Raw genomic sequence first — 63,673 nt, 5'->3', positions numbered from 1 at the left:
CTGGAGGCAAAGTCCCGCCTACAAGGTAGTTGATGGACAGCAACAGGAAGCTGGATGGGGAGGGGCTTAGCTGAGGACTGGTTTTGTATTGGTCGTGGTTGACCTTCCACCCACCTCTAACCCAGAAGATGAGTGATAGATCTGCCCTAAAGCCAATCAGAAGTCATCAGGGTGAGGCCGAAAAATGCCCCATAAATAGCATCTACTTTGCGCCTCAATCCAGTGTCGTCCTGGTGTGGCAGCGGCCTTTTGGTCTTCGGCCACTGAACCCTGTACCTGTTGAGTGGAAAACCACCAGTCTTTAATTTAGTCTCTCGCCCTTCATCGCTTCTGGAGAGGGAGGTGAACCTCCGGGCGACTTTGTACAGCGAGGCATTGGAGTCAGACACAATAGCGGGAGTTGGGGCTAAGTGACACCTCTCAGAGGGGAGTATTTTCACCGTCTCAGTTCAAACCCCTCTTAATCCTCAACTGGTTATTGCATCGACCCGCTAACGTGGGCATCAAAATCACCTGAAGCTCTCTAAAAGTAGATTCCCGGGGCTGCCTCCCGTGTGTGGGGCACTCCTGGAATATGCATTCTAACCAGCGCCTCGGGTGGACAGAATTGGCTTCTGTCCCACTTACCTCCTTGAACGAGGTGCTGTGAGTTCAGCACTTGGCCAAGGCGCTCCCCGGGTAGGTTTATCTTCCCAATGGCTGTGTAACTTTGGAAGGCGTTAGTGAGAAGGAATCCATTCTGGTTTCAGACCAGCCTGGGCTCGAAACTCGCACAGCCTACTTACAGAGAGGCAGGGTACCGAAACTCCGTGCGCCTTATGTCCTCATCTGTAAAATGAGGCTAATCACACCTACATCTTAGAGCAGTGGCTTTCCTTTTTTAAAAAAAATCATAACCCGGGCTTCCCTGGTGGCCCAGTGGTTGAGGGTCCGCCCGCCGATGCAGGGGACATGGGTTCGTGCCCCGGTCCGGGAGGATCCCACATGCCGCGGAGCAACTGGACCCGTGAGCCATGGCCCCTGAGCCTGCGCGTCCGGAGCCTGTGCTCCGCAACGGGAGAGGCCACAACAGTGAGAGGCCCGCGTACCGCAAAAAAAAAAAAAAAAAAAAAAAAAAAAAAAAAAATCATAACCCCACAGTGAGAAATATATTTGCATCCTGACTCAGTACACTTATACTCCTGTGAGTGTGTGATAAAACTTTCCAAAAACAATACTTACCCTTCCTCCCCGTGATGGATGGATGTTTTCTATCCTGTCCTATCTTATTCTTTCTTCCCTCCCGCCCTCTTTCCTCCTTTCCTTCCTTCCTTCCTTTTTTTTCAATTGAAGTCTAGCTGATTTAGAATATCAAGTTAGTTTCAGGTGTACATCAGTGTCCAGATAGATAGATAGATAGATATGTAGATATTCCTTTTCAGATTTTTTTCCCTTATAGGTTATTACAAAATATTGAGTATAGTTCCCCATGCTATACAGTAGGTCCTTGTTGGTTATCTATTTTATATATAGTAGCGTGTATATGTTAATCCCAACCTCCTAATTTATCCCTCCCACCACTTCCTTTTCTTGATCATGACTGGCAGTTTGAAGAACACTATCATAAAGGGTTGGTGTGATAAAATACAGAGCAGAATGCCCAGTATATTGTAATTGTTGAATAAATGTTACTAGTCTCTTCCAGTCTACCCCTCTCAGATTTAGCCTTTGAAAAAACAAGACTTCAAAAGATATCACTCCTCTAGTTAAATCCTTCATTGGCTCCCTGCACCCTTCTGGATAAAAAGTCCATACTCCTTTCTAGGCAAACAATGTCCTTCACACTCTTTGTGTACCTTTCATGCTTTATCTCCCTCTGCCACCCTATTCTCCTTCCACAAATCCTACCTTTTTGCCTCAAGAAAAGATTCCACAGTTCCTGAACACTTACGCAGCATCTCTCTATTTCCCTTCCTACATTTTCCCTTCCTTTTTCCTGGTAAACTCCTATGCATCCTTCACGAACCTGCTCAAAGTCTGAACTCCTGCTGAGCCAGAGCTTTTTACTTCTCTGGGCTGCTCTTGGCACATGCAAAGGGCTTCACTCACTCACACTGCATTGCACACTTTTATTCTTACTTCTTACTTCCCTACTAGACTGTGAGCTGCAGTGGAAGGTTTGAGGCCCATACTAGAGGACCAGCAGGAAATGTATGCCGAGTTAAAGAATGAATATTTGCATACAATTACATCTACATAGGACTTGTTTATATAGACCGTGCATTCTGTTCCCAGGCCATTTTTCAAGTTAAGATTGCTTCACTGTCAAGCCAAGGACTACATCCGGGTTCAGGGACTCAGCTATTTTAGGGTGCAGGGATTTGGGGGCTGGGAGGTGGGGTTGAATATCCTGCCAGGCGGCTGCCAAACCTCTTATGGGATGAAAGCTGGGGCAGCTGTGCTTCTCCTACCCCAGAGGCCCCATCAGGAAGACAGCAGAAGTGGGGGGGGGGAGTTTGCATGTGTGTGGGTGGAGACGCAGGGTGCAAAAACGTAGAAGAATTTGCCAGCAGTTCTTAGTGATTTAAATTGCTCTTCCCTGCCATCTTTCTTGTTCTTACCAGAGGCACAGCCGAGGAAGGGAGCACCTTCTAAGGAGAGGACCCCATTATACTTTTGTCAGGACCTTTGGTGTCTTTGAGCCTCAGTTACAACACCCTAAAACCACCACACAGTTTTGCTTCCCACAGATGCCCCCATACTACACAGAGAGAAAAGAGGCCAGGCAGCCATCCCCTAATACCTGCTTTGTCCTGGTTGCGCTTTAGACTCACTCGAGAGCGTTTAATAAATTTTAAAGCCTGGGTCCCATCCCAGGCCAAGGAAATCAGAATCTCTGGGGGTGCAACCCTGGTGACGGTATTAAGAAGTTCCTCAGGTGATTCCAACAGGCAGCCAAATTAGAGAACCACTCGTCATCCCAAAGATATCTTCCGACGGCGGTGCTCAAGTAAACCACTGTGAACAGACTGTACCCTCCACCTCTACCCACTCCTGTCCCTCCCCGTCCTGAATTTCTCCCCTGCCCATCCTACCTGCTTTGATCTCCGTGGCCCCAGGGCCAACAGGCGGTTCCAGCTGTGGGTCTCAGCACCAACCAGGAGAAACATCTCTTTCCTGGGTGCATCTGGAGACAGTTTCTCCCTCGGTGATATTTCCCTTGTTTCCAGTGCTTTCAGCCTCTTCCTGTTCTAAGTTGTCACTTTCTCCCCATTTCTAATTTATAAAGCTACCCATTCTCCACCCCTAAAATCCCCGTATTTGTCTTGTCCACCATAGCACCTTCCACTCCCAGCACATTGCTTGATATATAGTAGGTGCACAGTAAATGTTTGTTGACTGACTGAATGACTGCATCTTTTTAACCTTTTTCCTGTACTTATTCCCTTCTCTTCCAAGCCCAGCTTCCTCCACCTCCACTTCACTTCTCCTTCCCTGTCTGCCTCTTAACCCCCTTCCCTCTTCATTTTCCCATGCTTTTCCTGCTTCCTGACATTTTCCTTGTCCTTCTTTTCTGCATGTGGCTGCCCCCATCTGATTCATCAGTACCAGAGAGTGAGCATCTATCCCTGAGGATGCCGAGGGCACCACAAGGAGGGAGGGATGGCTGTAGAACCACAGTCTGCCCTTAAGAGGCTCCACATTCCTTCTGGGGCCTCCTATGAAAGGAACCACATGGTGCAGCTGGTGTTGGATGTCCAGAAACTAGAACAATATCAATGTCCCAGCCCTTGACTATCTGTTAATCCCCACTCATCCCTACAACCCATCCCTACAACCCAAGCTTTACTGTTACTTTTGAAGAAGACAACTCAGTCTTCTAAAGGCTGCACGTTCTGCCTTAAGGATTTTCCCAGTAGCCTCTGCTTCTCCCCTTTTCTTCCTTTGGTTTTCTACATTCTCATCTCTCCTCTTTCCACCTGCAGAAAAATCAAAGTTACAGACTTTTCAAACCATCCCTGACACACTTACATGCCCAGAGAAAGATTTGATGGGACATACACCTAGTTTAAATGAACCATTTTTTTTTCTCTCCCAGGTCCATCTTTGATTTCAATTATCCAGGTTTCCTTACTCTTTTTCTGAGCATGAAAAATTAACAGAGGCTGTGAAATGTATCTCCCTATTATACTTTGGCAGCAACCCCACTCCACACCGCAGGTGCACACACACAGCCACCCCTCCTTCTCCACTGCTCAGGGATGCCAGTCCTACACTGATTCATCAGCTCCCTCTGCACCCTGGTTCCCCTGCCCAGACAGATGGCTGTCCCCTCCCAACTGCCATGGAATCTTCCAGCAAGGACATTCCACTCATCCTTCCCCCACAGGGTTGTTCCTTTTTCCCTGGTTCTTCCTACTCCCAGTCCCCTTGGGATGAGGTCTGTGGGGACTCAGGAGGAAAGGGCAGCCCCCCCGCCAGGAACCTATTAGGATGGAAGGCACTGGTGCCCCCTCAGCCTTTGTGTGTCGCCACCAGGGGGCGCCCAAGGCATTTCCAAAAGCGAATGCGGGGTTTTTAATCTTACTGGAGTAGAAAGGCAAGCACGGAAATTCAGTTTAACAAGAATTCATGGAGTGCCCACTGCCTGCCAGGCTTGTGCCCTGATTCACCTGAAAACAGAGTATGTTCTATCCTCTACAAAGACTCCTTGAAAAGAACCATTTGCCTCTCCAAGGAATCATTTCCTACCAACCAGCTCCTCTTACTGCCTGGGTAACAGCATCCTCTCTCCACCTTGGCCTCTCCCCTGCACTCAGCCCCTCTCCACCCTTCCTGACCTCGGGACCACAGCTCCATGTCTGTTTCTCTGAGCCCAGGCTTCCCACAGCAGACTGGAAACATCCCTAGGGACACAGAGGGGTTGTGAATTTCCCTGGGCGGGCACTTTCTCTTCTGGGTCCCCGACCCCCTTCTGTCAAGGCCTCATCTCAGTCACCATCACTAGCTTCCTGAGAGTCCCCCAGGCACCCTGAGTGTGGAGGGTGGGAATTCAGTGAGGTCATTATCTGGGATGCTGGGCTCAGGAGCATGACCTTCACCTGGAAGGTCCAACCCAGCTAGCAGAGACTCGGGAAGTGGTGACGATAACAATAACAATAATAATATTAATAAAACGTGGGGGCCCACAAAAATGGCTGTGAAATACTCTCTAATGATCGCTTATATTTATAGCTCTCCTTCTCCTCCTAGACACTTCAGAGCCATTGCCCAGTGAATCCTCCTAGCTTCCCTAGGAGGGACAGTTAACCCCATATTTTATGGCCAGGGAAACCGAAGCCCTGAAAAGGTGCGGCAGTTGGCTACAGTTAGACAGTGCATTGATGGTGGCAGAATTTGTAAAGTAGCACTCTCTTCTTCCTTTCCTCTATATCCAGACCCACCTAAGTGTGTGTGCCCAGGTACACACACACACACACACACGCACATTCTCACTGTCCATCCCAATCAGCCTTGCCAGGGACCTCCACATCTGGGAGAAGCTGGACCCGGGGCAACAAGAAGTGCCATCCCAGTCATGATTGAGGAGGGCTTCTCAGGGCCAGCCAGAGCTCTGGGGAAATCTTTCACTGTTCTGTTGGACGAGCCTCGTGTCTGGCAGCGTGCCAGTCAGGACCAAGCCTCTCCAGGCTTCAGGACTCCTGAGGAAAGAAGTGTGGGATGTCTGGGGCCCCCACACAACATGTCCCCTGCTGATAGTGCCAGAGACGTGTTCACCCTGAAAACCAGTATGGATGAAGAATCCCATTGACCCCGTCCAGCCACAATATTAGGGATGGCCATGTGATTCCAGGAAGGAGAAGACATGTGGTAGCCCTAGGGAGGAAGGAGAAGGTCTCCCAAACAAGAATGGCAACTATTTGGCCTACACAGGAAGACAGTGTGGACAGGAGCAAGGGGAGGGGGTGGAAAGATGCTGCTGGCACACGTGACGGAATCTCAGCTTCACCAGGAAACTATAAAGAAAGAGGAGACGCTTTTTTCTAGTCTGAACTCGGAATGGAAAGGGGGCATGTGCTTTTTTTTTTGCAGGAGGGAGTAAGTTTATCTAATCTAAGAGCTTCCTGGTTTACAAAGTAATGCCCTGGAGCAGGTGACGAGGATGAGGGCAGTGAGGTCAAAGTGGGATGACCTGTGGCCAATGTGAACACAGGTTCCAATTGGCTTGGATGCTGGGACTGGAAGAGTTATACGTGGGTGGGTCCCTACTTGGAGAGAAGAGCAGTGGAAACCAAGGTGACCACAGCCTGGCCCGGATCCTTCAGGTCACAGACCCTTCTTGACGGGTCCCCACCCACCAGCTCCACTCCGGACTCTTGTCTCACCCCTGAGCCCGCAGGCAGGGCCTGGGACAGTGCCCCTCCCCCCAGCTCCTGGTTTCCCCGACTGAAACTGCAAGGCTCCACATTGCTGAGATTTTACTAGAGCTCCCAGCTGGCTCCCACCTTTGATCTGGCTTCAAAAAATAAAGAGCAGTACCAGGAGAGTAATTTTGCCGACCTCCTGGGAAGGAAGGCAGGCTGGAGGCAGGTCCTGACCAGCCCGGTCCCACTCCTTCTTTTTTTTTTTGCGGTACCCGGGCCTCTCACTGTTGTGGCCTCTCCCGCCGCGGAGCACAGGCTCCGGACGCGCAGGCTCAGCAGCCACGGCTCACGGGCCCAGCCGCTCCGCGGCATGTGGGACCTTCCCTTTCCCAGACCGGGGTGCGAACCCGTGTCCCCTATATCGGCAGGCAGACTCTCAACCACTGCGCCACCAGGGAAGCCCCACACTCCTCCTTGAGCCTGCAGTCTGAAGGGGGTTGGGGGCCAAGGGGGCACAGCCATCTTTCCTCTTTGACTCCCCCTCTCCCTGCTGGAGCGCTGACCCAGAGTTAGTCTTCCTTCCCTGCCGTGCTGCCAGGCAGCAAGAGAAAGGACAAGACGGCAGTACAGCTGCATCCCCACCTTTCTGCCCAGTACAGGGGCTCCCCACTCCAACCTCTTGCCTGTCGGGCTGGGCTCAAGCAGTGCCCTGTGTGGACGGGCAGTGCCTCTGTCTCCTCCCCACCATGCCCCTGGCCTGGGGAGTGCTGACCGACCACTCAGGGTGGGGCCTGGCAGTGGGCGAGTCTCTGTCCACCTGGCGGGGCACCCGAGACATTACTCAGTTGGCTGTCTCCGTGCCATCTCTGGTCTTGGGAGGCTGGACTAAGGGGTGGGGAGCGGAAGCCTAGGCTGTACAGAGGGTGGGGTCGGCCTTTTATGGCGCTTCCTCCCCGTTCTTCTCCCTCTGGCGCTGCAAGCCTGGCCCAGGATTTCCGTCTTCTGGCAGCAGCCCCGCCCCCTCCCAGTTCAAAGGCTCTGGCTCCTCACCTGTCCCGGGATGCCTACCTGGCCCTTTCAAGTGGTTAGCCGTGTACCCCTCCCCCACCCAGCTGAGGTTTAGGGCTTCTCCGTGCAGGTGAAGGGGACGTGGGGGACCAGGGTGGTGGGGTGCAGAGTCCAGAGTCAGGGAGGAGGCAGAAACGCACCCTCGAACCAACTGAGCTGTCCCCAGTGGGGTAGAGCCTAGATACACGTAATCCTTCCACGGGTGAGGGAGAAGCCAGAGGTCTGGCCCAAGGGACAACTGGCAGCTGAGTTTGGTGGCAAGAGCTGAGGGTGTAGGGCTGGGGTCAGGCACCTTCCGCTCCTGAGTCCCAGCTCAGCCTTTGGGCTCATCGGCTGAAATGAGAGACGGCCCCTGAGCACAGGGGCTTTCTGTGTTTGTGTCCTTATTGGGCCAACCTTGTCTCCCTTCAGATAAGACTCCTACCCCATATCCACTCTCTGAAAGTACTCCCGAAATGTTGAGACTCTTCCAGAGCTGGCCAGAATCCACCCACACTCCTGCTCCCACTTCCAGGCCACTGTTGCCCTTTCCTCGTCTGGGAAAAGGGACCTAGGAGCACGAGCCCCCCTGTCCCCAGAGGGAGGCCCTCCTGGACGTTGTCCCCCTGCCCTCCCCCACATGGCTCCAGGCATCTCTCCCCGACCTGGGGGCAGAGAAGAGCTCAGCGTGGGGGAGGAAGTTGGGAGCCACCTGGACTCAGGTGGGGCGGTTCCCGCAGTGCTCACCATGTTTCTGGCAGCTCCAACCTGTTCTCTCGGTGAGTAATTTTTTTTCCTAGAGGAGAAAGGTGAAGGCCTTGGTGGGGAGTTATTCTGGCTCTGAGGTGTCCTTGCAACTTCCCCAGGCTCCCTCCAGGCCTTGTGCAAGAGCTGTAAATCTCTCACCACCCACAGGCCTGGGGGGGGGACCTGCTGCTGAGACTTTCATGTTGGGAAGTTTTATGCATGTGCTTCTCCATCGGGCTCCACAGCTCCCACCTGGGGCCTCTCCCCAGCCTGTAAAAATCCAGTCCCATAAATCTCAGCTGCCCCTCTAGGGGCCGAGCACCGTTCCTCCCACTCCACCCCCTACCCATAAGCATCGCCCCAGCCAAGAGACAGCAGACACAGAGCAGTGGCAGGGAAAGGGTGGGGGGTTTTCTGGGGCCTCCCTCTCCCTTGCTGCTCTGGTATCAGCAGCTGCCTAGCTGGGTTCTGACCCTGTCACCGGATGATCTCTTGTGGCAGCTTCCAGCACTGGAGGGGCTTCTGGGGGCGGGGGTCCTTGGTGGGGAGGTTCTTGGCCTCCACTGCCTGCCAGCATCCACCTGAGCCTCCTGAGACAGGTGGCTGTGTGTCTGCCAAGCCCCCAGGGGCAGTCAGAGGTGGCAGGCAGCCCAGTGACTATGCCACTCTCCTGGATCAAAAATGGGGAGCCTGGGACTTCCCTGGTGGCGCAGTGGTTAAGAATCCGCCTGCCAATGCAGGGGACATGGGTTCAAGTCCTGGTCTGGGAAGATCCCACAGGCCATGAAGCAACTAAGCCCGTGCGCCACAACTACTGAGCCTGCGCTCTAGAGCCCATGAGCCACAACTACCAAAGCCCGCACGCCTAGAGCCCGTGCTCCACAACAAGAGAAGCCACTGTAATGAGTAGCCCCCGCTCTCTGCAACTAGAGAAAGCCCCGCGCAGCAACGAAGACCCAATGCAGACAAAAATAAATAAATAAATTTATTTATTAAAAAAAAAATTGGGAAGCCTGAAGAATGGGAAAAGGGGTAATCCTGGCTGAGACCTGGAGGGGTCATGGGTGACCTGCATGGTCCAGTGGGTTCAGTAGTAAAACACAATTCGCATCTTCCCAGTCTGATGGGGGAGGCTGGACACTCATCCAGGACTGAGGCAGAGAGGAGGAGGGTCACGTTGCCGGCCTTGGGGTGAGTCTCAGGGCAGGGGCAGGCAGGGAAGGGAAGGGCACAGGAGGGGCTCAGGAAGGACAAGGTGAGAGCGGCAGAGGGAGCAGGGTGTTTCCCAGCGGAGGAAACAGCCTGTTCGAAGACTCGCAGGGGGAGAGGATGCAGCCTGGGCGGGGGACTTGAGCAGGTTTGCCAGAAATGTAAGGAGCCTGTGCTTGGCTCTGGGCTTTCTGGAATCAGGGGCAGGAAGAGAAGAGCAGCCTTCCTGCTGGAGGTCGGGAGAGGCAAGGTGGGTGGTGGGAGAGAGGGCACCGGGAGAGTCGGACGCAGCCTCTAGGGCAGAGAATTTCCCACTCTGGGGTCTCACTCACCCTCCTGGCTTTCAGGGCTCTCCAGCAGCCCAGGCTTAGAAGGGTTGCCCCCAAAATGGGAGGGGAAGAAGCCTGCTGGCCCGGTGGCTCTGTGCCATCTCTGGCTGAGACCCAAGTAGACAGGTCTAGTCCATTATCTCCAGGAGGAAACAAGGAGAGCTGTGTTCAGCATGGCAACCTCAGAGAAGACCTTGGGAAGCCCAGGTTCTCTGCCCCAGAGGGCATCTCACCCACCCCTCCCCCATCCCACCGTGTCCAAATTCAGCCTGACTTACATCCCATCTCCTCACTCCCACTGCCAAGCTATGACTAATGGCTACAATTATTCAACACTTACTACAGGCCAGGCACTGCTCCAAGCACTTTACATACACTTAGCCCCACTTTACAGATGAGAAAGATGAGGCATGGTGAGCTTAAATAATCACCCAGCTGGATAATGGCACAGTCAGGCTCAGCCTGGTTCCGGAGCCCGTGTTCTCCTCCTCTGCTGTCTACCGCAGAAGTAAGGGGTGCTATCACCGAGGCCAAAGCAGAGGGTATCCCCTGCCTTCCTCCTGACTCCCACAGAGGCCAGCAGGGGTGGTGTCCTCTTTCCTCAGATTAGGAACAGAATGGCCTAATGTTCTGGTCCTCTCTGGGGGCCCTCTGCCTCCCAGGGGATGCCCATCTCAGAAGCAGCATCAGGCACCAGCTGCTGACTCCCACTGGGTGCCCTGCTTCCGCTAGGGCCCAGCAACCATGGGAAAGCTATAATAACAAAAGTGAAACTGACTCAGCCGGTTTCCTACCCCCACGAGGGAAACAGGGAGCAGCCTTGGCTGGACAACAACCAATTAGGCACTTTTTATTGCCCACACTGAGGACTGTCATAATCCTCAGAGTTTGGCCAGGACGAAGAAGAAGAAATGGGATTGGATGGAAGTCCCAGATGCCCTCAGCGTTCATTCCAGCCACCCCACTGCTTCCGGGTGGGAGAAGTTTCCTTCAAGGGAGGCCTGCCCCATGGAAGTCAGAAGGTCTTTGTGTCTCACAAGAGTCCTTCAGCATCAGAAAGGGATTTTCACTTGTCCTCAGGGAAGAGGAATCCCAGGTCTGTTTATTCCTAGGACAAGGTCGGCAGGGAGCCAGGTTCATACCTGGGACCCAGACACAGTCGTGGAAGCCTCTGACTGGTGCCACCTTGGATGTTGGCATCAAGGGTCAGGAAATCACTGGTTTTTCAAGCACAGTCTGCCTCCTCTCTCAGACCATCCATCCCCTCCACTAGACTGAGCACTGCCCAAGAAGGTGTCCTCCCAAGAGAGGGCCAGGCCTCCTTTGTTCTGTGCCCCTTCCCTCAAGTGGGCCTCCGCTGCTGTCCATCAAACAATGCTTCAGTCTTTGGCCCAAAGCGGGGAGCTGCATGCTGGCTAGGAAGGGCAACCATAACCTGTCAGAGCCTTCACTTCCTCATCTGTAAAATGGGGTAATAGTAAGACTCACCTCAGGGGCTGTTGTGAAGAGTCAACAGGAAACTCTGTGTGATTGGCCCACGATAAAGGCTCAGTAAATGCAAGCTCTTATTAGCTCTTCGGGCAGCTGGCAAAAGGGAAGAGACTCCTTCCTGGGCAGCAGCAGAAACCAGATGAGAGGGACTTCTTTGGTGGTCCAGTAGTTAAGAATCTGCCTTCCAGTGCAGGGGATGTGGATTCCATAAGGGGAACTAAGATCCCGCTTGCTGCAGGGGAACTAAGCCCATGCGCTGCAAGGAAGATCCCTCATGCCTCAACTAAGATCTGACACAGCCATAAATAAATAAATAAATAAATAAATAAATGTTTTAAAAACATATAGAAACCAGATGGGACCCCAGCCTCCTAGGTTTAGAGGGGTAGCCCTCAAAATGGGAATGGCTCTGTGTGGGTCTCTGCATTTCATTGCTTCAGAAGACTGGGGAGGGGTATGGTGGTTTCTTTCTTTTTACATTATTATTATTAGTATTTTTTGGCCAAGCCATGTAGCTTGCAGGGTCTTAGTTCCCCGACCAGGGATTGAACCCGGGCCACGGCAGTGAAAACATCAAGTCCTAACCACTGGACTGCCGGGGAATTCCCAGGGGTATGGTGGTTTCTTTGCTAGGGTGGTCGTAGTCTCAAACCCAACAGAGATGCTCATCCAGCATGGTAGAGGGTTGGGCGTGGGCAGGGGAATGGACACAATGACCTCTCCCAGACCATGGATTCTAAGCTCACCTGAAGGAGGTGGAAATGCACCCAAGCTGAGCACACACACATCCACCTGCTCTGTCATGGACAGAGAACTGTCCCAGAGTTCAGAGCAGTCCACACGCTGCTTCACACATTGATTCTGCCTCTCATCACGCGGAAGGGGGCCTTCGTGTTGACAGATGTTGGGAGGAAAAGGAGGCACTGCCTCCGCAGCTGGTTCTGCCCTGAATAAGGGCCCTGGGTGAGCCTGAGCAGGTTGACACTTGGCTTGGAGCCAGGGCCCTCAGGCGGGCGGGGCAGGCCAGTGGGAGGAGGAGGGAGCACCATGACATTACAGAAGAGATGGGACAGACCCTCTGCCCTCTGTCTTGGGCTTCCAAGGAAGGAGCAAGTGGGAAGAGGAAGGCAGGGTGGGAGGAGGTGCTCTGAAGCTCTTGGGGGAAAATGCCCTCTCTTCTTTCTTCTTTTTAGTTTCAAATTAAAAGTCACCCCCACTGGGAAAGAAGCCTTTCTTGTAAGTTCCCATTGCTCCCTGGGCTTACCTTTGGGGTGATCTGTTTACAGGAGTAGAGAAATGAATGTGCCTGTCTTCCTCCACCCTCCTCCATCCCCAGGGCTGTTGGCTACGCCTGCCAGTGGGCAGGGTTCTGTGCTCCGTGCTGGGAGTAGGTCCAGAAGGAGATCATTTCAGGGAGCTCTTGGTTAGACAGGGGAGACATGGCTCTAGACTACAAAGATTTCCCAGTCTGAGGGGAAAGACAGAACACGTCCCTGATTCATCATCAGAGTCCAGAAACAAGGGCAGACAGCAAATGAATGGAATTCTTGAGGTGGTGCTGGGAGAATAGGAAGAAAATCTAGGGAGGGGGCTTCCTGGAGGAGAATGTGAAGTAGATTTAGGGGGAGAGGCCAGTGAATGCCATTTATCCTTAAGCTAGGCCCATTTATCCGAAGAAGAAACTGCCTGAGACTTCATGGTAAATCTAGGCTAGGACTCCAAATCGCCCCTTTTTCCCGGGCTAGGGGGAGGGAACAAAGATAGGTGTGGAGGAAGGGAAGAGGCAGGCGGGCAGGGCAGGGCAGGGCACTCCCAGGGAGGGGGACGGGGAGGATGTCATTTGGTGAAGTTCCTCCCTGGCTCACTGGATGAGCCAAAGTCACTGAAATGAAAGAGAGGGACTTCCCTGGTGGCGCAGTGGTTAAGAATCTGCCTGCCAACGCAGGGGACACGGGTTCAAGCCCTGGTCCGGGAAGATCCCACATGCTGTGTAGCGACTGAGCCTGTGTGCCACAACTACTGAGCCTGCGCTCTAGAGCCCACGAGCCACAACTACTGAGCCCGTGTGCCACAACTACTGAAGCCTGAGCGCCTAGAGCCCGTGCTCTGCAACAAGAGACGCCACCGCAATGAGAAGCCCACAAACCGCAATGAAGAGTAGCCCCCGCTCGCTGCAACTAGAGAGAAAGCCCGCACGCAGCAACGAAGACCCAACACAGCCAAAAATAAATTACGTTAAAAAAAAAAAGAGAGAGAGAGCGCGAGAGAGGCAAGTTGAACAGGTACCCGTCTGGTGAGTCAGGGAGCCGGCTGGCCATCTGATCCTCTGAGCCAAATCCCCGAACTTCTGGAGCTTTAAAGGCTCCCTGTGTCCAGCTCTGACCACCAGGTAGGGATCTGCCCCTCCCTGACCTCCTCCTCTTCCTGCCCTTTTGCTGCACTCTGACCTCCAGAATGGGCCTAAGGGACCCATTCTGGAAGGATGAGTTACTCCTCCCCCTACCCAGATTTGGGGTAGACCTGGATAAAAATGGCAGGATGAAGAGGCTGTGCAGATGGGCACAGGGCAGGGGTGCCAGAGAAATCCATGTTGTTCAGTCTGGCCACTGCTGGATCCCACTGCAGTACCGCAGTAGAATTTAACCCTATGTAAGAGGGTGCCAGGAGCAGGAATATGTTGTGTGGGAGAGAAGGAAGAATTCACATGGGTCCCCAGACCCCCTTTATGTGGGTGCTAACTGCCATTAGAGGGAGTTTGTTAGAAGGAAACACTGCAGGGAATCCCCTGGTGGTCCAGTGGTGGTTAGGACTCCACGCTTCCACTGCAGGGGACCTGGGTTCGATCTCTGGTTGGGAAACTAAGATCTGGCAAGCTGCACGGTGTGGCACACACACACACACACACACACACACACACACAAAGAAGGAAACTCTGCAGGGAACTGGATCCTGTGGCTCTGGGTCTGACCCTTTAGGGACATCAGAGAATCCCTTATCAGCCCCTGCTTTAGGGAGGCCCAAGCAGGGCCAGCCCAGGGGGTCTCCTGAGACACTTCCTAATCAAGACACTTGAACTGTATGCCCTCTCAGGGGGAAGGACCCCCTGAGGTGGCACCTGGGTCATCCCCCTGTCCCCAGGCACATTCACAGGAGTGGGTCTCCTTGGCAGAGCCAAAGGCTCTCTATGTCCCACTCACAACAGGGTGGGACATGGGGGAGAGGGGCAAGAAGTGGGATGTGTGCTCCCCACTTCGTTGGAGGAGAGGAAGGGAGAGGGTATCCCCTGAGCCCCTGGACCCTCTCCCCCAGCCCACAGGAGCTAGCGCCACAGGCCTGCGCCTGACTGGTGGTGGGGGGCAGGTTCGGAGCCTGGCTGAGCCCCAGTCTTAGGAGGGAGGGAAGACGGTGCGAGGGGGTGGGATGTCTCTTCCGCCTGGTAGATTAGTGACTCTGAGACAGGAGAGGGCCTGTCACCGGGCCCATAAATAAAGCAGCTGAGTCTCTCCCTCCATCTGTGTTTATCTGTCTGGCCTCGGAGTTTCCGGGAGAGGAGATGTCTCAGCACCCCCAGCATCAAACGCCAGGCGCGGAGGGGAGGGGGCAGCCTCTGGCCTCTGCTCTCTACCTCGGTTTCTGCTTCCTCAATCCCTTCCTCCCAGCCCCTCTCTCTTTAGCCTGGTCACTGACTCTAGGAGGCCCTCTGAGACTGGGGGAAGGAACAGATAGGGTGGGGACAATGGTCTGGGTCTCTGCCAGACAGCTCTGCCATCCATCCCCACTGGTGCTGACCCTTCATGGACTCCAGAGACGGTGCCCTGAGGCCCTGAGGGAGGTGAAGGGCAAGACTCAACAGGCTGCTGAGAGACCTGAATGTGCAAGGCCCTCCCCAGGAGAGGGAGGCAGCCCAGCTCCTTAGGATGGCGAGGGACCAGGAGGGGACCAGCAAGCAGAGAGCGGCCCTGAGGAGAAGACCCTGCATCTCCCCTCCAGCTCCAGCTGACTCTTCCTCCCAACATCCTCCTCCCCTCTTTCTGCCTCCCTGGGGCCTCGAAACTCCAGGCTGTTCATAGAATCCAAAACATACCACCAGGGCTTTTTAAATTGTAGTCCCCAGACCACTAGCATGAACATCACTGGGAAAGGGAAGGAGAGATGGTTGTCTAAACGCACAGTCCTGGGACCTCATAGACTTACTAAATCCAGAGGGGCGTGGGACCTTTTGTTTTAATGAGCACCCCAGGAGATGCTGGTGTAATTCAAGCTTGAGAACACCCGCCTGTGCTATATGAGGGCAGGTTCTCTTCTCCACCACACCCTCAGGGCCCAGCTCAGTGCCTGGGACATAGTAAGTGTTCAATAAACACCCGTTGAGTGAATGCATCTCTAGACAGTGACTACTCTTTCTTTCACTCCAGTTTTCTTCCCTGGCCTCTCCAACAATCCCAAATCCACAGGGAGGGAGAGTTCCAAGTTCCTGCTTTCTGCTGAGGTGGGAACACATCAGCCAGACCCTCCCCCCACCCCACCCCAGTGTCACAGGTCTTTAAATAGAATATGTCTGTGTTCACCACTGGCATCCACAGAAACACTCTAATGGCAGGGATTTTAGGCTCATGGGCAGGTTGGTGGGGAGCACCCACTGGGGCAGGTGAGGCCCCTCAGAGTCAACATGGGGAACCACCTCTGTCACCCAACGACAGGGAGTGATGGTGGGGTTTGGGGCTCCTGTGCCGACGGCAAGGAGTGGCAGGAGGCAGAGAAGGGGAAACTCACAGAGATGGAAAAGTATAGAAACTGTGTGAAAGAAGAGCCACAGCCGGATGAGGTCTAAGGCAGAGGAGAGCACACCTGTTGCACAACTCAGGTCAGTGGCCCCTGGAATTTTCCAAAGGCCCAGGCATCCCAGCCAGGAACACATGAGTAAGTCACTTCTCTCTAAGGCTCAGTTTCTCTGAATTCCAAATTACCATCTCTGGACAGAAAGGAGAGGCTCTTTCACACGTGGAGTCCTCTCCTTGGCCATCCAGTGTTGCCGCCTCTTTGTATTTGTTTGCATTGTGTTTGCATTTTGTTTGCATTAATTTCATTGGGCTGGACCAATACATGCAGTATACAAATGAATATCAAGTGGCGGGGTTCCAAGGTAAGGAGTCTCTCTGAGGTGAAGACAGAGAAGATGTGGATGAGAGACACTCAGGAAGATCCCCACAGCTCCAGTGGCACCCCCAGGCTTACTCTGACAGCCTTTCCAGCTCTGGAGTAGAGAAAGCAGTCTAGGACTTTAGGAGCCTTGGCACTGCAGGCCCCAGGAAGCCTAGGAGGGGAGTGAACAAGGGATCCAAACATTCTGGGGGTGGGGAGGGCAGCTCTGATGAGCAGGGTTCTCAGGCCCCCCAGGGCAGCAGAGAGCCTGGGAGCCAGCCCTAGGAATGTACTAACATGGCAGATGGCAAATACTTGCCCTGAGGCCCTAGAGAGGGATGAGGGAGACAGGAGGCTGGAAGAGGGGGAGGGAGGCGGGTGCCAGGCCAGAGTTTCTTGAGGAAGGAAGAAGCAGAATGACTCCCCGGCGGGAGAGGCAGATGGCAAATGAGCCACCCTGGCCATGGCAGAGGGTTGAAGGAGAAGCTGAGAAATCAGCCAGTGAAGACCTGGGAGAGGCAGGCTGTCGGGGTCCCTCCTCCCCTGAGAACGGCTCCTCCGGAAACAGGCTTGGGGCAAGTCGGGGAGGCGGAGTCCTCAACCCCAGGGGAAAGTCCTAATCTGATGGTAGAGACACAGTTCCACCCTGAGGGGGGCCTGTGTCCCCAGGACACCGCCCAGGTCCTTGGGAAGGCCCTAGTCCAGTGGAAGAGACACAGTCCTTGCCTGCAGCCTGCGGTGGAGGGTGGAGGCACAAGGGGATATTACACACATCCTCAAAATTACTTAAGAGTTCTTTCAGCAACAATAACAACAAAGCCAAACTTAGGGGACAAGCAGAGCCTTTCACAGATGGTGGGAACCCCAACATAAGGGAGCAATCGGCTCAGCAGGGTTAATCAGAGCAGGCTCCCTGAAGTGGATTTTAAGTGAGATTTTGACGACAGAGAAAGACAGGGGTTAGGGGTTCACTCTCCGTTGACCTGGAGCAGGGAAGGGTGAGATCTGGTGGGGATGAAGAGGGGGACAGTGGTCTCAAAGGCCCCTGAGCAGCAGCACTGGATGGCCCTGGTACAAGAAGAGGACTCCACATCTGGAAGAGCATTTTGCCAGAGCTGGTTATTTGACATTCATGGGAACCGAGCCTTAAGGAGGAGAAGTGACTTGAACAAGGTGACCCAGCAAGATAGGGGCAGAGCTGAGACCAAGACCAGATCTTAGGGCTCCTCGTCCGCACTCTTTCCCCTCCCCCAGTAAGCACGCTGATAACCTAGGGCTATTGTCAGAAGGTTCCAGGAGGCCTGCCATCCTCCAGGGGGGCTCTTAGTACAGGGGAGAGGACCCAAATCTCTTACGGCCTCTTTTTCCCCATCTGTACTTTGGGCCTTTCATCTGGAGAGGGGAAAGTCCTTTGCAGGAAGGCCCTAAATGAATCCAAGGTAGTAACAGGATTTCTAACAGTTTTCCTGTAGCTAACATGGGTGGATGGAAAGAGAGAGGGAGGCCAGCAGACAACGGGGCGCCTCTCCCACCCCCCAACCCCCAACCCCCGGCCCGCTGATCAGGCATACTGCACTTCTTCCAAAAGGGCCTGATCCGAAGATTTTTGAGGGGAAAAAGAAGACAAATTTGCATTGGATTTGCATATCGATTGTGTGAATTCCAGGCCTGGCCACGTGCTCTGCAGTCTCCCTGGCTCCAGCTCCCTCCTCTGTGGTTTCCCCACCTGCCTGAGAGCCTCCCGGTTGCCAGTTGTGTGGCCACAACTGGAGAACAGGGGTGGAGGGTGGGGTTCAGGTGGTGGCCACTGGCTTCCTCAGGACCGACAAAGAACCTCTCGTGCCCCAGCCCTGCCCCGGGTCCTCCTGCCTCGCTCCCTGGGTGCCCAGGAGGCCTCCTGGAGGCCTTGTGGGAGGCTCCGGGCTGATGGATGGCTATAATCATGCTGAGGGCCTCCTACAGCTCTGCCTTGCCGAACGGGGACCCCCACTGAGGGTAACCCAGCGGGAGTCCCTCGGGTCCCCCTGCCCGCGGGGGCCGGTGAGAGCAGAGTCTGCACCCTTAGCCTCCGCGCCCTCGGCGAGGCCCGGTGCTCAGCAGCAGTGGGCCGGAGAAGGGCTGTCCCCTCCCACTGGAGCCAAATAATTGCCTCCTGCTTTGTTGTGTGGTGTCTGGGGCCCGGGGCCTCTCATTTGTGGGGACGTGCTGTGGCGAGAGCCTCCCAGCGTAATTACCCTCCTCCCCATCGTCGCCGCCGCCACTGAGCCTCCTGCGTCCGCTGGGCCTTACTCACCCCCGCTGGCCTGCAGCTCCCCCCGCGGCCCAGACGCAGGGAACTCCCCTCGCCGGTCCCCAGCTGTCCTTTCCCGGCAAACAACCTCTCGGCCTCCCCCCTTCCTCACCCCCGGCCGCCCCCAAGCCGGGTGGGGAGGAGAAGTCCCAGCCGGCCGGGGTCTGTCTCCAGGACAGGGACCTGAGAGGATATTTCTGGTCTGAACAAATCCTCCACCACTGTCCCTGCCCGGGAAACTGACCCAGACCCGGGGCCCTGGGCACGCGCCTCCCCTTGCGCAACATCTGGACAGGAGTTGCACCTGTCCGGACTCGCTCCCAGGTAGGGTTGGAGCTACCTGCGACCCTGATACCTGGGAGAAAACACTCCACTCTAGCTTCTTCTTTCCCCCACCCCACCCTTTTTCCATTTCTCAACCACCTGTTTACCTACTTGCTGTAAGGAAAAGGAAGAAAACAGAGAGAGAGATGGAGGGAGAGAGGGCCTGAGACACACCCACAGACAAAGAAAGAAACAGATTCCAGCAAAGAAACAGAGACACAGAGGGGCCACAGAGAAGGATACACAGAGAGCCAGAGGCCCACAGACAGAAGGATGGAGAAATGGAGAGGCCTTCACTTAAATGGTGACAAAAGAAGAAACAGGAAGAACAAGTATAATTAGAAAAAGCAAGCCTCTTGTTTCTAACATCTTTATTGGAGTATAATTGCTTTACAATGGCGTGTTAGTTTCTGCTTTATAACAAAATGAATCAGTTATACGTATACATATGTTCCCATATCTCTTCCCTCTTGCGTCTCCCTCCCTCCCACCCTCCATTGTATTTTATTAAATCTTGGGTAACTCTTGGAGAATAGACCATTGAAGTTGAATGAAGGCTGGACGTGGAGGATGGAGGGAGGCAGTGAGACGCACTGGGATGAGCCAAGACTCCTTTTTTTTTTTTAATTGAAGTATTTTGACTTACAACATCATATTAGTTTCAGGTGTACAACATAGCAACTCAACATTTTTATAGACTATACTCCAGTTAAAGTCACCAGAAAATAATGTCTATACTTCCCCATGCTGTACAAAGACTCTTAATTATGAAGAGACAGTCGGATATCACAAAGGTTTGCACACAGGAGGTGTGCCGTCAATCAAAACTGATGGCAGGTGACCCCTCTCTTCTGAGACCCAGACAACTGAAAATTTAAATGGCAGCAAGAGGGACATAGGATGGACTTCTGGAGGAGGGACTTTCCAAGCATAAGAACCATTCGTCATCCAACAAATATTTATAGAGCCCCTACTATGTGCCAGCCACTGTTCTGGGTGTTTCTGATACAATTAGTGAATAAAATGCAGATCCTTGGGAAGACTTGAGAAGGTCATGGACTCAGCCTGCTGGAAGGAAGTTCAGAAAGTACAAATCCCTCTTCTCAGTGTGTTTTAGGGGAGCTACTTAGAGAGGATGAGTTCAGGGAGTGCTGGGATTTGCCAGAAAACTAGGGAAGGTGAGCTTGAGGCTCCAGGTTATGGAGACCATCGAACCAGTGTAGACCAGGTCTCCCCACTGAGTTTGGAGCAGGAAAGAGTGGGTCCCTCCTGAGGTCACTCAGCGCAGGCAGAGTTTCAGTATCTGGTATGGCTGTGGGTTCTGGGGTACCAGCTGAGAAACCAAAAACATTTATTCCAACCAGATAGGCAGTATCAGGAGGAAGAATGTCCTTGTGTTCACGCATTTCCCTCCCTGTCCCTCCAAGCACTTCTTACCACCTCAGTTTTCAGGAAGTTGTCTGGAAGGTCCAACTCAAAACCCTCTCCCTCAGTGGCAGTGGAAGAAAGCAATGCCTCCTACCCTTTTCCAGGGGGCAGGAAGGACAAAGAAGCAAGGATGTCATTTGATGAGGTAAAGACCAAAGGCTCCTTCACAAACACCCCTCCACCTCTCCCCAGCTGCCTCTTTTAGGCCCTGAAGCTGACTTGGGGTGGTAGGCAGAAGGTGGGAGCTGACTGGGCATGGATTTCAGGAGCAGATAGAGGGGGTGGGGCAGAGGAGAGTAGAGATTCTGGCGATCTCATTGGTTCCTTGGGCATCAAAGCACCCATTGGCTTCCAGCAAAGTAGAACTGGTTAGTGTGTTAGTGTGAGTTATTGGCGGTGGCGGTGGCAGGAAAGGGGTGCAGGATCCTCCACCGACGTGCTCAGTCTGTAGAGCTTCATATCCATCCCCCTGCTTATCCACACACACAAATACAGTCAAGAAATTCTCCAGGAATCTGGCCCCACTAGGTCTTCATTCTGGAGTGACCCCTGTGATCTTCCAGCTGAGGAAAGAGACAGATATGAGAGTCCCTTCAAGGAATCATAAAGCAAAGGTTTGGCTTGACATGTAAAAATATTTTAATGTAAACATTTATTGAACTATGAGATGCATATAGAAAGGTGCCGTAAGTATATGACATAAGTAAATCACAAGTTAAAAAATGAAGTGAGAGCTTCCCTGGGGGCGCAGTGGTTGAGAGTCCGCCTGCCGATGCAGGGGACACGGGTTCGTGCCCGGGTCCGGGGAGATCCCACATGCCGCGGAGCGGCTGGGCCCGTGAGCCATGGCCGCTGAGCCTGTGCGTCCGGAGCCTGTCCTCCGCAACGGGAGAGGCCACGGCGGTGAGAGGCCCGCGTACCGCAAAAAAAAAAAAAAAAAATGCAGTGAAAGTTCACAAAGCGAACACACTTGGGTAACCAGCACGCAGCTCAAGGAACAGAACATGACCACCACCCCAAAGCCCTCGCTGTGTCCCCTCCAGTTACTACCCCACCCAAGAGTAACAGAATATTCTGACCTCAAAGAGCATACACTGGTTTTTTTTTGTCGATTTTCCACCTTCATATAAATGCAGTTGTGTACTGTGTACTCTTTTGTATCTGGCCTGTTTCACCCCACATGTTTGTGAGATTCATCCTTTGCTTGAGTGTGAACCTGTCTGTGAGGGGTGGGATGGGATGTATCAGAGATTATCCCCTTTAGGTCTCAAACTCAGGTTCCCCTGAGATCCCTTTCAGCTCCTCCAGGTCCCAAACAGGATGAACACTCTGGGAGACCTCGGGGCTTCTATCCAGGATGGGATCTGGGAACTGCTGGTCCCCCACCACTCCCCTCCAAAGGGACTCAGAGGAAGTCCCTGACCTGGGTGGGGTTAATTAGGCAGCGCTTTGAGATCTCAGGATGGAAGGACTGCCTAGAGCCATTGTCCTTGGCCTGCTGTCCAGCGTGGTGGGGGAGGGGAAGAAGTACTCCATCCCCTCAGGCCCCAGGGAAGGGGCATCAGCCTATTGGGATTGGCATCGCCAGGTTCTGGAGGATACTTGGTTCTGAGAAGCTCCTGCCCAAAGAGGCAGGGAGCCCAGGGCCGAGAGACTGGGGAGTGGGGAGTCAAGGGCCCACGCCCCTGGGGTCTGCCTCCCTGCCTCCTGGGTAGCGCCCAGACAGCCCGACTCTGGTGCCGTGTGTGGTTTCAGGATAAGCTGCCGATGCCACCCAGAGCGCCCTGCTGACAGACAAGGATCTCGCCCGCTTTCAAAGACGCCCTTTCATCTGCCAGGGCTAATTACACCTGCAGAGCGGAGAGGGCAGTGGAGCCAGCCCCCTCCCTCCTCCCCTGTGCCAGCGCCCAAGCCCCCTGCCTCAGGAGCCCTTCTCCTCCCTCCCTTCTGCCTGCTCTAAAGCTCCAGCAGCAGCCTCAGCACCTGCCTATTATGGCTCCTCTAGTGACAAGTGGCCCTGTCTCCTGGGAGGGAAGACCCGTGAGAGCAGCCGGCTGGAGGGTGGGCCTGTGTGTGTACACCAAGGTTGGGGCTTGAGGGGTCTGGGTGGCATTAGGAGGGTTGCTGAATGGCTCTAGAGAGTAGGTGAGGGCCTGAGAGCATGAAAGTTCAAGTTCCCAATGGAGGCAGTTTAATGGTGACCATGAGCACCTAGGCTCTGATTCAGGCAGCTCTGGGTTAGAGTCTGTGTTCCATTACTTTACCAGCTGCATGACTGTGCTCTGACTTATTTGAACCTCAGTTTTCTCTCCTGTGAAATGGGGATATTAATACCTACCTCATGATGGTTGTGAAGCCCTAAGCCTTTAGCAGGGGTGCATCTGAGCATGGGGAAGATGTCACTTTATGTGGGAAGGCTCTTTGGACTCCCCAGACTGGGTAAAAGTCCCCATAGTACTTGGCGCTTACTCCCCTGCCGCTCTTAACACACTGCTTTGCAACAGTCTGTTTATGGGTCCGAGTCTCCTATTGCCTTGTGAACAAATTCCTCGGGGCGCCGTATTGGATGTGCCTCCAGCCCAGTGCCCAGAACAGAGCAGGTGCTCATTATTGGATCTGCCAGTGTGGGACGGAGGCACATGAGCGCAGGGCTCCTCTGGAGCGAGGATCGCTGGGTCAGCAAGAGAGTGTGTGTCTGACTGCTGCAGGTAACAGCCACATAGTGAGGGGGATCCGTGTGTGGGCTCGTGCACGAGCGGTCGCTGTGGGCAGACAGGGAGTGGAGTGACCCCACAGCTTCTTTCTGCGTTTGGGTCTGAATGAGCCTCTCAGAGGTGATGACCTATGAGGGTGCGTGGATGAGTGAAGGGGTGTGTGCATGTGTGTGTCATGGCAGAGGATCTATGTGATTGCATGTGAAAGTGTGCAAGAGGAGATGTGTCCATCTATGTCTGGGCGCGTGGGGATGGCAGGGGTCACGTGCAAGTCTGGCTGCACCTGAGGGTCTGTGAGGGCTTCCAGTGGTGGGGAGGTCTTTAGAGAAGCAGATAAGTCCCCAACTAGGGGGGCTGCTGGGTAAGAGCCCACTCCTTCCCCAGAGTGGGGTAAATGGGAGGCTGCCACTACCCTAACACCACAGTCCTCCCCGTCCTGGGCCATGGGAACTGGTGAGGTGCTAGAGGTGGGTTTCCTTGGGAGGCCCAGGGAGCTAAGGTAGGTCCAGGGGAGCTGGGGGCAGGAGGGTCAGAGTCCCCTCCTGACTGGCTGTGGAGCCAAGCAGCAATCTGCCCTTGCACAGGAGACCTGATTCCACACTTTCAATATTGGCTGTGGGGTTCTACATTCAGACCCTTAATGGTCCTACCAACCAAAAGCAAGGAAGTTTTTGGTGTCTAACCCAAATCTCCTGTATCCCAGGCCAACCTGGGCCCTGCCCTGTCCTTGTCAGAGTGCTTACGTAGACATGAATAATTGATCGTGCGTACGCGGGATCCTCAATCAGAGGGCGCCGATATCACAGTTTCCCCACTTTCCTTCTAAGCCTCATCATTTCTCTTCACCTTCCCACATCCCCTCCTCTGATCCTATCCATCTCTGGAAAGTCAATTCCCCAAGCTCATCCTGATAGCAGGTCCTTCCAGGAGTCAAACTGAGTTCATGCTCTCAGGCCCTGTTTGGGGGCTGGGTGCAGGGGGACCCCACTGGAGCAGCGTGATGAGACGGGGTCTGACGGCCGGCTGAGGTCACCGGCCGCTGAAGCGCGTCAGCAGAGGGTGTGTGCGTCCCCGCCGGCCACACAGCCTCCCTTTCATCCTTTGTTCTGCCTGCCCAGCCCGTTCCCACCGTGGATTCTCGGATCCCCAGCGTGGCATGTCCGATGAGCCAGAGTCTTTGCCCAGACACGATCCTTTCCCAGCCCTGGCCTCTGCTCACCTCCTCCTCCCTGTCTCCCTCGCAGCCACGGGGGAGCCACTTTTGGGGGTGTGGGAGTGTAGGGGGTGGGGTGAGCTGGGGGCAGCGGCTTGCCGTCTCCCTCCTGCCCCTCTCCTGGCCGAGCCCCCACTGGCCGCCAGGGGAAGTGCGGTCGGACCCAAGGAAGAAGTTTTAGGGGTATCTTCGAGTGGGGGACTCGGGCAGGTGGCAGGCCCCACGTCTCCTGGGAGCAGGGGAGTGCCGGCCAGGAGCATGTGCCTGGGCAGAGAGTGGACAGGGGGACTTCTCCTGTCTCCCTTCTGTCCTTAATGCTGTCCCCAACCCTTTGTTCTCCACCGATGTCTGGCTGCTCCGGTCTGGCAGCCAATCCCCAGATTTCTCCATTCACCCTGGCGTAAAACTGGGTTTCCAGCCTGGAAATGGCTGCTCATATTGGACCCTCCCAGCTGCCTGGTGACCCCGTGTCCTGCCTCCTAGCCCCTTCCCAGGCATCATGATACCTCCCCAACCTGGGCCCAGCTTCCTCCTCGTCTCCAAGAATTCTGTGGCTTGGATTTTCTACTCCAGACATCTCCTCACATACTCCTTCCCCTTGGTCTTCACCTGGCCACGCGTCCTCCTTTCTGCCTTGCCCCGTCTCCCTAGTCCTGGGGTCCCCTGTTTTTTCAGCCAGAGTCTGCCAGCGTCTCTCCTGGTGTGTGCGTTGGGTCTTACATAAGTAAGCCAGGAGTTCCCTGAGGACGGGGCCTGGATCTCCTCCCACCCCTATTAGAAACACCCCAGAGGTAGGAACCTTGATGTTTTCCCAATGCCCAGAAAAGTCCATGAGAGCAGGGCTGGAAGATGTGAGGGAGGGCAATTATCAGGGAGGTGATGGGAAAAAACTGGCAGGAGCTAAAGCATAGATAAGGATCGTGTGTCCCTGAGCTCTGGCCCAGGGAGCAGGGCAGAGAAGAGGAAGGAAGAGTCATGAAAGTTTAGTGGGGAGCGGCGGGGCGGAAAGAATGTCTTGATGGCTTCTCTGGTGAGTCTGACAGGAGGTTCCCTGGAAGAGTTTATCAAAGCAAAGGCTGAGAGAGGTGAGGTTTCCTCCCTACCCAGGCATGGGGGAGGCCAGCTTTGGGGGTCAGTTGTTGAGATGGAGGGAATCTGCTCCACTGGTCCCTCTTTCTTGAGCCCTACTTGCCTGGCAGTAGTATTGGGGTGCCATGGGCTCACTGGAGCCATTCCAAGTCATAAAGTGCTAACAAAAGTCCCCAGGCATCCTCCAATCTTGGCCTGAAAGAGAACCCACTGGGTTCTAATCCTGGATCTGCCATTAATTAATTTGCTGAGTGATCTCTGGCAAGTTCCTCAACTTCTCTGGGCCTCCCTTTCCTGTCCCCACCCCTCCACCCCATGAACAGGTGCCTGAGGGAGGAAGTGGAACTTCTCCAGCCTGGCTCTGAGGCAGGAGGATGTGTGAGATGACCTCCCCAGAGTCCCTTTTGATGCCGGTGGTCAGAGCCTTGCCGTGGTCGGCGGACGAGGTTGACAAGGAGGACATAGTGCTGTCTCAGTCCTGATGGGGACATCAGTGTCGCCACATGTCCTTCCCTGGCCCTCCTCAGGTGCCTCCTGTTCCCTGGGCCCCCTCCCCTGACACTCCCATCTTCCTGCTCACCTGGGGCCCTGCACGGGAGCAGGAGAAAACCCTCCGGAGGGAGAGAGACTAGCCCAGCACTTCTGATGAGCAATAATTTGTTTTATGACAGAAAAGGAAATTGTCTTCAGTTTCACAAGAGCGAAACGAATCCGTTTGAAGTAGTTTGCCCCGCGGCGGGCAGGAGAAGCTTTCTCCTGAGCTTCCCTCTGCGCTCCTTCTCTCCCCCTCTCTCCCTCTTCCCATCTAATTACTGCAGCTTCCAAGCCGTTGGCATGAGTCAGTGCCAGGCTGTCAGATGCGAACTGCCCCAGGATCTCACCTCTTGGGTGTGGATGGGGGATGGAGCCACGGGAACAAGTTGGGGTGGCTCTCAGTTCAGCTTCTGCCATGCCCCAAGCCTTACCTGGTACCACCATGGAGGGAGAGGGGAGTCGGGGCAGAGGGCGGCTCGCCAGGGCCCTGGAGGGCCAACAGCTCCGGGCTTAGGAGACCACTAGCAACTTGGTGCCCAGGGAGGGGACTGTTGTGGCCTGGTGGGCTTTACCCCATGGACCACCCATGTTTCCTGATCAGCCCTCCTTCCTCATCCTCTCTGATTGCAACCTAGAAGGTGAACTCCCAGGTGGCATCTGGGCAAGAGAATGGACGATGGCCACCTACTGGCGTCAAGACTCAAAGATTCATTTGGGGACTTCCCTGGTGGCGCAGTGGTTGAGTGTCCGCCTGCTGATTCAGGGGACGCGGGTTCGTGCTCCGGTCCGGGAAGATCCCACATGCCTCGGAGCGGCTGGGCCCCCGTGAGCCATGGCTGCTGAGCCTGCGCGTCCGGAGCCTGTGCTCCGCAATGGGAGAGGCCACAACAGTGAGAGGCCTGTGTACCGAGAAAAAAAAAAAAAAAAAAAAGATTCATCTGGGGCAGCCAGGATGGGGAGGAGAACACCTGTGGATCACCGGTGCTCCCACTAAGCAGTCCAGGAGACTGAAAAATCACGGACCCTCCTAGACTCATTCTAAGGGCCCCTCCTTCCTTCCTTCCACCTATCCATCCTTCCGTTAGTCCATTCAGCAAACTCATAAAGCCTCCATAGAGTGCCAGGCACCTACCTTTCCAAGCACTGGGAGTGTGGAGCGATGAAGAAACCCCCCTGCCTCCAGCAAGGAGTATGTTAGCTACAAGGGGAAGGGGCTGTGCTCAGCACGTTCCTAGGACAAAGCAGGCACTTCCAAACGTCTGCCGAATGAGTGACTAGATGTCCAATATGAATCAGAGGTAACACTGCAAAAAGTCAGCTGGTGAAGGAAAAAAGAATCCCTTGTTTAACCCCTTCCCTGCCATGCCCCATCTCCCCACTCCCTTCCTCGCCAGGGAGTCCTCCTGCCGAGGTCCTGAGCGAGGGTGGGAAGGGGCAGCTGCTGCCTGGAGAGCAGGCAGACGCCAGGGTCCCAGCTGCCAACCTGGCACCGCTGCTTGGCGCTGGGCGCCCTCTAAAACAACAAACTTCATGTCTCTAATTCAGCACTTCCTGTTTGTCTTGATATTATCTCCTGTCCTTGAACCCACAGGCCCAGTCAGGGATGGGGCAAAGGGCTGGAGCTTTGGGGGACTCAGAGAGAGGGAGAGGCCAGGGTGCCCTCCCCTGTAGGTTTCTAGGCTGTGTTCAGGGACACTGGGCAGAGGGCAGAGGTGTCATATTCTGGGGTGCTCAGTGAGGAGCCTGAGCCCCCTGTGCCCACACTATAGAGAGTTTCTAGATTCTGGGTTCTGGTCGTCACAGGTTCTCGGATCAATGATATTCCTTCCCCTCTGTGACTCTTGGTTTTCTGAATGCTGCAGAACAGGGGGAATTCAGGGTGGGAATCACCAAGCTTCACTGCCCTCTGTTTCTCATTCTCAATATGGCTGGGAAGTTCTTTTTTTTTTTTTTTTTTTTTGCAGTACGTGGGCCTCTCACTCTTGTGGCCTCTCCCGTTGCGGAGCACAAGCTCCGGACGCGCAGGCTCAGCGTCCATGGCTCACGGGCCCAGCCGCTCCGCGGCACGTGGGATCTTCCCGGACCGGGGTGCGAACCCGTGTCCCCTGCATTGGCAGGCAGACTCTCAACCACTGCGCCACCAGGGGAGCCCAGAAGTTCTTCTTGATGTCTAACTTCAGTACCCTTCACTAGCCTTTGGGGAATAACTCCGACTTTGGGTGCTTTAGCACCCACGTCTTATGTGTCTCAGGTTCCCCGAATCAATATTGTAGGGACTTTACAGATGAAGCTTATTCTAGACTTTAAAGTCCCCATGGGACCAGCTGTCCCCCATGAAAGCAGCCCATCCCCCTGCCGTGCAAGCATGTCCACTATGATAGGCGTCAAGAGGGCTGCCCTGTGGGTGGTAGGATCAGGGCAAATTCCAGACAGGCCCCCACCCTGGCCAGAGGGGCAGCCCTCTGCCACCCCCAGAGCTCCAGGTAATAACCTAGGGGCCACGCCAGGCTCGCCAGCACCTGAGCCACCGGCAGCAGATAATGACTGGGGAGCTGGGCAGGCAGAGCCAACCCTCAATCAGGAAGCAAATTAAAAAGGGGAGGAATCTCTCAGTCAGACCACAACAATGAGACTGGCCCCCTTTCCAGGGCACTGCCTGCCTTCCCCCTTCCCTGTCAGATTTCGCCTGCCAGCTCCTGAATCCCAGCCCTCCCCTCTAATTCCCCTGGATCGTGGGATCCAGCTGGAGGTTGTCTGGGTGACCCTGGCTGCAGGTTGGTGGCAGTGCCCGGCTGGTCATGACACAGGATGCTGGGCCTCTCAGTGAGCCTCGTCCACCAGCCTGATCTTGGATTCCTGACAGGGCCCTGGGCACAGTGAGGGGTGAAAGACAAAGGGTCAAGGCATGCCTTTGTGCTTTTGGTGCCACATCTTGATGCCCATGAGGCAAACTCTGGATGGCTGCGACAATGGGATTTATGGAGAACCCAGCAACCCCCAGCCTGGCAGCCCATTCTCTGCAAAGGGTGCAATTCAATTCAGCAACACATATTTATTGCACACTCAGCACTAGTCATTGTGCGAGATGTTGGGGGAATACAAAGATGAACAGAGAAAACTCCAGTCTCTCAGGGGGCTCATGAGCTGACACACACACACAACTAATCGTATCACCCATCAGGCAGTGTTAAGGCCTCTATATTTTAGAACTCTAAGAACACAGAAAAGGGTAACTTGGAGAACTGGGAAGTCTTCATAGATGAGGGGGACATATGAGTTGGGCTTCGAAGGATCAATAGGAAGGAGCTCACAGGCAGAGAAATGGGGAAGAACATTTCAGACAAAGAAGACTATAGGGTGGGCTTCCCTGGTGGCGCAGTGGTTGAGAGTCCGCCTGCCCATGCAGGGGACGCGGGTTCGTGCCCCGGTCCGGGAAGATCCTACATGCCGCTGAGCGGCTGGGCCCGTGAGCCATGGCCGCTGAGCCTGCACGTCCAGAGCCTGTGCTCCGCAACGGGAGAGGCTACAACAGTGAGAGGCCCGCGTACAGAAAAAAAAAAAAAAGAACAAGAAGACTATAGGGTGTAAAAATGTATGAACAATGGAATGGAGTAGAAGCCCCCTGTGGCTGGAGCCTGGGGAGTGAGAGGGTTGAGGTTGGAAAGGTAGCTGAGACCAGATGGGGAAACGGGGCTTAACTTCCAGGCCAAAAGGTATAGACCTTCTCTTGAGTGGGGAGCTATTGAATGATTTTGAGCTGAGGCATGACATGATCAGGATCCTGCCACCCTGGTGAGAAGAATTTCAACTGCCCACAGAGGGACAAAGAGGATTCTGCTTTTTCTGCCTCTTCTTTTCCCCAGGGCTGCTGTCCAGCCCGCCCTTTCTCCCAGCTCCCACTCATTATCCTTGCTGCTTTTGTCCCAAACCTCCAACTCTTTGTTCCAAGCAGGCTGACAGGGCAGAGCGCTTCACTCTCTCCCAGCTCTCACCCCAACCCTTCATGTCTCAGACATCTTGCTGGGTCCTTCAACCTCCATCACACAAGTGAGGGAGGAGGGGCTGAGTGACGGGACAGCTGGTGGGGAAGCTGGGCTCACTTCCTTCATGGGTCTTTGGGTGTCAAGGCTTCTGTTGTGTCTTCCCTCCCTACCCAGGTTTCTGCCTTCACCATCACCCTCCCGGACTGAGGAGCTTCTGGAAGCTTTGATTCCAGGGAAGCACTTTTCCAATTCACTCATCTGTGGCCTATCTGCTCCCTCTCAAAGAAAGGACTGTGTGGCATGAAAAGGACATGGTTCCTGCCCTTCAGGAGCCTACCGAGCAGTAGGGAAGATAAGACAACTCCGTGGAAACAGGGCACATGGCAATCAGTGCTATAGGGAAGTTCACAGGAGCAAGCCGGTGACGTGTGCTAGTAAGAGCAGACTTCACAGAGAAGGCGTGAGGCTGGAGCTTGGAGGGTGAGAGGCTTCCTTGAGCGCAGGTGGGGTGACAGGGGTGGAAAGAGTTGGAGCAAACTAGGAAGGCTAGACATGTTTAGTGAAGATTAAGTCCAGTGGGCTGGGCTGGAGGGTCTGTACGAAGGCCATTGCAAGTGAAGACTGGGAAGGTGATGGAGGCCCAGTAGGAGGGTCTTAAATGTCATGGCTAGCACTGGGGAGCCATTGGACGTGTTTGAGATGAAGTGTGCCAAGGTGGAGGGACGTTTCAAGATGATTAATGTGGTATTGGTCTGCGGGACACCTTGGGCAGGTGGGCAGAGAAGTGGGAGAAAACCCATAGGAGACCTAAAAAATAATCCAAATGAGAAGCAATTCCTGGCAGCCACTCACCCAGGTGGGCCCGCTGTCCCCCTCAGAGCGTAGCACCTACCACTTAATAAATCCTCGCTGTGCTCTGTCAGAAAAAAAAAAAAAGTAATTCCTGTCACCAAGTTGGCACCTCTCTAGAACTTTCACAGATCAGTGCCCATTTCCAACTCATCCATTTGCTCATTCATTCAATAAATATTTAAGCCACACTTACCAAGTACCAAAAACCATTTTAGGCTATTTCGTCATTCCTTTCTCTCTCTCTCTCTCTCTCTCTCTCTCACTTTCGGATTGGAAGACTAAGGTAAACTCTCACCTGCGCACATCTGGGGGCCTTAGCCCAGCCTCCTCCTCCCCCCCCAAGCTAATCCAGTAACTTCTGCCTTTGGAGCAGGTGTATGGAAAAAATTAGAGAACTACATACAGTTAGGATTTGGGGGATGGCACGAGGTAGGAAAATCTCAGGCAGCAGAAAGCTCTTGATGGGAGGGAAAAAGCAAAGTTGACAGCTGAGTGTAGGGGGGGACCCGGGATCTCTGGGGGAGGGAGGCTGGGGGAGGAGGAGAGAGGTGGAGAGAAGAGTGGGGGACAGGCCTCTGGGTGAGAACGGGGGCCAGGAAGGAGGGAGGGACAAATTAGAGAGCTGGAGAAGGAAGTAGAGTCTTAGCAGCTAGAGGTGGGTGAGGGAGGAGGTGGGCCTGGGAGGCGAGGGCAGAGGAAATGGGCCCAGGCACTGGAGACAAAAGTCTGGGCGTCTGAGCCTCTGAGGAGCCGCCTGGAAGGTGCAGGCAGCGGCAACATCAAACCTGGGATTGGAGGGTTGGCTCTGGGAGTGAGCTGGAGCTGGGTGGGGGTGGCTGCAGGGGGAGCTGAGAGCAAGAGAGAGGGGCTTGCATCCACCCCAAACCCTGCTGGCTCTTCAGCTTCATGCAACACCCCCTCTTTCCTCTGAACGCCTGGGCTCCAGAGTCCCACCCCTGTCATGTAGGTTGAGGCCCCATTGGGCACACCCCCCACCACTTGCCTACCTCATGACTGGTGGTGGGAAATCACTTTGTTCCAAGGTGCGAATAGAGAGGAGGTAAGGGGGTCTCCTGCCAGACAGGGTCCAGGTGAACCAGGGTCCGGGTAAAGCCCCTCCCCGCAAACCAGGCAGGGTCTCCACGCACTCTTTACTGATCAGAGAGCTGGGGAGGGGTGTGGGCCAGCAGGTCCAGGCCAAGGACTTCATCCTTTTCCTCTGCCCAACCCCCCACCCCACAACCTTCTCCCATTTTGGACTGGACCTGCTACCTAAGCATATGGAACCGATTGAAAGAATTTGTATGCTCACCTTATAATTTATGCAAATCAACTCTGTAATTAACTATAATTTGGAGGCATCCTTTGGTATTTGAGACATTTATCCATGAGGAAATGCCCTAGTGATAATGCTCCCGTATTAACATTATTTACTCCACCTGTGTGGTCTCCTCTCCTTGTTTCCCCCCTCACTCTGATTTTCTGGGCTGGAAGGTGGGGAGGGCCAGGGAAGCCCCTCCCTGGAGCCTGCCTCGGTCCTGACGCCTGGGCTCCCCCAGGGAGTTGTACTCGCGCCCTGTCCTCTTACTTTTCCCTGGGATTAAAGGAAAGGGTGCAGTTCTGCCTCCTAAGCCCCCGACCACTCTACTTTCTCCTGCCTGATGAGTCGCTTTCTGCTGAGCTTTTTTGCGCTCTTAAGGGCCTCAATGTTCTCACCTCTGAAATGGGTAGAGGAAGGACCTGTTGGGGCCTTTACAGGATAATTACTGAAAAGCTAATGAGAGGACTGGGAATCTTCAGTCTAGAGATTTCTAGGGGTGTCGGGGGAGGAGCAGGACAAGAGTTCAGGGCGAAGATGCCGTGACTGAATGGGATGTGGTCACGAGAAAAGTCTCCAGGCCACTCTCCTATGTGGGTCATAATTCCTAGTTGCAGAGTGCTTTGGGAAACCAGTCTTATCCTGTTTCATCTGCTTTCCCCTTCCTGGTCTTCTGTCCTTCCCTGCTCCAGGACATGCTCCTATTAGCCAGCATGCCTAAACTCACAACCACCCTAAAATTCAGTTCATGTAACTAGTTGGGGACGATGGGGGTCCACCTAAATTCACCTCCAGGCCCCTTCTCCCTTTCCAGGCCATGTTCCCAGCCTCTTCACTCTCTTGGAGTTCTGGGATTCCTGAATTATCCGTGAAAGTTCTTGGCTGGGCTCTGCCTCTGGTTCTAGGTGAATTCTTGTCCCTTCCAAGCTGCCCCATGCTATCCTAAGTCAGGGCGAGGGTCTTCCCTCCCTATTGGACAATGAGAGATCCCAGATCCAAAATGTGAATTATATTGGACCCTCCTGGTGGTTCCAAGTTGAGAAGTAACTGAAAGGGAGACAAAGGAAAGGGAGGAGGAACAAGACTCCAGCAGAGAAGGAGAGACCCCTGCTTCCGCTGCCAGAGTAGCCAGGAACACTGCTGGGGAGCTCTGCGGGGAGGGACCATGTGAAGGGGAGTGTGTGTGTGTGTGTGTGTGTGTGTGTGTGTGTTTGTGTGTGTGTGTGTGTGAGGTCTTAAAAGTGGTACTTCTTTCTCTCCCACCATGTCCATGCAGGAAACAAAAGGAGGGGGTTGGAATTTGGAGAGTTCCAGCCATCCCAGCTCTCTCCCCTGGCGATGCTCTCATTTCCTCCATCCTGAAAGAACCACTTTTGTCCCTCTCCCACCACCTGCCCAACCTCTGGGGAGGGAAGGATGTCCTGCTCCCCCCCACCCCGATCCCCACCCCCACCCTCAGCTGCCTCTTCCAGCTGAAATCCTCCTTTCCTGGCAGACCTCAGAGACTCAGATCTCAGCCCCACCGCTCCCCCAGGAGAGCCGGGGGCCACCGTTTCCTGGATTATCCTAAAAGCTTCCGAGGCCGTGAGGACTTGGCAGCACCCGTGCCCAAGTCTCTCGCCTCCCACTCTGGCTCTGACTGTTACCTCCTTTATAAAGCCTGGCTCTTCCATCACCCCCACTTGCCCCTCACTGCCGCTGCCAATTCTGGGCTCCATGGACGGGTAAGAGGGGCTGTTCCCTGTCCAGTTCAGGGGACAAGAGGATCAGGTCTTCACTCTAAAGTGGGGATCATTGAGAAGGGGTTAAATGGCTTGATTCTCTCTGTACTGGGGAGGGGGACCTAAGAGGGAGATAGTGGATGCATGGAGAAAGAAAGAGGGTTCCTTGAGGTCTCTGGACTGGGCTGAGATCTGAGGGAGAAGTAGAGTGGTGATTCACCAGTTTCACCGGTTAATAGATGACTGGGGGCTTCATTCTGAGGACAAAGATGGGCTAATATAACAGACATACAGGGCACACACTCACCACATGGAAGTTCATGCATGAGAGCGTATCTGCAGAAGTCATAAGGGAGAAACCACTGTGCATGGCCTGTGAGGAACACCCTTTATGATGGAGGAGAGAGGACAGACACCCCACATTCAAGCCCCAAAGGTACACACTGGTGGGTAGATGCACACTGGTGTGGTGGTTACACACAGGCATGGTGGGTACACACACATCTGTAGATACACACACACACACACACACACAGAGACACACACACACACATAAATGCACTAGCCTCAGCTGGGCTCATCTTTCAGACCAAGAGCGGTTGAGATGCTAGGGACATTTGGGTTTATCATAGAATTAGCGCTCAGATCAGTGCTTGGCCCTGGGTAGACCCTCAGTAAGTGTTAGTTCAGTGAATAAAGGATGAATGAAAGAAAACCATTTGGCTCCAGCTCTGGACCTTGTCCAGTTTCCCAGGAGCCTTGAAGAGTGTGGGGGAGAGGAGGGGATATGAGGAAGGTGTTCCTGTCCGTGATCACCTGCTCGCAGTTGGCCGAGTGTGGCCTGGAAGTGGGGGATGGGAGAAGAGGAGAGTGAGCACCTAGGAGACCAGGAGTCAGGAGACTGGGGCTCTGGTCCCTGCTCTGCTTCTAACTTGTGTGACTTGGAGCTACTTGCCTCCTTGTTCTGGGGTTTAATTTCCCCTACTAGCAAAATGAGGGTTTGCACTGGACAATTTTTATGGGGAGAACAGTTTATAGTGTTCGTTCTGCCCTATAAGAATATAGATATTCTTTTTTTCTTTTTCTTTTTTCTTTTTTTTTTGCGGTACACGGGCCTCTTACTGCTGTGGCCTCTCCCGCTGCGGAGCACAGGCTCCGGACGCGCAGGCCCAGCGGCCATGGCTCACGGGCCCAGCCGCTCCGCGGCATGTGGGATCCTCCCGGACCGGGGAATGAACCCGCGTCCCCTGCAACGGCAGGCGGACTCTCAACCACTGCGCCACCAGGGAAGCCCTGAATATAGATATTCTTATAGTGCAATCTCCATGGAGGGACAGTTGAAGTTTGGAAGAGACCTCAGCAATCCAATCCAAGATGGGACCAGTTTGTCCTATCTTAGTAACAGGATCTTGATGGCTTTGATCTGGGGAATAGTTTTAAAATGTCGTCCTCTCCACCTTCAGGATATAGGGGAGCCGGACTGCCAGGGCCATCACTGCTGCCATAGTGGGGCTGGATGGAACAGCAGGCAGAACGTGTGCTTTAGAGCCTGACAGATCCGGACTCAGTTTCCTTCTGTCTCTTAACAGCTCTGTAATCTTGGGCAGGTCATTTAACTTCTTTAATCCTCGGCCTCCTCATCTGTACAATGGGAGGATAAGAACAACTACTTTGCTGCATGCTCATGAAAATTAGAGATATTTGTGTGAAGCACCTGGAACATAGTAGGTGCCCAATAAATAAATACTGGTTACTATGGGCATGGAGACCAATAAGGCTGCTCCAGGTACAAAGTGGACTGCTGACTAAAATGAGGCATGAGAAGCAGAGGGGCGGCAAGAATGGGAGACAGACACCTGTGGCAAAATCTGTCTGTTTGCCCCTTTAGTGGAATGAGGGAAAGGAGTAGAAAGGGCCCAAGTCCTGGGCAGATCTCAGTGGGCTGCATGGTTCAACTCTGAGGTGAGATAAGAACATGGCAGTGGGCAGTGGTGATCTTGGCAGTCACGTCAACAGATCATGAGCACCATTAAGTAAGGAAACATCTAGAAAGTGGGAAATTGAAAGGGCTGGAGTCAAAGGAACAAAAGCAGAGGGGTATCTGGAAGAAAAGAACATGCCCTGAGTCAGAGGCAGAAACCCAGGCAGTGCAGGAAGTCAGAACAGCTGAGTTTTCTGAGACAACTGCATTGCGGTTGAATTTCATGCTGATGAGTGCCAGGCAGATGGAGGGTCTTTGCTTCTGGGAAACCCGGGTGGCTGAGGGTCAGGACCAGGTGGGGTGAGAGGGGGCCTGGGGTGAAAGTGGAGTGAGATGTCTACTGTCCAGGGGCTGGATCCCTTTCCCTCTTCTTTCCAGGAAAAGACGGAAGGATCTAGGAAGACAAGACAATCTGGTGCCTATAAATAAATGGGAGAGGGGGCTCAGGTTTCCCATTGAGAGTCAGATCCTTGCTCAGGGGGTAGCACCTTAAGAGCTGCAGCTTTGGGGAACAGCCAGAGGCCAGCGGGCTGCAGGGAGGAGGAGGAGGAAGAGAATGCCTAGGGGTCGAATCAGACTTAACCCAGGAATTCGAGCAGCAGGCTCTGCAATGTGAGCCCGTAACTCTGTTCCGGACATGGCTGTGAACTGAGGTGCAAAACCAACTAAGTCAAGATTTGCAGGCTGAGTGCACGGAGATAAAACCATATGGACGGAGAGGACCGTCGATTTAGCCGTGGACACAAAGACCCAGAGCACTTCTTGAGATTCTGCATCTCAGGGGTCCAAGAGTCGGGAATGAAATCTGACTGAAGGTACGATCCCTGACATCTGGGAGGCACCCCGCGTCTTCCCAAGTGCCTGTCCTCTACCCCGCAGGGCGGCTGCCCTAACCGGATTTCACCCACGAGGAAACTGAGGCTCAGAGCAACCTCATCTGCCAGATCAGCTTATGATCAAATGCAGGGCTGGAGCTAGAATTTTGGTCTGTCAACGTCTAGCCCAAAGATCTTTGTGAAGATACTTTTATCCAACAAACATTTGCTGGGAACCGACTTATTTAATAATTATAACGCTACCAACGATATCTTCCCTTTACTATGAGCTTACCAGGGGCCCCACAGGCTAAGGGTTTTAAGAACATCAATTCCTTTAAGCCCCAGGAAACCCTCCCAACTTGTAGTCAGGTTGTCCAGATGAGTAAACTGAGTCTTACAAAAGAGGGATTCGCACAGATGAATCAGACCCTGATTCTCGATATGAGAATGTGTATGTTTGGTGGGGGGAACCACACACAAAAAGATCGATTTTCAAGTGGCTTGTAGATCAGTTTAGCCGTTTAACAGTCGCACTTCATATTCAGGACAGGTCAGCCAACGGTGGTGGAATCGGGGCCGCACCTGCGAAAATGAATCAGCCTAAATTCTGCTCGGGCTGTACGAAATAGACTGTAAAGACAAAAACGAAATTAAAAAAGCAGATGGTAGAGTCCGTAGGGAAAGCCAACCGAGGCAACGAAAAAAATTAGGAAGTTGATCAGAGTGCCCCCTGCAACAAAAGAGTCACTTCAGGAGGTCAAAGCGGCCGGTTCAGGGAGGCACCCACTGGGAAGGGAGTTTCGTACCCGGTCGCACAGGCCATTCCTGGCGGGGGAGGAGAGGGGAACACCCCTACCCACCGCGCTGGATATCTCAACCAACTCTGATCCTGAGAGAAGTTTTTAGGTGGGCGACGCAAACGCCCTGAAATTCTGCACTGTGTTGCAGAGGGTTGCACTGTGTGTGTGCATTTGTTTTTCTCAAAGGAATCCAAGACCCTTCCCCAAAATTATGAACCTTGGGTTTAGACATCCAGATGAGAATCGGGAAGGAATGGTGGCAAGGGGTCGCGCAAATTTTTGCAGAAGTGTCCTTTCCCAGGGCTGTCCCGGCGCCTGCCCCAGCTTTCAGAGCCGGGGGCGCGCGGGGGCGCGCGGGGGCGAGGGTCCTCGGGCGCAGGGCGCAGGCTGAGCACCTCTGGGACCGAAGGGAGCTCGGGTGTATTGGAGAGGCGGACCTGGGAGGCGCTGGGGTTGCTGCCTAAGGGTAGATGGAGAGTGAGGGCTGAGGCGCAGGTAGAGACGGGCCAGACGGATGGGAAGAGGAGAGGAGGAGGTTACTCAAAAAAAGGTGAGTGGCCGGAGAAAGAGAGCCGGGCAGCAAGAGAGAGCGAAAGGACCGGGGAAGGTGCTGGTGGGGAAGGAAGCGGCGGGAGAAATGGTGGAGGGCAGCGGCCAAGACCCGCTTCTCACGGTCCAGGTCTGGGGGTAGACCGGACACATCCTTGGCGCTCAATCCTGTTTCCTTCTTTTCTCTCAGTTCTGGGGCAGCGCTGCCCGACTGGGGCGGGTGGGTGGAGGGCCGTGGAGGCAAACGGCGCCCTAGGTTGACTCGGTGTCACCCCCAGGACCCGCCCCCTCCTCCATTCCCGCAGGGTCAGAGTCCTGGGTGCCCGCCAAACCGAGACAGCTCGAGGGCAGTTTTCCACTCGACGGGGCGGGCCCCGGATCCTGGGAAACACTCCGCCCAGGCCCCTCGCCCCAGCAGTGCGGGGGCCAGGGAGGAGCGAGGGAGGGGGCAGGGTGCCACCTAGATAGCGATTCCCTCCGCCCGCCGCCTCCCCGCTGGCCCGGCCCGGCTCGGCCTCTGGTGCCGCAGAGCCCGCAAGGGTTAAAGGCGGCCACAGGTGAGGTGGGCGGGGCCGCGAATTCGGGCAAAAGGAGCGCAGGGCCGAGGATGAAGGCAGAGAGCGCGGTGAGTCACGGGCGGAGCTGTCCTCGCTCGCTCGCTCGCCGGCTCCCGCCCGCCCTCCGCCCTCCCGCCGCCTCTCTCCGCCCCTCCGCCGCCGCCAGCCGCCGGGTCTTGTTGCGGCCCCCTCTCGCCCTCGGCTCCTGCCCCTCGCCGCTGGAGAGCCCGCCGGCGCGCGAGGCCCAGGAGCGCCCGTCGGGAGGGCGCCAGCCTGCCGTGCCAGGCGCCCGAGCGCAGCCTCGAGGTAGGAGCCCGGGTCCGGGCGGCGAGGGGTCCGCGCATCGGGGATCGTCTCGGAAAGACGCGCCCGGAACGCGCCACAGCCTCCTCTGGCCTCGGGGGAGGTGGTCTTAAAGAATCCGAGGGGCTTAGAGCCCCGGCGGAGTGAAAACGGGGCGGACGGGCGAGGCTGGAGACTGGGGAAACTGGAGCGACTGGGACAACTGGAGGATTGGACCCCTGAGGACCGGGAGTACAGAAGTCCTGACCACCTGAGCACCGGTGATGGGAGAGGCAGCCGGCGGAAGGGGGAAGGAGGGTGTCTCTACCAGCCTTCCCGCCTTGGGGAGCGGCACGCAGGGGTACGCGCCCGGCTGTCTCCCTTCCCGAGATCTCGGTAGCAGGCGAGTGCATCCCAGGATCGGGCTCCCTGGCCCTGTGGCGGGAGAGGCCACTCTGGAGCCTGGATCGTTAGCCTCCCCCCACCCCCCGCCCCCAACCCCTGGGGCCGTTCCCAGGCGCCAAAAGCTATTAGGGTCCCAGGCCTCTCTGCTCCCGCCCAGCCCCTGCTGGGCTGCCCCGCCTGGGCCTGAGGCTCCATTCCTGCCGCTTCTCCCCGTTCCTTTCTTGTGGTGAGGCACCAGGAGCCTGAGCAGGCGCCCCAATCCCCCTCTCCCTCCCTCTCCCCGACCACCAGGGCGACCTCCCTGGTCCCAGAAGCAGAAGGTGGTAGGGTCATCCGAATCCTGATTTAGGAAGGAAAAGTCCCGCCCTAAACCACTGCGTCTCCTCCCCCATCATCAGAGAAGGCTCAGGCACCCAAACCCACATACTCCAGGCATCACGGCAGGGCTCCCAGACCTCAGGGAGAGGTGGTGAGACGAGGGGGAACTTCAAGCGACAGGTATGTGGTCCAGAGAGGGGTGGGGGGTTCTTTAGGTTCCCGGTGGTTTAGGGAAAGAGAAACAGACCAGGACTATACTGTATATACCTCTGGTTCACAGAGGTATATACAGTACCTATTTACTGACTGAATAAATAAATTTTTTTTCAAGTGACTTCTCCAAATATGGCCTCAGTTTTCTCTTCTCTAAAATAAGAGAACTGGCCTGGAGCAGTAGTTCTCAACACTTGGCTGCATGTTAGAATCATCTGGAGAGCTCCTAAAAATGATCCAGGCCTAGAATGCACCCCCTATATAATCTCTTTGGGTAATTCTTCCTCTTAATTTCTGTGTGATTCTGGCTTTTCCTGTTGCTTCCCCCGCTCTGTCCCTGAATCCCTTAAGGGGGTGGCAATTTTATCTTCCTGAGCGTGCTGGTAAGCTCTTCTCTGGCTGACCCCTCCGAGCTTCACATCTGGTCTCCCCTAGATTGGAGGACGGCAGGGGTAGCAGCCAGAAAGCGGGCTGGGCACTGGTGTAGGTCAGGACAGGGAGGGGGGCTTAGTTTCTCTGGCGGGGAGAAGTCTTCTGGAAACTGGCACTGCAGTTGCACCCCAGGGAGCTGAAGTCCCTGCCAGAGGGAAAGGGGCATGGGAGTGGGTTTGGTGGGGCTGAGGCAACCCAGCCAGGCAGGGAGCTGGGGTGAGTGGTGGAGAGCAGTGAAAGGCTCTTCTTCACTGAGCATGCCTCAGGGATGGAAGGAGAGCTCTTTTTCCAAAACCTCAGAACCTGCTTTGGGCTTCGGGAAGTCAGGTCACTTTAAGCTTTGGGTTAGACCACCTCCCTCTCCCCAACTGTGTCCTGAGTTAAACGGGGGAAGCTGAGATGGGCCTAGATTCTCCATTTGGGCTGGCAGCAGATCTGCGGGTGGGCGGGCATGGGGGCAGGGGTTATGGGGCAATGCCACTGCCCCTCCCACTGGGCTGGGCAGCTACAATGGTTCCAGCACTGTACTCTAGTTGTATCCGACTGACCTACTTGCCTGGGACCAGCCCAACTTCCAGGATGAGCTGGGTCCTATAGGAGGGATCACCCAGCACAAGGTAGACTTCCCCCATCCTCTGCACCTCACACCCTCAACCCTTCCTAGCACTCCCAAGTTCTCTTAACTGATCTTTAGTCCCCACCCAGACATGCCTTCCTCTTTTTCACCTGGGGATGGGAAAGAAGCATTTGACAGGGAAGGGAACTGGGCTAGGACGGGAAATGAGACGGTTACTGTCCTCACTTTACCTCATCTTTTCCTCCTTTAGGTCCCACCTGAGGTGCCCTTGACCATCCCTGTCCCCCACCCCACCCCGGATCCCGGCAATGCTAACCGCCGTCTGCGGCTCTCTGGGCAGCCAGCACTCGGACGCGCCTCCTGCCTCCCCGCCGCGCCTCGACCTGCAGCCCCTCCAAACATACCAGGGCCACACGAGCCCGGAGGCCGGGGACTACCCCTCCCCGCTGCAGCCTGGAGAGCTGCAGAGCCTCCCGCCGGGCCCAGAGGTGGACTTCTCACAGGGCTATGAGCTGCCGGGGGCCTCCTCTCGGGTAACCTGCGAGGACCTGGAAAGCGACAGTCCCTTGGCCCCGGGACCCTTTTCCAAGCTCCTGCAGCCGGACATGTCACACCATTACGAATCGTGGTTCCGGCCGACACACCCAGGCACCGAGGATGGCTCTTGGTGGGACCTTCATCCGGGCACCAGCTGGATGGACCTCCCCCACACGCAGGGCGCGCTGACCTCACCTGGCCACCCCGGGGCGCTTCAGGCTGGCTTGGAGGGCTACGTCGGAGACCACCAGCTTTGTGCCCAGCCGCCCCACCCACACCCGCACCATCTCCTCCCAGCCGCCGGAGGGCAGCACCTCCTCGGGCCTCCCGACGGGGCGAAGGCCTTGGAAGCAGCCGCCCCGGAATCCCAGGGCCTGGATACCAGTCTGGATGGGGCGGCCCGGCCCAAAGGCTCCCGGCGGTCAGTGCCCCGCAGCTCAGGCCAGACCGTGTGCCGCTGCCCCAACTGCCTGGAGGCGGAGCGACTGGGGGCTCCGTGCGGGCCCGATGGGGGCAAGAAGAAGCATTTGCACAATTGCCACATCCCGGGCTGTGGGAAAGCCTACGCCAAGACATCGCACCTGAAGGCACACCTGCGCTGGCACAGCGGCGACCGCCCCTTCGTGTGCAACTGGCTCTTCTGCGGCAAGCGCTTCACGCGCTCCGACGAGCTGCAGCGCCACCTCCAGACCCACACCGGCACCAAGAAGTTCCCCTGCGCAGTTTGCAGCCGAGTCTTCATGCGCAGCGACCACCTGGCCAAACACATGAAAACCCACGAGGGCGCCAAAGAGGAGGCTGCCGGGGCGGCGGCGGGAGAGGGCAAGGCCGGCGGAGCGGAGCCCCCCGGGGGCAAAGGCAAGCGCGAGGCCGAGGGCAGTGCGGCTGCCTCCAACTGAGCTCCTCGTCCCGCCTCCCCGTCCCGCCTCCCCGTTGGTCTCCCCTGGGGCCATCAGAAGAGCGCCCTCTGGCCTGATGCCCTTGTGGGGGTGGCTTGAGTAAGAGAAGGTGGTTATTTATTGAGAGGGAGGGAAAGTGGTGCGGGGGTCAGGGAGCCGGGTCGCTAGGGGTTTCATAGTCTTTGGGGCTGGACAGGACGGACGCGTTTGACTGGGCGGGGAGGAGCTGCGCATGCCCATCAGTTCTCCCCTGCCTCGTTCTTTCACTCACGCCCCGGGGCTGGGGGGTTGGGGTGGACTACCCTTACGGTGGCTGGAGGGCCGAGGGGATAGGTTGGAGGATACGGCGCGTCCCCGGAGCAGAGCGGAGTGGGGCCGTCCCGGGCGCTCGGGGTAGTTGTCTGGACACGTCGTTAGCGCCTGGGAACCCGGACATAAAAGGGCCTCTGGAGCCGCGCTGCAGCCCGGGTCCCTTTCATCCCCCTTAGAGTGCTTTACCCCGGGGTTTCCGGAGGGAGAGCTGAGATGGGGTAGCAGAGGCTGGGGGTTCCCCTAAGGGAGGAGTTTCTCACTGGCTGGGAGGGTTGTCGCCGCAGAAATAAAGTCTCTGATGTGCCTCCTTATTAAGCCTTCCAGACCCCGTCTGATGGAGCCACGAGGGAAGAAGGGAAGAGGGCCAGAATGGGCGCCAGCTTCCAGCCAGACCGGTGGGGTGGAGGAGGGAGCTAGATGTGGAGGTGGGAGCTAAATGTGGAGCTTGAGCAAGGAAGTCTCCTCTAAAATGAGAGGAAGGGATTTGGTCAGGGAGTGGAACTAAGCCCTTCCCTCTCTAACTCTGATTCAGTCCTTAACTCTTGGTCTTTATAAAAGTAAAGTTCAGTAGTCCACTCTCACCTGTCACCCCAGGCAGGCCTTCAAGGCAGCCAAGAGCCCTTGCTCCAGAACTGATGTAGCTCCTCACCCTTGGTGCCTGGCATTTGCCCTCCCCTTAGGGATGGAAGGAAGAGGGTTCCCTCGGTTGGGTGAGGGTAGGTGGGGGTGTCCCAGCAGAGGGACCTCCAGCGGTTCCTGCTCAGAGCGCAGGACTCTGTCCCTGCCTGGCCACCTGCTTGCAGAGAAGCTAAGCCCCACTCTTTCTTTAGCTGGACGCTCCCCTTTCGTGCTGCCTACAAGCCTTGCCCCTCCTGTAGAGTGTGTTAGGAGGCTCCTCCCCATCTCATGTCTTGTGGGGCTCCCTGTCCATATGAGGAAGTTGTCCTGTCACTGGAAGGGGCCTGCCTTCTGAGGTGATGTCCACTGTCCCTGTTCCCTTCTTTAGATGCTAGAGATACATCCTGATGGTGATCCTGGAGTGGGGAACGTGGGGAGGGGGGAAGCCAGAAGAGGCTGAGCCAGGCAAAAGGAAAAAAGCTGATGGGGGCAAGGACTGACAGGCCACAGGAGCCTGGAACTAGTGGGCTTTCCCAGGCTCCAGGTAGAGGCCTTAAGATTCCCCCCTACCTCCCGTTTCCCTGCCTTTCTCCACCCAGAGCCCTGTGCAAGGATTAGTTGTGTATTGAGTTTTTAAGTTATAAGCAAAGGGTATTTTATTTAATATTAGGACATATGTGTTCATGTTGTGTGTACCTATGTATGTGTGTGTTTCTGTGTGTGTGTGTGTTTCTCTACTGAGCCTGGGGTCTCCAGCCAGGGAGACCCCATCTTGTTCACCCCAGCCGAGGTCCTGGAGCCTAGGCCCACAGCATCTCTTCCTTCCTTGGGGATATCAGTCCAAGGACTGGGTGCTATTGGGAAGTGGGGCTGGGATCTGGGTGGGAATATGTTTGTGTAGAAGAGAGCCCTTCTTAAGAGGGATGGGGTGACTCTCCCTGAAGGACGCGTGGGCCTGGGGTACGTTAAGAAGTAACGTCCTTTCTTTATGCTCCCTCTTCCCCTACCTCCTGCTAATCCGACCAGAGGTCCCTTTCCTTGCTGAGAGGGCTGGGGGCAGAAGAGAGTTGGCAGTGCCTGCAGGTTGCCTGGCCAGGTGGATGAGGGGGAGAGAGGGAGGGCGCTGTGGGTGTGAGATGCCGTTTTCCTCCAGCTGAGGAAACCAGCCACCTCTCCCTTTGCCACTAGGACAGCCTTCCCCAGTGACCGTCCTCGGGGGGCTCCCAAATGTGTGCTGGGGTGAGTACAGCACGGATATTCCCCCCGTGGAGGCCCCGAGCTCTAAGGTGTGCTGCTGAGGGCTTTGGAGAGGCTTTCCTCTGCTCCCCTCTTTCATAGATCTAGCTTGCTTGGCTGTCTGCCCCCTTCTAGGCAGCCCCCTAGAGGAGAAATGTAGGATTTTTTTTTCTTGAAGTGCTGTGAACCCATTTTGGGGGGGAGGAGGAGGAAGAAACAGCCTGTGTGTTTTATGCCATAATAAAGTCATCAACCACATCACTGCTTCATTTGTCTTCCAGCTCCGGTTTCCTTTTTGACTCATGGTGTCTCAGCAGCAAGGACCAGGCTGGCTGCAGGGTGGGGTGGACACTTCTCTTTGATCCTGCAGCCCTGGGCAGCCTCACCTCCCTTTGTCTGGGGGCAGAGCTGAGCTGATTGAAGGGTCTGATCCTGCCGGAGGTTGTTGATGCAGAAGGAGGGTGGCACTCCCTCGGGGTTGATAGCTGGGCTGACTGTCCCTCCCTGGTCTTCTCCTGTGGAGATGAAAAGGTTCTAGATATTTCCTTCCTCTTCCACATGGAAGCCCCCTCTTTCGCCTCCCCTGCCAAGAATGCCGGTTCCCTGCCTTCCCACAGATGGCCAGCCCCTTGGCCCCCTCACCCCACCCCCGTGGGTGTGTGCCTGTCAGTCAGGCCTTCTGGCTCTGAGAGAGGTGGGGGTGACTGACAGCGATTTCTTCACCCAGGATGATCCCTATCAGGGACAAGGTGATGAAAGGCAGCCAGGTTATCTGATGGGCTCCCACCCAGCTGAAAAGCACGAGGGAAAGGTTCCTAGTGCAACTCCCAGCTAGAGACCTGCCACAGTTACGCAACCGCGGTGTGCACAGAAGTTCTTCACTGGACCCATCGGGACCCCCCGGATATGCACAAATGCACACTTCCCCAGGCTGCTCAAACGCCCGGTGTGCAGTTGGTGCCTAATACACGTCAGATGAGTAAAAGCCTCATGGCTCCAGAGCCCCAAACCTAGGAACGTTGACACAGGATCAGTTTTGGGCTCCGAGGGGGCAGCGTAGGTTGTTAGGTTCTTTCACCTTTTTCCATCCTACGTCTTGGCCAAAATTATCATCTACCCCAGTGGGATTCCTATTTCCCCCCACTCTAACCCTAACCTAATTTCTCAGAGCCAAATCTGATACCCAGGCTGGCCCATTCCACCACTTGTTTGGGAGAGTCTGGGGTCACAGAGTTTCTTAAATGGGGGCATCAGAATGATTTAGGGATTACAGAGGAAAGCAGACCAGTTGAGGGGGCCAAATGTTTGTTTCTGTCTGCCTGGGTGGAGGAGGGACAAGCGAGTTACGGTGACCTCAGGCCCACCCCACTCCCTGGGGCTCCTCTTTTGTCTTCCTGGTTCTGGGGCACTTAGACCCCAGGAGCCTGGCGAGTCCTCTCCTGCTCTCCCCCATTGCTGCCCCCAGGGACACAAGGGCAGCTGTGGGGCCGGCTGGGCCTGTCTGGGCAGGGCTGGGACCGCCCCTCCTCCCCTTGCAGCTCCTTCCGCCTCTCACTGTTGCGGCCTCTCCCGTTGCGGAGCGCAGGCTCCGGACGCATAGGCTCAGCGGCCATGGCTCACGGGCCCAGCCACTCCGCGGCATGTGGGATCTTCCCGGACCGGGGCACGAACCCGCGTCCCCTGCATCGGCAGGCAGACTCTCAACCACTGTGCCAACAGGGAAGCCCTGACCTGCATTCTTATCGGGGGCCTTTGGTGGGGCTCTGACGCTCACTTGCTCGCTCTGACGGCAATGCTGCCTGGCTGCCGCCACTCCCCCACCCCAATGGAGCCCGAGGCCACCTCTGACCCCTCAGTTCTGGCACCCCTGGCAGGACAGTCCTGGAGGGACTGAGAGGGAGTTTGGGAAATCAAAACACCTGGGCTGGCCCTCTGGGCAACGTCTGTGAGCCACCCTCTCCTCTCCTGTGGAAGTGGGAATAGAATCTCTCTAGGGTGGTTGACTGAAGTCAGGAATGGGAAAGTGACCGAGGAACCTGCAGCCTGGGGACTGCAGCCTGCGGCTGTGCTGTTGTGCCTGGTCCTGCCCCCCAGCGGGCAGCTGGGGAAGTTCAGGATGTGAACTGGCTTTCAGGCCAGTCACCTCGGGGACTCATGTTTATCACCACACAGTCTTGACGTTTGCTTCTGGAATGACGTCCAATGGCAACCTCCCGACCCCCACCCCATACATCACACCAGAAGCAGCCTTCACCTCCCATTAATCCTTACGAGTCTGACTGCTCAGCATCTGAGCAGTGTAGGTTTGAAAAGAATCTCAGGCACCAAATAGTCCAGTTGCTCCCACCCGGTAGAGGGCATATTAGAGTCACCCATGGAGTTTTTCCAGATGTTCCAATTCACTCCCCAACATCCCACCCAATTATGTCCCTTGGGGGTGCAGTAGAGCAGCGCTTCTCAAACTTTACACCTGGGGGTCTTGTTAACATGCAGATTCCTATTCAGTAGGTTTGAGGTGGGGCCTGAGATTCTGCATTTTTAACAAGCTTCCAGATAACGCTGATGCTGGCAATCCGTGGACACTTTGAGAAGCGAAGTATTATATTGTGTTATGCAATGGGAGTTGCGTCGTTGAAAACTAATCCCTCCTCATACCAACCACGGCTGAGAACCACTGATCTAGTCCAATGCCTTCATTTGCTACTGGAGGAACTGAGGCCCTGGCAGGTAAGGTGACCTGCCCGAAGAGCCCCGCGGAGCTGTGTCCTAGCAGGAGCAGGATGAGATGCCAGCCTGCACAGTTCCGGGTAGTGATCTCCTCTGCCTCCAGCCCAGCTTCTAGGTCAACCTTCTGTGCAAGTGGCAGTCCCCTTTCTGAAAGTGAAGTCCATCTCCCTGGAGACAGCACCCTCTTGGGAGTCATTCTTGTTTATCTAGAGGCAATCAGAAAATATCTCAGATTTCAGATGTCCCAACAGCCTTATCTGGCAGGTTTCCCCCGGCCACCACCCAGCACACCTGCCCGCAGCCTGCCTCCTGGGGAAACCTCGACCTCAGCCTTCATTCCCATCCCAGGAGTGACCACAGGCTGGGATGCTGTGGCCAGGGCTCCGAGCAGCAGCCCTGATTGTTTGGCAGGGTGGATGTGGGAGAAGTATATAATCTGCAGTGTCTCCCCTCCCCCCTTTCCTGGAGGGCTCCGTAGAGCAAAAGGGTGTGAGATGCATTAGCTTAAATGCTGGTTATGGAGATGGTTTATAGAGGAAAATGACCTGGGAAGCAGAACATTTGGGCTCGGAGTCTACCTCCACATGGATATGTGCCCCCTTGGCCAGGATTTCTCCTTTGCTGTTTCAGTTCCAAATCTTTGGACTAGAAATTTCCAAATTTCCTTTCAAAGCTAACCTCCAGTGAGTTTGAGCACTGTGGGGCAGAATTGGCCTTTTGGAGGTCGGATGGATTTTGTGCCTATGTGCCTTAAAAAAATGCATTAAATTATTCCTACACCTCCTGACCTGTGACCACTCTTTTTTTTTTTTTTTTTTTTTTAGCATCTGTATTGGAGTATAATTGCTTTACAATGTTGTGTTAGTTGCTGCTGTATAACAAAGTGAATCAGCTATATGTATACATATATCCCCATATCTCCTTTGCGTCTCCCTCCCACCCTCCCCATCCCACCCCTTTAGGTGGACACAAAGCACTGAGCTGATCTCCCTGTGCTATGCTGTGTTATGCGGCTGCTTCCCACGAGCTATCTATTTTACATTTGGTTGTGTATATATGTCCACGCCACTCTCTCACTTCGTCCCAGCTTACCCTTCAAGCCCTCCCCGTGTCCTCAAGTCCATTCTCTACGTCTGCGTCTTTATTCCTGTGTGACCACTCTTATAGATCTTATTTCCGAGGGGTTGGGGAGTGGGAGGTGGGAGATGGGGAGGAGTAGGAGGGACAGGGCAGAGAGAGGATGCAGGGGAGGGGGCACCAGCCTGGCGTTGTACCTTTGTAATTCAAACCGGGTCACAAGTAGCTGAGGTTCTTCCGTCATCTCCGGATGCCCTAGCATTCCCCGTTCTCTAACAAATCAGCCAAGTTTTTCTTTTCTCCCCTTTCACGGGGGCTCCTTTCCACCCCCCAGCTCCCTCTGCCGACCGTGACCCCATCGGAGGAGCTAGCGCATTCGTCGCAGCCTTTACCTGGCCTGAAAGCTGCGCGCGGGGTACGGCAGGCAGCCAGCAGGACTCCGAAGGCCGCCTCGCTCCAAGAAGTGGTGCTGGCGCGCGCTCTGGTGGAAAACCAAGGAACTGCAGGTGCTCGATTCCGACTCCGCCCCCAGGCCCAAAGCCTTCCAGGTCATTTAGGAGCCTCCGCCCCTTGAGACCGACCTTACCCGAAGCGGAGGCAGTGGCGCTCGGGACTAGGCTGCGGATCCTGGAGGGAGAGAGGGTGAGGGGCATACAGTATTGGGGAAGCGAGAAACTGGCAGACAGAAGAGTGGCGTGCGACTCTCGGAGAGGGGTGGGACAGCGAGGGAGACGCTCCCGCGACTGCCCTGAAGGGTCAGGACTTCTGGTGGAGCACGGCCCTCGGAGCATGCGGCCTGCGCCCGTCTGCTGACTCCCAAGCCTGGAGCCTGGGGAGAGAGTGGGCGTCTCCGTCGCGCACGCCGGGCATCGAGTGTGCGTGCTGTGCTGAGCGTTCCAAAACCCAACGGCAGTGTCTTCTCTGAGTGTCTGCACGTGTTGGGAGAAGGGCTCCCTAGGACTGCGCCCCGCTCAGAATAATGGAGAGGTGGCACGAGAGGGACACACTCATCTCCACCTCTCCGCAGATGGCATCGTGGAGCCCTGACACCCCTTGTTCCTGCGACTGCTTTGTCTCGGTGCCCCCGGCCTCGGCCATCCCAGCTGTGATCTTTGCCAAGAACTCTGACCGGCCCCGGGAAGAGGTGCAGGAGGTGGTGTTTGTACCGGCAGGCACTCACGTCCCTGGGAGCCGGCTCCAGGTGGGTTAGGCCTTATAGGGTGCTGGGAGTTGTGGCAGAACCAGGCATTCTTCTAAGACCTTCCTCCTCTGCTCGCCCCACCCGGGAAGCTGCCAGATGTGGTGAAATGAGCATGAGCTTTGAGTCTACCGACCGGAACCTAACCTATTATTTAGGCTCTGTCGACCTCAGTTCCCTCACCTGTAAAATGGGAATAAGACCTTCCACGAAGGGCTCTGTAAGGTGATGGGCATAAGTGCCACCACTCTACAGGTACCTCCTCCTTTCTGAGTGGACTCTCCCTTTCTCCTCCCTTATCTCCAGTGCACCTACATTGAGGTGGAACAGGTGTCAAAGACCCATGCTGCGATCCTGAGCCGCCCTTCTTGGCTGTGGGGGGCTGAGATGGGCGCCAATGAGCATGGTGTCTGCATTGGCAACGAGGCGGTGTGGACCAAGGAGCCCGTTGGGACAGGGGAAGCCCTGCTGGGCATGGATTTACTCAGGTGTGGACCCTGCCTCCCTCATCCCCTCAATACACCAGAAATCTGGGGCTGAGTACTGACCCAGGCCATCCTCCCTGCCCTGCCCCCAAGCCTGGTTCCCAAGCGCCTCCCCCTTTCTGCCCACTTTGTCATCATCTCCAGGGAGGCTGCCCCTGCCCCGCCCCTCTCTTGGCCCCATCTCCACAGTCTGGTAAGGAGCTCCCAAGTGTGGCCATCTCTGGGCTTCTGCTGGCCCAGAAATAGGACAGTGGTTTAAAATTTTTTTCAGTAGAAGTAACATTTTTTTCAAATGAAATCTCAGGGAGAATTTTGATTTGTAAAACCACTAAACATGGAGCAGCTCTGATTGAAGAGGTTGGAGGGCTCAGGGCACTTCTTTCTCCAAGAATATGTTTCAGACCTTTTCATGAACCGCTTAGAGCACAGCTTGAAAACCACTGGCCTATATGTGCTTAATACAACCAATGTTGGCCGATTTTCTCTGTGACTTGGGCCTGTCACCAAACCTCTCTGGGCCTCTTCTGTCCACTGAAGCTCTGCCACCAGCCACTGATACCCCATCGCCCTCTGTCCCCTGGACTCTCTTTGTGCCAGGCTGGCTTTAGAACGGGGCAGCTCAGCCCAGGAGGCCTTGCACGTGATCACAGGCTTGCTGGAGCGCTACGGGCAGGGGGGCAGCTGCCGGGAGGACCCCACGCCATTCTGCTACCACAACACCTTCCTGCTGGCCGACCGGACTGAGGCATGGGTGCTGGAGACGGCGGGGAGGCTGTGGGCTGCGCAGAGGATCCAGGGTGAGGGGCCTGGCGCTGGGGCCCGCCTCCCAGAGGTGTTCCCCTTTTGGGGTGGGAACAGTGCTGGGGGCAGGGAAGGCCCGATCCAGGAGCAAATGTCTCGGGTGGTGGGGGCATCCAGGGAGATGGGAAATGAGTCCCCTCAGGAACTTATCCTCGCCCCTCACTTGGTTGAGTCCTCTTGTGCTCCACCCTGCCGCTTCCTCTGGGGAGCCTTCCTGGACTTCCTGGTGGCCAGGTTTCTCCCTTAAACACAAGCAGGTTCCTCTTCTTGATGCTCACCACAGCTGCAAGCTCACCGTTATTTCTGTGATCGGTTTGTCTGTCTCCCCCTCCACGAGGGTTGTCTGTTCCCTTCACCGCTGTGTTCTCAGCACCTAGCTGAAAGCCTGGCACAGGACAGGGGCTTAACGATAAATGAGCGACTCCCCATCTCCTCCGCAGAGGGGGCCCGCAACATCTCCAACCAGCTGAGCATCGGCACGGACATCTCAGCAGAACACCCTGAGCTCCGGCCCCACGCCCGGGCCCAGGGCTGGTGGGGTGGGCAGGGTGCCTTTGACTTTGCCCAGATCTTCTCCCTGACCCAGCAGCCTGTGCGCATGGAGGCTGCCAAGGCCCGCTTCCGGGCCGGGCGGGAGCTGCTGCAGCAACAGCAAGGTCAGTGAGTGGATGGGGTGGGGGCCGGCCTCCCTCCCCTCCCACAGCTTCAGGGGGCTTAGTCTGAGGCCGGAGGGCCCCCTTCTGCCCTGGCAGGGGGCATCACGGCAGAGGCGATGATGGGCATCCTCAGGAGCAAGGAGAGTGGCATCTGTATGGACTCTGGAGGCTTCCGCACCACGGCCAGCATGGTGTCCGTGCTGCCCCAGGACCCCACACAGCCCTGCGTCCACTTCCTCACTGCCACGCCGGACCCGTCCCGGTGAGAGCGTGGGGAAGGCGGCTGGGGAGAACAGGCCAGGCAGGGGAGACGGACGGGTGCGATGGCCCTCAATCCTTCCGTCCCTGTCCCATCAGGTCAGTGTTCAAACCTTTCATCTTCGGTGTGGGAGCGGCCCAGGTCCCCCAGGTGCTGTCCCCCACTTTTGGAGCACAGGACCCTGTTCGGAGCCTGCCTCGATTCCAGACTCAGGTGGATCGCCGGCACGCCCTGTACCGCGGACACCAGGTGGCCCTGGGGCTGATGGAGAGTGAGCAGGTAACCCCCAGGGAATCCCCCACCCCCAGCCGGGACTCTGGAAACGTGAGGGGACCTGGGAGTGGAGGAAAGACGGCAGAGCTGGGGAGAGGAGTGTCTCCCTTCAAAGCCAGCTGTCCAGGAGACCGTTGCGTGCTCTGGGCTTTCTCCTGCTTCGGTGGGGCGGCAGCCACGCCCCCCTTCCCGGGGGAAGCCGGTCCCAGGGACTCAGCGCTGCCTTTCCCGGGCAGGATCGGGGGCAGCAGCTCCGGCAGAAGCAGCGGGACCTGGAGCAGGAAGGCCTGGAGGCTGTGCGGAGGCTGCTGGCCAGGGAGTGGGCCCCACCCCCGCAGGAGCCGGGCGGCCTCTTCCAGGCCTTTGTGGAGAAGGAGAGCCGGGCATATGCCTGAGCCCGGCTCCTGCCGGCTTGGCCTGGGGTGCAGCGGGCTGCAGTGGGCACAGGACCCCTGGGGTAGAGGGAGAGAGCAACCCCTTCACCGCCTCCGCCTTGTTCTGAGTGGCCGGGTCAGCCTTTGCCTTAATAAATGTGTTCTATTTGCTCGTTCAGTGTCCAGGGCCAGTGGGCGTGGGAGAGCCGAGAGAGGGCAAAAGGGCAGCCCTGAGGTGGATGCAGGGCCTCTGAGTGCCTTGCTGGGCGGCGCGTTCTTCTGACCTGGTGAAGGTCTTGGGGGGCCCTGTGGGGAGAGGAGGTGGCCCCCAGGCGCGTGGGTGTGTGTACACCGAGGAGCATGCGTGCCTGGCACAGCAGGTGGCTGCTACGTGGGGAGGGTTAGAACCACGGCTTTTTGGTCCTTGACTTGGACCTCGGAAGGGCACTCCCTAGCGGGGGGCGGTGAGATGTGTGCACCGCGAGACGGCCTGAGACGGGGTGCCAGTCCCTTGGGTAGTTCCTGCAAGACCCTATTCTTTAGAATCAGGCTCTGTATTCCTGCCACTGTTTCTGGGTGCTTTTACTGACAGCTTCCCCTGAGATTCTCCCAAGTGACACGGAAGACACATGCAAGGCCTGGAGATACTTTATTGGGGGCAGGCTCCTGCCACAGGCGAGGGCTCTGAGGGGGAGGGGAGACCCACTCCACTCCTCGTTCCTCCGTGTTCCTGGGGCTTTGCTGGTAGCGATGGGCTGTGCTTCACTTCTTGATTCTTTTGGTCACAGTTTTGGTCATGCTGGGGGCCCCAGCCGGCGAGGCCTTGGCGGCCGCGGCCGCTCTGGCCCCCTTCCCTGACTGAACAGTGCTTTGCTGGCTCCTGGAAGCCAGAAGGCATGGTTTCTTGGTGGCAGAGGAGGCTTGTGGCAAGGAGACAGGCTCCGGGGATGTCTCCTTCCCTTGCCTGGGAGTGACGGAAGGGCTGCTGTCCCCGGCCACGGGCGCCCCTGGCAACAGTGGGAGGTCGGTGAGGGCGGGCCGCATCTCCACCCTCAGTAGGTGCTCCAGCAGGGCTGTCTGCTGCCTGTGCTCCCGGTGCCTGCTCATCTCCTGCTCCAGCTCCTCGAGGAAGCCTGTGAGGGGCCAGGACGGTGGGTGGTGGATGGAGCCCCGGGCTTAGCAGGAACAAACTCTCCCCTACCGTCCCTAATGGGAGGAGCCTAAGATGGGGTGGGGAGGACGAGTCACCTGCATGCCCAGACCGGTCTGGCCCTGGGACCACCTCCCCAGACACCTCCGCTGTCTTAGCTTCTCCCAGATCCCACAGGGCAGGCAGGGGTGTGCTCTGGGGAGGCTGCAAGCCTTGGAAAGCAGGGTCACCTCGCTCTGAGCAGAACGGGCCTCTCAGCTCTGGGAACTCCTCGTCCTCATCGCTTGAGGCTTCATCCTCCTCGTCCGAGGTCCAGCGCTCTGCCACAGGCTGCCCGTCGAGGTCCAGGAGCAGTGGCAGGGCTTCTGTCACCAGCTTCCTGCAGGGCAGAAAGAACAGAGGCTACCACCCAGGAGGGCACGCCTGGGCGTGGAGCCTGGGAGGATGCACAGACACAAGCCACAGCAACCACACCAGGAGGGGAGGTGTTCTCGAGCTGGAAGATAGGCCTGTGGTCAGGCCAACCAGCTGAGGGCAGGCCCCAAGTGGAGTTTTGGGGGGTGGGAAGGCCAAAGGGGGCCAACTCGAGCTGGAGTGAGGGTGGAGAAGGTGCCAGGGACGGTGCCCCCAGGTGTGCAGGCCGTCACCCCTCTCTTCCCACCTTCACTTCCTCCTCACCTGTAGCTATCCTGGTTGGTGCAGCTGTTTCCAGTCAGGTTGAGGATGAGAAGGCTCTCGGGGAATTCATCTGCACACAGCAAAGAGAGGAATAATGAGGGTCTCACACCCACCTTCCTGTCTAAAGCCATTGCCTCTTGGCACAGCCCCCCAGAGCCCCGGAGGATGTGCCGATAATGCAAGCACGGGGAGGGAGAGCAGAGAGGAGGGAGGGCACCACCGGGACTTATTCCATGAGCCAGGGCAAGGGCGTTCCTACCCAGCTTCAGTGTTTCTATCAAGTTCTCAGAAAGGTCCAGAAACTGGAGGTGTGGGAGGTCGCGGAGGTTTTCCACCTGCCTGATTCGGTTTCCTGCCAGAGACAGGAAGCTGTAGGGGAAGGGAGGGGGAGAGACAGCTGAATCACAGAACAGCTGAAGCAGGGGACGGGGGCACCAGGCGTCCGGGGCCCCCTGGCTAGGCAGCCCGATGATGAGTGGGCACACATGGCCTTCTGGGGTGAGGGAAGCAGAGCTAGGCTTGCAGGGTCCTCGGCTGACCAGCAGCTGGGCTTGGGGAGATCTGAGCCAGTTCTCTGGGGTATTACCAGGTTCCTCCCCTTCACCCTCCCTCTTCTTCCCTCCCCCGACCCGGCCTGAGCCCTGGCACCACGTACCGTAGGGAGGGGACGCAGGCCAGGTTCTCAATTCGCTCGATCTTATTCTGCAGGAGGAAACCGAGTTGGGGTAACCAAGCTGAGGTCAGCTGAATGGGGGGCCTTTTAAAGGGACAAAGCCCCAAGACCATGTCTACTCTTGAGGCTGGAGATCTGGCACTTTGGGAATGATCACCCCACTTCTTGAACTGGTTATCACTACCTTGGGATGATTTGCTTTCTCCAGGTGGATGGCTGAGGGCATAAACTCGGGGCTGGGCTAAACTTGATTTAAGTACCCTGATCGCCCCACAACCAAAGAGTGACCTGGACATCAGAGAAGGAAACCAAGGGGAAACAGGGAAAGGGAAAGGGCTTTGGTGGTGGATTACGCACATGGAGGGGACAGTGTACCTATACTACTTTGGTCTGTCAAGTTTCTGTGGGGGAAGGTTAAGGGATCTGGGTATATTCAACCTGAGGGAGGCTGGAGATCAACCAACCACCCACCCCCACTACCACCACCACCAAAAAGCCTTCAAGGTTCTGAAGGATGCTGAGGAATCTTGTGGTTCCTTCTTCCTTTTCTTCAAAACAGGGAATGGACTTGAGCTATATAACATGAGAGATTTAGGGCAGACACCAAGAAGGACTTCTCGAACAAGAGAATTGTCTGACAGAAAAACAGTGACTCAAGAGCATGGTCAGCATCTCTTTTGGGTGGATTGGTCTTTCAACTCAAGATAATTCCTGATTGATCTGGAAACAGTTTCTATGAAGGTCTGCCTGTCTGAACACCAGTAAATGGGCAAGATGACCTGGTTGGCTCCTTTCAGATTAGACAGACATGGCCCACAGGGGATGGAGTCCTCTCCACAGGGAGGAGTAAGGGCAGGAGGCAGGAAGTTACCCCTTGCAGATAGAGGCTGTGAAGATTCTGGAGGCCCTCTAGGTTCCTGATAGTGGTAATTCCCTCCCGGTCCAGGCGGACAGTCTGCAGTTCAGCAAGCGTGTGGAACCTGGGCAAACGGTCAGCAGGGTTGGCTAACAGTGCCACTTCTGTGGTCTCTTAGGAGGAAGATGGAGGGGAGGGTGTTTCAAGGAGGGGGTGGATGGCTCAGTGACTGATCAGATGTCAGGGACACCTGCTTGACTCATGAGGCGGGGTCTAGATCGGGGAACCTGGGTTGACTTGGAGACCTGGGTATCTGTCAGTAGCACTGGGAGGGATAAGAGTGAGAGGTGAGTAAGGGTCCTTGGACTGGGAAACTGGGTGATGGCAGCTTTTGGTTCCTGCAGGGGCGGGGGAAGACTTCCTCCAGCCAGCTTGGGTAGGGGAGGCAGGGGCTGGGACAGAGAGGAGACAATCTCTGCAGGAAGATCCTTCCTCACCTCCCTTCTGAGTGGTCCACGGAGGGAAGATCACTTGTTCCACCCACCCGTTCATTAATCCCCAAACATTTACTAAGTGCCCATCAGAGACAAATGAGAGAGTCCCTGCCCATCACTACTAGGGAAGCTGGCCAAACATCTATGACAAGTGGATGACAGAGGCATGTGCAAGGGACTAAGGAATTCCATGGATTATACACTGAATTCAGACTGGGGTGTTCAGGGAATGCTTCCTGGAGGAGGTGACATATGAGTAGGAGTTAGCCAGGAAGGTGAGGGGGGATGAGGAGAAGGCATTTCAAGCAGAAGGTATAGTATGTGCGAATCCAGACTTTCTTGAACTTTAATGTACCCATGAATCCCTTAGGGGGTCTTGTTAAAGTTCAGATTCTGATTCAGTAGGTGGGCCTGAGACTCTTCATTTCTAACAAGCTCCTAGGTGATGCAGATGCTGCCCACTTGTCCCAGCACCACTCTGAGTAGTAAGGTGCTAAGATGTGAGAACACGGCGTCTTAGAGAAATCACACACTTATGGAGAGTGGCAAGAAATAAGGCTGAAAAGGCAGCAGAGGTCAACTCAGGCTAAGGTGTTTGGATTTTATTCTGGAGGTACCAGGGAGTCAGGTTCTATCAGATTTGTCATTTAAAAGGATCACTTTGGCAACAGTATAGGGTGCCTGGACTGGGGGTAGAGAGACTAACTAGGAGTTTGTTGAGAGGTGATGACTTATTTAAGACCCTGACTTAAAGCTATTGAGTGGGCATGGTGAAAAAGAAATAGAATGATTTTTAAGGAGGGAGAATAAGTTGGACATTGCCACTGACTGACTGTGTGGAGTTAAGTAAAGAGAGGGACAAAGAAAGATAAGTTGACAAATCAGTAGAGCTCAGGGGACTGGTCATTCTGTGTGTTTCAATCTTCCAGCACCCCTTTCCTCTCCCATGCACTCACGTCTTCTCTGACAGATCGTCATCCTCAGGGAAGGCCAAGTTCCGCTTAGTGATAAGGGCTTCAGTAATGCACACACCGCCTTCCTCTGGACTCTGGGCAGGCTTAGCTGTGAAGAGTCCAATTGTTACATTTCCTTATTCTTGGAGGCCTGGCTCCACTGTTAGTCAATTGTTCTACCCGACATCCCACCTCCCTACTCACCTCCAGGCATGATCTAAAAGCTGCTGGCTTGGGGAGGGATTGGAACGAAGAGGAGCGGAGCAGCTTGGACAGCCCCTGGGAATGGAGGAACCCAGGATGGTATAAGGAGAGAGAAGCTCAGAGAATTGGGGGACAAAGGAAAGGGGTTGATTCAGAGCAAATTGTTGGGGTGGCAGAGAAGACGAAAGTAAATCGAAGTGGAGGGTCTGGAGTTTGAGGGGGGTATAGGGGCTTTACCGGCCGCCTACAGGGGGCTTGTAGGTAGATGGTGGCGCGTGCGGATGGAAAGAGCGGTTGGAGGAGTCTAGCGTCGTTGCTAGGAGACTGGACGCCAGATGGGTCATCCGGGAGGGCGGGCTCGCCGGTGCGGGCTCGGCGCATTCATGTTGCTGCTCCAGCCGGCGGCTCCGCCCTCCGCTTCCGGCCCTGGGACTACCCACAATCCTTAGCTCCTTCCGTTTCGCTGGGCTCCCGGCCGTTCTTCCGGTGGCGATGGCTGCGGCCGTGGCTGGGACGCTGCGAGGGGGTCTCCTGCCCCAGGCGGGTAAGGAGCGGCCCACGTCTTCTCGGCGCGTTCCGACCGATGCTCTCTACTCGTCTCCCTCCTCTACTACTAATCCCCTCCCGAAATCTCTGATCCCAGACACCTCCTGATGACCCCTGACCCCAGCTAGCTCGCCGGCCTCCTTCCCCCATCTAATTTCCTGTGAGTCCAGACTCTAGTAATAACGACAACACAGCAAAAACGTCAGCGACAACCACAGGATTTATTCTCGACGCCCCAGTCCCCCTGCCTTGTCTGGGGTTTCTCTAGCCCACCACCCAGCTCTTTCTGCCTCCAGAGATTCCTTAAGGTCTCAGCCTAAATGTCATCTCAGGCCTTCCCTCGCCACCCTCCGCAAAGGCTTCCCCTGTTAAATCTGTATCTTTCACCCTGTTTATTGACCCCTTCGCCTTATCACAATCTAACTTAGCATTTCTTTATTTGTTGTGTTCTCTATTAGACTATAAACTCCGTAGTGGCAGAGCCCGTGTTCATTCAGCATAGCCAGCATGTGGCATGGTGCCTGACGTTAATAGGCATGCTATAGATATTTGTTTAATGAATGATTTTGAGTACGTAATACAGGTCAGGCACAGTGATAAGTACTTTACATGTATGATTTCATTTAAACCTTAAAGCGTCCTTTGAAGAAGGCATTATCTTCCCCTCTTTACAGATGAAGAAACTCAAGTTTAGACCAATTGAGTGACTGGTCAAGGTCACAGCTAGTAAGTGGCAGAAGAGAGATTAAAATCTGGTTCCATGTGTGTCAATTATATCTCAATAAAACTGCAAAAATTTTTGAAAAATCTTGTTCCATCTGATGTAACTTAACAGTTAGGTTTTGTGGCCACTGGCAAGAAAACCTCCCACTTAAGCAAATCTCCATGCTCTCTGTTAGAGCCACCTTCCGGCTGCACCTTTCTCTGAGATCCCATTCCGGCCTCGGGAAGGGCTGAAAGTGGGAAGCTCTAGCTTGGGTCCTTTTGTTGAGCGTGAAGCGGTTACCTTGGCTTAGGGCTTTCGAGTGGCTCCCTTGTCTTCTGAGGGGTGCTCTCCAGCGATGCCTGTAAACAAAAAGCATAGAGAGGAGGGAGACTTGTTTGGGGGAGCTGTGAGAACAGTATAACTTTTCTTCTTGCTTCAAATCATGGGGGAAGGAGCAATGCGTAGACAGTGGTTCTCAAACTTTAGCCAGCATCAGCATCACTTGGAGGGCTTGTTAACACTGTTTTCTGGGCTCCGCTCCAGAGCTACTGACTCAGTAGATCTAGGACGGGGCCCAAGAACTTGATTTTCTAACAAGTTCCTGGGTGATGCTGATGTTGGGTTGGGGAGGGGTGCTGGTGGTGCACCCTTTGAGAACCACTGGCTTACAGCAGGGGTTGGCAAACTATGGCAGCGCTGGTCACCATCTTTCCTACGTAGTTGTATTGGAACAGCTACATCTGTTTGTTTACATATTGTCTGTGGCTACTTCCATCATACAGTGGCAGAGTTGAGTAGTAGCGATAGGCCATGTGGCTCTCAAACTTAAAATTTTTGTTCGGTCATTTAAGAAAATGTTTGCCCAGCTCTCTCCTCCTTTTTAAAATGTATTCAAAATACTTTCTCCTTTGTTCTCATTTTTTCCTTATCTCTGTGCATAAAGAGCTGGAGAAATGGGCACCTCCAAGGATCAAGCACCTGACCTTAGTCACCAATTAAAGAGAAGAGAAGGTTCGGGGATTCAGGCTTTCTAGCAGAGTTCCTTGTCCCACTCAGCGCTGAGGCTAGCTCTGTGAACTCTGGTTGTCTGTGCCTAGGGGGTGGGTTTTGTCCATCTGGTGCAGACAAAGAGGCTGCTTCTCACCATATGGCTGTTTCTTCTCCCAGGCCAGCTGCCCACCTGCCAGCTTGTCCGCTATGGCTCCAAGGCTGTTACCCGTCACCGTCGTGTGATGCACTTTGAACGGCAGAAGCTGATGGCCGTGACTCAGTATATCCCCCCCAAACCTGCTGTCAACCCCAGATGCCTGCCGCCCCCTCCCAGGCCCCCCCAGGAGGTAAGAAACAGGCTGGGCATGTCGCCTGGTGGTGGGATGGTGGATTAAAGTGATCTTGTCTCTGTGGCCATAATGAAGTAGCACTCGAGGACATGGTCATCCACATCATTTCTTCCCCACTTTGACCCTGTAGTCCAGATACTTTCAGATGAAATCTGCACTTGATTCTGCGTCGGCCTTTTGGGCTCCGTGGTTGGACAGGGCCCCTGGATTTCCTTCATTCCTGTCTCCAAAAATGTGTGTGTGAAAGCTCTCCACACAGGCGGAGGTAGGAGAGAGCATCGCTCCCGTCTTGAAGCTTCCATGTTTTCTTAGAGGAACAATACGAGGTTTTTTGTCCTTGAAAAGGGACAGAAAGACCAGTGGAGAATTGGTAACTTCATGGTGGTTCTCAGCTCCACAAGTTCTCAACTTTGAGAAACACTGTCTTGAGAAAATGAAGTCTTGTTCTGTGAAAATACCTCAATTTTGAATTAACATTGAAAAAGTAATCTTATATTTATAATTGGTAAAATAATTCAGCATGAGTACAGTGTCAGGGATAATTAAATGATTTTGACAGTATTATTATCAAAATAATGTTTGCTGGGTCAGACTGCTGTCCAGTTCAAGGGGACTGAGTGTTCTCAGGTTCTAAAAACACTGCTGTAGGGAATTTCCTGGCAGTCCAGTGGTTAAGACTCCGTGCTTTCACTGCCGAAGGCCCGGGTTCAATCCCTGGTTGGGAAACTAAGATCCCACAAGCCACACGATGCAGCCAAAAAGTATAATAACAAAAACTTTAAAATATATATTTATTTACTTATTTAGGCCGCACCTTGTCTTTGTTGCGGCACATGGGACCTTCCTTGCAGCCTGTGGGCTTCTTTAGTTGCGGCATGTGGACCTCTTAGTTGCAGCATGCATGCAGGATCTGGTTCCCTGACCAGGGATCAAACCCGGGCCCCCTGCATTGGGAGCGCAGAGTCTTACCCACTGGACCACCAGGGATGTCCCAATAATAAAATTTTTAAAAATTAAAAAAATAAAAACACTGTTGTAAGCCTGTGGTTATCAAATGGAAATGAAAGGATGGAGTGGGAGATAGAACATGTCTCAGAGTCAGGGGCCCAACTCTCCTGCCTGTACCCTGATCTTCGTTAGGGCATCACTGGAAGCTCCAGCGCCTGTCCCTGAGGGAGTAAGGGTTGTAAGGAGTCGGGGCATTTTACGTCCCCTTGGTCCCCCCTTTCTGACTGCAGGAGACAGGCCTCATCCGGCTCCTCCATCAGGAGATAGCAGCAGTTTTCCGAGACAACCGAATGATAGCTGTCTGCCAGAATGTGGCTCTGAGCGCGGAGGACAAGCTTCTCATGCGGCACCGGCTGCGGAAGCACAAGATCCTGATGAAGGTCTTCCCCAACCAGGTAGAGAATGGCCCCCTGGCGTGGGTTGCCGTATTCCCCTCCCTCACCCCCATCTCAGACCCCAGCATCTCTCCCAAGGTACGGCACTCCCGACTCCTCCCTGCCACAGCAGCCCTCTAGTCCGGGGCCTAATCTGTGATGAGGGTTTGAGCAGACCCTCAGCTTGAGCCCTCAGCCTGGTGTGGCCTGTGACCAAGGTGGGTGACTCTTTCTCCTACTCGACCCCAGTAAGCCCTTCTTTCTTGCTGTTCCAGATCCTGAGGTCCTTCCTGGAAGATTCCAAGTACCCAAGTTTGCTGCCCCTTTTTGTGGGGCACAACCTGCTGCTGGTCAGTGAAGAGCCCAAGGTCAAGGAGATGGTGCGAATCTTGAAGAGTGTGCCTTTCCTGCCGCTGTTGGGTGAGCAAGCCCCCCTGCCAGTTGGGGGTGAGGGTGAAGGGGAGTGGGTGCTAGAGCAGCCTGGTGCCCTTTTCAAGGCTTGTGTGGGTAAAAATGTGGACATGCTTGGAGGGGACCCCCTCTCACGATGGAGCCTGCGTCAGTAGCACCATTTGATGAGGGCTGCTTGTGTGTGTCACTCCACGGAGGGGAAGTTCAGGCACCTTGAGTCTAGTAAGGGGGTAGTGGGTGTTGAAACCCACAAAGACAAAGATACTTAAGACAAACAGCCCAAGTGAAGGGTGCTGAGGGACAGTGAGCAATGTTTCCTAGACTCCCTGATGCTGAGAATCCCTGGAGGTGCTTCTTTCAGAGAATCCTGATTTCACAGGTGTGTGTTGGGGGGCAGGAATCCGTGTTTATAATACAGGCTCTCCCCCGCCTTGCCCCCCCGCCCCAAACACACACTCCATGGTTCTTCAAGGAAGTTTAGGAAACAGTGACGTAGTGGGGCTTGGACCAGGTAGATGTATTATGTAAGGGTTTTCTAGGGAAGAGTTAGGAAGGAAGGGAGAGGGTTGATCTGAAACAGTGGGAGTGGGACGGGGCACAAGTGGGAACCAGATTTGGGGGAAGGCTGGGAGGTAGAAAAGGGCAATGGAGAGCAAATTCCTAGGGTTGGACCATTGTTTTTGGAGAAGAAAAGCATTTGTGGGAGCCTCGCCGATCCTGTGTTCTTCCAGGTGGCTGCATTGATGACACCATCCTCAGCAGGCAGGGCTTCATCAACTACTCCAAGCTCCCCAGCCTGGCCCTGGTGCAGGGGGAGCTGGTAGGAGGCCTTACCCTCCTCACGGCCCAGACCCACTCCCTGCTTCAGCACCAGCCCCTGCGGCTGACTGCCCTGCTGGATCAGTACGTCAGACAGCAACACGAGGAGGACCGTGTCGTGCCAGCCAGTGGGCAGCTGGATCCTCCCGACCCTGTTCCGGACTCGTAGCCAGCCTCTTGTACCCAGCCTGCCCACCAATACACTCTGCCCCGTTGGCTGTCGGAGATTTGGGGAACTTGGGGTGGGGAGTGGCGTTTGTTACCTGGCTTTCACTGACAAGGATCTCGTCCAGTACGTGGCAACCCAGAGATGCAGAGGGACCCCATTTCGGGACGGGGGCGGCTCGTACTCACTGTCGTTGTCCCTAGTTGTCCCAGCTTGGGTCCTGATAGCAGTGGTCTCTTTCCGCTCTCCAGGCCCAGGCGGAGAAGCCTGTGGTTTCTGTGCTCACTGTCCCTTGCTGCACGCGTCTCCCAGCCTATCCCCTCGTGGCTCCAATGTGCCAGAATAGCTCAACTGAGTAATTAATTGTGCTGAGAGTGGCATCTGTTGAGAGCCTACTATGCCAGGCTCCCTTTACACGTGCTAGATCCTGTATTTCTCACATGTTATCCCCGTTTCACAGAGAGGACGACTAAGGGGAGGAGAAGTTGAATAGCCCGCCCGAGGCCATGCTGTTGGTAAGAGGCAGCACGGGGACTGAACCAGGCTCTTCCTGCTCCGAAGATGCTGCCCTGGTTTTCTACACTAGAGCTTTTTCATTAGGGTCCCAAGTGTGCTTGGGTGTTAATTCTGCGCCCTCAGGGTGTGCCATGTCGTGGAAAAGTTGGGAGCACTGCTTTATGATAAAGTGAAATGCATTTTACTTACTGTGTTTTGCTGTTGACAAGCTTATCCTCCCTGTAGACTTACTCCCAGGGTCATCTCTGACTCACTTCTCTTCCTAGGAAATCCTTCCTCTTCCCCTGTCCAAGCCTGTTACCTCCCTGTACCTGCTCCCACAAACGGCATTGCTTAAATGCTTGTCCTTTTGAAGGCAGCTGCCCACTTTGTCCAGTATCTGACACATCTCGGGTGGTTCAAGACAAAAGAGCTGGGACTTCCCTGGTGGCGCGGTAGTTAAGAATCCACCTGCCAATGCAGGGGACACGGGTTTGAGCCCTGGTCCAGGAAGATCCCACATGCCACGGAGCAACTAAGCCCGTGCGCCACAGCTACTGAGCGTGCACTGTAGAGCCCATGCCACAACTACTGAGCCCACGTGCTGCAACTACTGAAGCCCACGCACCCAGAGCCCGTGC

General features: G+C 55.2%; 4 protein-coding genes across 8 annotated transcripts; 3 read left to right on the top strand and 1 right to left on the bottom strand.

Moving 5' to 3' along the window:
* Positions 1-41,015: 41,015 nt before the first annotated feature.
* On the top strand, positions 41,016-42,212 carry SP6 (Sp6 transcription factor; the record flags this gene model as incomplete). The annotated part of the gene is made up of 1 exon (XM_081219173.1): positions 41,016-42,212. The coding sequence occupies one exon, from the start codon at positions 41,016-41,018 to the stop codon at positions 42,141-42,143; it is 1,128 nt and encodes a 375-aa protein (XP_081075299.1). The 3' UTR covers positions 42,144-42,212.
* Positions 42,213-48,406: 6,194 nt separating this feature from the next.
* Positions 48,407-52,333, top strand: SCRN2 (secernin 2). Of its 2 annotated transcripts, XM_081218159.1 has the most exons (8): positions 48,437-48,755; positions 49,141-49,314; positions 49,618-49,799; positions 50,394-50,593; positions 51,038-51,253; positions 51,350-51,515; positions 51,611-51,791; positions 52,022-52,333. In XM_081218159.1, exons 2-8 carry the CDS (start codon positions 49,141-49,143, stop codon positions 52,178-52,180), a joined length of 1,278 nt encoding a protein of 425 aa, XP_081074285.1. In that variant the 5' UTR covers positions 48,437-48,755; the 3' UTR covers positions 52,181-52,333. The 2 variants fall into 2 exon arrangements, with proteins under 2 accessions (XP_081074284.1, XP_081074285.1); XM_081218158.1 differs by having other exon boundaries at positions 48,407-49,314.
* Positions 52,334-52,826: 493 nt separating this feature from the next.
* LRRC46 (leucine rich repeat containing 46) lies at positions 52,827-57,555 on the bottom strand. 3 transcript variants are annotated; one of them, XM_081220670.1, is made up of 9 exons: positions 57,405-57,555; positions 57,168-57,242; positions 56,967-57,072; positions 55,532-55,640; positions 54,643-54,689; positions 54,247-54,356; positions 53,988-54,057; positions 53,540-53,688; positions 52,827-53,292 (listed from the first exon to the last, which is right to left on the bottom strand). In XM_081220670.1, exons 2-9 carry the CDS (start codon positions 57,175-57,177, stop codon positions 52,922-52,924), a joined length of 972 nt encoding a protein of 323 aa, XP_081076796.1. In that variant the 5' UTR covers positions 57,178-57,242; positions 57,405-57,555; the 3' UTR covers positions 52,827-52,921. The 3 variants fall into 3 exon arrangements, with proteins under 3 accessions (XP_081076796.1, XP_081076797.1, XP_081076795.1); XM_081220671.1 differs by having other exon boundaries at positions 57,416-57,555; XM_081220669.1 differs by having other exon boundaries at positions 57,168-57,555.
* A 56-nt stretch (positions 57,556-57,611) lies between these two features.
* On the top strand, positions 57,612-63,277 carry MRPL10 (mitochondrial ribosomal protein L10). 2 transcript variants are annotated; one of them, XM_081220672.1, is made up of 5 exons: positions 57,612-57,711; positions 59,587-59,756; positions 60,998-61,162; positions 61,417-61,561; positions 62,284-63,277. In XM_081220672.1, the coding sequence occupies exons 1-5, from the start codon at positions 57,660-57,662 to the stop codon at positions 62,538-62,540; spliced, it is 789 nt and encodes a 262-aa protein (XP_081076798.1). In that variant the 5' UTR covers positions 57,612-57,659; the 3' UTR covers positions 62,541-63,277. The 2 variants fall into 2 exon arrangements, with proteins under 2 accessions (XP_081076798.1, XP_081076799.1); XM_081220673.1 differs by lacking the exon at positions 57,612-57,711 and adding an exon at positions 57,722-57,873.
* Positions 63,278-63,673: the final 396 nt, after the last annotated feature.

This window comes from Mesoplodon bidens (assembly GCF_964165515.1).
Source record: "Mesoplodon bidens genome assembly, chromosome: 19".
Taxonomy (NCBI): domain Eukaryota; kingdom Metazoa; phylum Chordata; class Mammalia; order Artiodactyla; family Ziphiidae; genus Mesoplodon; species Mesoplodon bidens.
This window is presented reverse-complemented; position numbering and strand designations above follow the sequence as displayed.

Excerpts from the sequence above, each read along its gene's own strand:
- MRPL10 (XM_081220672.1), top strand. The coding sequence starts at position 57,660 with ATGGCTGCGGCCGTGGCTGGGACGCTGCGAGGGGGTCTCCTGCCCCAG. Across the intron at positions 59,757-60,997 it reads CTCCCAGGCCCCCCCAGGAG|GAGACAGGCCTCATCCGGCT; the intron begins GTAAGAAACAGG and ends TTCTGACTGCAG. Across the intron at positions 61,562-62,283 it reads GCCTTTCCTGCCGCTGTTGG|GTGGCTGCATTGATGACACC; the intron begins GTGAGCAAGCCC and ends GTGTTCTTCCAG.
- LRRC46 (XM_081220669.1), bottom strand. Across the intron at positions 54,690-55,531 it reads ACAGCCTCTATCTGCAAGGG|AATAAGATCGAGCGAATTGA; the intron begins GTAACTTCCTGC and ends TTCCTCCTGCAG. Across the intron at positions 53,689-53,987 it reads ACCAACCAGGATAGCTACAG|GAAGCTGGTGACAGAAGCCC; the intron begins GTGAGGAGGAAG and ends TCTGCCCTGCAG.
- SCRN2 (XM_081218158.1), top strand. The coding sequence starts at position 49,093 with ATGGAGAGGTGGCACGAGAGGGACACACTCATCTCCACCTCTCCGCAG. Across the intron at positions 49,315-49,617 it reads TCCCTGGGAGCCGGCTCCAG|TGCACCTACATTGAGGTGGA; the intron begins GTGGGTTAGGCC and ends CCTTATCTCCAG. Across the intron at positions 49,800-50,393 it reads CTGGGCATGGATTTACTCAG|GCTGGCTTTAGAACGGGGCA; the intron begins GTGTGGACCCTG and ends TCTTTGTGCCAG.